At 33.5% G+C, this 61,799-nt stretch overlaps 3 protein-coding genes across 3 annotated transcripts; all 3 read left to right on the top strand.

Moving 5' to 3' along the window:
- Positions 1–4,320: 4,320 nt before the first annotated feature.
- Positions 4,321–10,572, top strand: LOC143245664 (adenosine deaminase-like). Its single transcript, XM_076492013.1, has 2 exons — positions 4,321–4,537; positions 10,454–10,572. Exons 1-2 carry the CDS (start codon positions 4,321–4,323, stop codon positions 10,570–10,572), a joined length of 336 nt encoding a protein of 111 aa, XP_076348128.1.
- Positions 10,573–10,698: 126 nt separating this feature from the next.
- LOC143245665 (adenosine deaminase-like) lies at positions 10,699–16,237 on the top strand. The gene is made up of 4 exons (XM_076492014.1): positions 10,699–10,710; positions 11,805–12,046; positions 12,630–12,756; positions 15,187–16,237. Exons 1-4 carry the CDS (start codon positions 10,699–10,701, stop codon positions 15,301–15,303), a joined length of 498 nt encoding a protein of 165 aa, XP_076348129.1. The 3' UTR covers positions 15,304–16,237.
- A 6,655-nt stretch (positions 16,238–22,892) lies between these two features.
- On the top strand, positions 22,893–42,393 carry LOC143245666 (adenosine deaminase-like). Its single transcript, XM_076492015.1, has 7 exons — positions 22,893–22,949; positions 27,556–27,678; positions 31,385–31,593; positions 37,543–37,688; positions 38,892–39,133; positions 39,718–39,845; positions 42,278–42,393. The coding sequence occupies exons 2-7, from the start codon at positions 27,653–27,655 to the stop codon at positions 42,391–42,393; spliced, it is 867 nt and encodes a 288-aa protein (XP_076348130.1). The 5' UTR covers positions 22,893–22,949; positions 27,556–27,652.
- The last annotated feature ends 19,406 nt before the right edge of the window (positions 42,394–61,799 follow it).

Raw genomic sequence — 61,799 nt, forward strand, 5'->3', positions numbered from 1 at the left:
TGAATATTATTTTAAAGAAACGTCATAAGCAGTGTGTCTAAATAAGGGTATGATGAATGTCATAAGCCACTAAATGAATATTATTTGAAACGTCAAAGCAGTGTATCCTAAATAAGGAGGATGAATCATTACTCTCACTGGAATATTAGCCTGTATTATCACTTACATCAATAAGCATTAAGTACTGGTTCCCAGAAAAATTCAATCTGTTGTGAAAATAAACGATAAGTATTTAAAAGAACTACCGGTATTCAAGCTGCGTGGAACCAAAGTACATAGATGAGAGGTGTCTTTATTATTTCTCTTATTGTTCTTGGATTTGATCATGTTGACAAATGGATCATACTCAATAACTAATTCATAATTTTGTAGAAATCAGAAAATAAAAAAACCACAGAAACTTATGTACCAGTAAATATTCGGAACAGTAGCCTTAAGCTAATTTAAATTTGGACAGATTCAGAAAATGGCAACAAGACAGAATTATCTTATTTTAACTGCTTAAAACCAATGGCCTGGTACTTTGCGCAATAATCAAGTGAGTAAATAGGTTTTCATCAATAGTTTATGTCACGTAAGGTAAAATAACTTACTGAAGAGCATTAGGGTGTGAAAATGAACGACCCAAGTGATTACACACAGCTCTTGTCTTGTCTTAAACGATTTATTTTAAATGCTTAAAGTTTAAAGTAATCATATTATTGCTAATCTAACCCACTCTCTATAACGATATATTATCCACATACATTACTAATAATACTCTAAAGAGATCAACTCACATTTAATGTATAACAATTCCAAAATTGATTAAACAGCGACTGTTAGATCTACTACTTACCTGGGCTAGCTCAAAACGGCTCGGACTATTGTTACAGATTTCTCCAGCGTAACACATTGACTGGTCTGCTAAGTATTCGCTTTTGATATTCCGATAAAAATACACACAAACACACATATGTAAATATATATATACGTACAGGTGTAATAGATTGCGCAAAATTCGAAAGCAAACAAACAAACTATTCTTTTACTGCTAAATTAGGGATAATTAGAGCAGATATCCCTCGTGTCACTTTTGTTACGAATTATATAAAAAAAAACCTCTTACATGTATCTCTCTCTTTCTCATTACATTTCAATCTGCAAATTGACATTATGATTTGATATTTTTTTATACTTTGTCTTATGATAACTTATCATGAAAGAAAACTATATTTACATATGCGTGTAATAATAATAATTTTTCTTCTTAAACTTCTAACGCCTTTCCAATCTACATATGCCCATCGATATGAACTACTGGTAAAATAAATCAGTTCAAAAGTAGTTTCGGCGAGCGCAGACAGTTCCCAAGTAGATTTGGACAGTTATTTGAACAAATTAACCAATTCTGTTTGATTCTATATTTGGAAAAGAAACGTGAAACATATCTTAATTCTACACTTTTATTTTGCTGCCAGTGAATTCATGGATATACAAAATGACAGAAAAGAACTTACTCATCTGGAGTGGATCAGAAATAATAGTGACTTATGCTATGTTTAGTGACCATTTCATTTATTGTCAATGTACCTTTTTGATCAGTTTTAATCCAGTTTTATTTAGCTATTACAATTTTTTTTTTGTAGAGGGTGAAGGAATTATTGTTAAAATAATATTAGGCGACATTCCTTTTGTTTTACTGGAAATATATTATTATTAAAGTAAGTTGTTTAACTAGTGAAAGTATTTCTGTTTTATTCTGGAGTCAGTGTCTTTGGTAATTTTATTATCAGTTGCGTAACCTTTGAAAACTTTATTTCCATAAGATTCATTTCGTTATTTTGATTAGATTTGATCGTATAGCTTATAATTAAAAGTAACTATTAATCCTCTGCATCAATCTATACAACAAGTTTTTACTTTTCACTTTAACTTTTTGTGTGCCATCATTTAATATCGTGAGCTTTCTACAGTGTTCTTCTCTATTGTCTCTGTCTTGATGGATGACATTTTATACTGGAAATACTCTAAAACATATCACAGATAACATTTTTTTCTTTTCTTGTTTTCATATTATTCTTCATTATTTTGTAAGTCTAAAAGACTTTGGGGTAATGTTGTTATCTGTGCAAATTTCAAAGATTCTAAGCCTATTGTCACATTCTTCTGAAGATTCGTAAAACTAAACGTGCTTTACACACCACTGAGGCCAGAGTACAGTTTTGACACTATGTTGACTAAAACCAGGTTCAAAAAAGTACCTAATTATGAGTAACACACTGATTCTTAGAGAGAATTATGAACAAATTTCCTAGTAATAAGGTTGAATGTCGGTGATTACATGATGAGAGAAGGTCGTGAACTTCATCAGTAAATATAAAGAATAGGACATGAAACACTGTGTGGTACTTGTTGTTGTTAAGTGCAGACCTACACGATGGGTTGTTTATAATGTGCCCACCACGAGTATCTAAACCCGGCTTTTAGCTTTATAATATTTTAGATTAGCCACTCAGTTACTGGGAGTCTGTCCGATAACAAGTTAATGAAAGAATATCTTTTGTTGTTAATATGACGTTTCTTTTGTGTATGTTAAATTCGATGACAGTTTCCGAAATTCTCTGCACCTCAACATAATATACACAAAAATTACATTAATTTTTTAATAGAAAACTAATTCAGTTTCGTTGATTATTCATTAAGTTTTACGACTATATAGTAAAACGAATTTACTGAAATGTTTACTTTCAATAGCGCTATGTAACAAAATTTTTACTTTTTTTGTGACCTGGGTGATGAAATTTACAAATTTACCCATTTTCCAGAACATTTCAGGTAGATTTAGTATTGACACCTCAATGATTTGATCAGAGATCTTGGTCTAACAAAGTCAGATGCCGAGCATTTGATTTGATATCTAAGCTCAAGGAGTGAGATTTGTTAGATAAAAGTGTGGAAGTCGCAAGTCAGAGGAAGCGTCACCGACATTTTTCAAGCTTCTTCACTCGTCAAGATGTGCTCGGCTTCTGCCACAATGTATCCAGTTTGTGCGAGGCAATTGGAATTGTATGTAACCCAAACGAGCTGTGCCTCTTCATTGATAGCTTATCCAGAAGCTGCAAAGCTGTGCTGCTCCATAATGGGAATAAGTATCCGTCTCTTCCCCTGGCTCATTCAGTTGCACCTCAAAGAGGAATGAAACAGCGCCAAAAATCTTGCTAGAAACCTTGACGTATGATGAGTATGGCTGGGAGGTTATCGGAGACTTCAAAATGGTAGCATTTCTGATGGGTTTCCAAGGAGGCTTACACCAAGTTTCCTTGTTATCTTTGCCTTTGGAACAGCAGGCACTGCGCAGCCACAGCACAACAAGAAGCACGGACCACAACGAACCGAGTTCTCTGGACAGGAGGCACAAGGTCAGAGTGTTGGTGGCCACTAGTGTACTTCCAGAAGATGTTGTCCCACAATTGCACATAAAATTGTGTCTTATGAAACAATTGGTCAGAGCCTTTGATAAGGAGTCTGCAACCTTCAAGTACTTCGAGATTCTGGAGTGCACAGAATTCCCCAAGAAGTTCAATAGGAAGGAAAAAGGCTTGCTTGGGCACTTTGTCGCAGTGGTTCGGGGCTTCTCGGGCAATCATAAGACCGAAAATTATGTGAAACTGGTTGAGGCTCTGGTGAAGATCAAGGGCAAAATGGGCTGCAGGATGACACTGAAACTTTATATCCTTAACACTCATCTTGATAAATTCAAGGAGAACATGAGAGCAAACTCAGAGGAGCTAGGCGAGCGCTTCCACCATGATATATACTGGTTCTTTGAACGCCGCTACCAAGGGGCGTATAACGAAAACATGATAGGAGACTATATTTGGGGACTGATACGTGAAAGTGATTTACATGACAGTCGCAAATCTCGAAAAACTACTCACTTCTAAACATTTTTGTATAACTTTAGTATAAATACATGTAAATCTTGATTCATATGTTGTTTTATTCAGACGTTATGTGAATGAAAATGTGCAAATTTGCCCGTTTTTACATAAAAAATAGGTTAATTTCTAAATTTCATTATCCAGGTCACAAAAGCAAAGCTTGAAGGGAATAATGGCCATTTCCTGTACTTTTACAACATAAGCAATTAAGATATAGCACATACTATCCAGGAACAAAATTTATATTACATAGAGTAGTCATAAAAAGGTGCTTCTTTTATGTATAGAATGTAATTATTTTTCAATATTATAATTTATGAAACATGGAACATAATAAAACAACTTTGTGTAATCCTTCAGAGGAAACTGCACAGCTATTGAACGTATAGCTTACAGGATGGCTGAACAACAGGCCAGCGAAGGCGTGGTATACAGTGAGGTCCATTATCGACCTGCAAACTTGGCCAACATGAATACCAGCGATGATCTCTTCGGTACTGAAAGAGTAACCTACAGAAAGGTTCTCGAACTAGTAACGAAAGGGTTTCAGCGAGCAGAAGAAGATTATGGCATAAAAACACGTTCTCTCCTTAACTGTGGTAGAGAAAATGCTGGTAATGAAAAATTGTTACTGTTTAATATACGTTAGGCTAAGCTTCTAGTAATAATAATATAGTTGTAGTTTCTGTTGAGGTGTTTAATTTTGAAATCTCTATTAAGCAGCTTTTCTTCTTTTTTGATGCATATAGAAGTGGTTGCATCAGAGACTACAGCCATTTATCGAAAGACCTAGTCGCTCCTCAAAATGTATTTGAGAAAGATGATTGTTATGTGATAACTTAAGTGTTTTTAAATGGTTACCGTGTTTGTTGTCTTGCTTGATCTGTATTTTACGAGTGAAAACCTAGGAAAATGAAGAGGGTGTTAAATGGACTTTGTTCAAGCTAGGTTAAGTAAATTATATACCTAAATTAACTTTGAAATAAAATGTGTGGCTTGAGTCGTGTTTCATGAGAGACTAGGTAAATACCTTAGTTTCAAACTCTGCATGTGATCTACAGATTACTGGTAAACTGTATTCTGTTTAATTTCACATGACTCCAAAGGTAAGGTTATTTCCATATAGCTATGATAGACTAGCAAAATAAAAGGGCCTACCGTCATCCCTTTTCTGGCTAAATAGAGATTTACTGATAGTAGTCACCATTCAAATAACATATTTTGTTTTAGGCATTTGTGATGTATTTACCACGAACATTTTATAATTTAATGACTACGACAAGGAGGTAAGGAAAAACCATGAATTTCAATTTAAAACTTCTTTAAAAAAGATAATTAATTAAGTAACCATAATATAATGAAACAAAATGCATATATGATAAATAAAATATTAATATAAACGATAATGACAAGTTAAAATATTTAAAATAAGTATAGACAAAATATTATCATAAATAAGGTAAAAATGTAAAAATATACAAAAATAAATAAACTTTAAACTCCTGAAATACTTACGATGAATCATTTCTAAAAATATAAAGCTTTCATACCTGTAATGCTTTAAATAATATTATCTAAATACAGTTACAAGGAGAAACATGATTTTTATATTTCTTTAATTTATTTTATTTAATTATTAGTAACTTTCAAATTCATATCTTTTATCATAATTACCGTTATGTTCATATTTACATGTCAACGTTTTTAACCTAACATTTAAATTTGGCATTAACACTGCTTTGTGTTTATATAGGGAATTTGGTATGAAACCTGATACATTTATTTTGTATTAATTATCTGAAGACTATATAAATTACTTACCTTTACATCTTCCTATCAAGAAGCACATTTCAATGGAAGTTTGTATGAACTCTATAAAATATTAATATATGTATATATATTGTAATAGAGGTGCTATTTTACTACTTTTCCCGGCATGGCCAGGTGGTTAGAACACTCGATTCGTAATCTAAGGGTCGCGAGTTCGAATGTTTATGCACCAAACATGCTCGTCCTTTCAGCCGTGGGGGCGTTATAATGTGACGATCAATCCAACTATTCGTTGGTAAAAAGAGTAGCCCAAGAATTGGCGGTGGGTGGTGATGACTAGCTGCCTTCCCTCTAGTCTTACACTGCAAAATTAGGAACGGCTAGCACAGATAGCCCTCGAGTAGCTTTGTTTGAAATTCAAAAAACAAACAAAGTACCTGAAAATTCTAGATTAAACATAAACTTGTGTTATTACATTTCTCTAGGGATACCTTTTCATATAGCAAACTGCTTATTCTTTGTTACAAAAATGGCTCAGAAACTAGTTTTTAAGTTTAAAGGAGTTGTTTCATTGTCTGCAGTTGCATTGTCACTTTCATAGCTGTCTTTATAACAGCTGTTTTTACTATTTCGAAACATAAAATGAATACGTGATACGTTACGTAAATCACGTACATCTTAAATATATATCTCAGTAGTAACATTTTTTCACTGAAATAAGATCAAATAGGATTCTAAATAGCCACGGCTGTAATTAGATTTCAAATATATCGAGAGATTAAGCTATTTAACTTGAAAAAATTGGCAGCCATTCTACAAATCACTATGTCGTTGCTAATAATCTTTTTCAGATTTTGTATTTTTATTTCTTGTAAACACCATTTAACACTCAGTTCTTGAGTAATAATAACTGTTTACGGATTTAGTGTAGTTTCAGATAAATATATTATATGAATTTATTGTTGTATAATAAGTCTGCAGATTCATCTATTTTATTCCTTAGATTCTCCCGATATTGTTAGTTCTCAAATATTAGATTACTGTTTGCTTAGAATTCTTTCAAATATATTAATGTCAAAACCTCCATTTTTTTTAATTCAATTTTACTATTCGATTTCTATCCCAACACCGCTTATCGCCATTACTTCTGATGAGTTATAATTTATGGTAAATGTACCTTTACTGTAATTTTATTAAACAAGATCTCAGGCCATGATTTTAATAATTTTGTATAGTCCATAGAATCTTTTTGGTTTGAGCAAGAACCACCAGTTAAATTTTTTTCACAAATACCGGATTTGCATCAAGTGTGTGTGTGTTTTTCTTATAGCAAAGCCACATCGGGCTATCTGCTGAACCCATCGTAGGGAATCGAACACCTGATTTTAGCGTTGTAAATCCGTAGACACACCGTATATAGTTCATAATATAAACTGCTCAAAATATTAATTGAACACGTACGTTTTATTATGTAATTTATCTCAGTGTTCCAAATGTGATAATAATTTTAATTTTTTTAGGTAATTTACTTCATTTCAGTTCCATCTGGGTCATTTTTTAATGCGTGATGAACGGTAAAATATGGAGAAATAATTTTTTTTAATGACCAATATTACCAAAACTGATATCTCATATAAAAATACTTTAAATAGTTTCCTTGCGTTTACTCAAGAAATGTTTTAAACATTCAATATCAAATGTGACCTCCACGGACTGTGACACACTTCTGACACCGATTTGGCACACTTTGAATCAGTCTATCAATGTTATCTTTTTGTATGGTAGCCCACTCGTCTACCAGGGTTTGTCGGAGTTCCTGTACATTCTGGGAGGGCGTTGGTGATCACTAACACGTCTCGACAACATATCACCAACAATGTTCAATTGGATTTAAATCTGGAGATTTGGCGGGCCACTCAAAAGTCTCTATACCTTCCTCGTCAAGGAAGTCCATACAGTCTGGCGACGTGGGCTCGCGCGTTAACCACCATAAGAATGAACCCGTCGCCGGCAGCACCAACAAAAAGTCTTACAATGGGTTCCAGAATTTCGTCTCTATACTGTCGTGCGTTAAGAGCATCCCCGTAGAGTATGAGTAATTTCGTGTGGCCACCCAAGCATACGCCTGCCTGGCTGCACGGGTCGCGCTGTCAGAATAACGCCTCTTGCAGGCCGTGTGACTCTAAGGCGCCCTTCGTGCAGACGATTGCGAACTGTTTGGGTCGACATACTGGTTCCAGTGGAAAGATGACGGTCATTTCATAGTGGTCGAGCCGTAGCTAACCTCACGGCCTTGACCTGGTCTCCTGCCATAAGAGTTCGTCTCCTGGTAGCATTGCCAAAGTCACTTGATGACGCTTGGTGATACACCGACGTGCTGTGCTACCCTCCTTTGGGTCTGGCCATCCTCCAGCATCTGGACCGCCCTCACCATCTCATTTTCTGTCAGATGGCGCCTGACTGCTTGGGTGCAGAAGACGAAGGTACACACTGACAAAACGAGCCGCGAAAGATTCATGTTGGTGTTTGTTTCGAAAATTAATGAAGAATGCATAGTTTCACGCAACAACCTTGTTTAGGGTACCTTGAGTAGTATTTTCCTTAAATGAGGTGAGTTTTGTTTGAGTTGTTTCAAACTTCACTCGCAAACTTTAATACACTTGAAGACGAATTGATATGTTTTCACGCATAAATTTAGTTATGACAAAATTATACTGAAATATGTATTTGTTTCCTTTAAATTTTTTTAGCAGTATGTATTGGAAATATCATTAACAATTATATTAGGTATTCTTTCACGCTGATTTTAAATAAACTCATTTTATTTCATTTTAATATATTTTATCTTTTTATTCTTTTAAATTTTGGGTCGTAATCCCACGTCTTTCCTCGCGCCAAACATCCCCGTGCCAAACATGCTAGCCCTTTCAGTCGTGGGGCGTTATAATGTAATGGTCAATCCCACTATTCGTTGGTAAAGAGTAGCCCAAGAGTTGGCAGTGGGTGGTGATGACTAGTTGACTTCCCTCTAGTCTTATACTACTAAATTAGGGACGGCTAGCACAGATAGCACATGTTTGCCGGGCTCTTCCTTGATTTGAGCTTTTTGTCTTCATTATGACATTTTTCTTTAGATTGACACTTATATTTTCACTACTTTCGTATCTATTTATCACTTCTTAATATTTAAATTCTTATTTTGATTTATCTTAAGTATAGGAAAGTGTAGCATAAAGACAAGATTCAGTACAAGTTCACAAAACCACCAAACCTAAAGTTATTTATGTCTGCTACATTGGACTATCTGCAACATCTATAACAGGGAGTTGAATTTGGACTTTAGAGTTGTAAGTCCTTAAAGTTACAGCTCTCCAACTGGGGGATTTATTTATATCAAACTACATGTTTAACCAAAATCACCGTTATAAATCTCTCTGAGGCATGACGTTGTTGTCGAAATCTCAGACTTTATCTGAATAATTGTATTTGATCTTGGCACTTATAATGCACTAATAATCCTGAATACAGAGCAGTTATTTATTTTGATTTTTGGCATCAGAACAAAAACCACGAGTCTACCGGATTAACAGTCCGAGTACATTAAACATTTGTACCAACACACTCTTGTTTGAGGCCCGGCATAGCCAAGCGCGTTAAGGCGTGCGACTCGTAATCTGAGGGTCGTGGGTTCGAATCTCCGTCACACCAAACATGCTCATCCTTTCAGACGTGGGGTGTTATATCGTTACAGTCAATCCCACTATTCGTTGGTAAAAAAGTAGCCCAAGAGTTGGTGGTGGGTGGTGATGACTAACTGCCTTCCCTCTAGTCTTACACTTCTAAATTATGGACGGCTAGCACAGATAGCCCTCGAGCAGCTTTGTGCGAATTTCAAAAACAAACACTCTTGTTTGTTTGTTGTTGTTCTGTAATTAAAAGCTTCACAGTAAGTTATTTAATGACCACGAAGCATCAAACCTATAAATGTAGCATTGTAAGTCCCTAAACCTACAGCTGACCCACTGGGAATCAGCTCGTTTATTATTAAAGTACGTTAGTTTAAAAACTATGAGCTACAGAGTTAATCATTAAGATATTAAGCAAATTATTTCTAAACATGTTAAATTCCACAGCGGCTCAGCAGTAGAACATGAGGTTTAAATCACTAAAAGCCAGGTTTTATTGCTTGTGGTGACGGCAGATCATATTTCTCTTTGAGTAAATTAACAATGAACAACAAAAAAAGAAAAAAAAATTATTAATAAGATAAAATATTTTTTATGGTATTCTAGACAGTTTAAGGAGTTCTTGCCCAGAGAGATTGATGTGAACGTTTATTGTATTAAGAAATGAACGGAGAATTAGACGGCGTAGAATGGTTATTTCATCCTTTTTTATCAAAATGAACTGAATAAAAATGTTGAGATTTTATCTTTTCTAGAAGTATGTATAGGACAACTTTACAAGAATATTATGTGTTTTAATTAGTTCAAATGTTAATTGATAACTGAAATTTAATATTAATACGTGATATCACGAAAAAAATATTGGGTGAGATTTGAATAATAGTAGATTTTCAGAAGTATTACGAATACCCAAATAAATCTGTTGCATCTCTATAGCTAAGAACGTCTACTTATCTCTTTCTTATTGTTGTTATGTTTAAGTTCTGTGGTCTTACTTAATGTACAAGAAAGTAATGGTTTTTATTTATACTATTTTTCTTGACAAACAACTTCCTTGACCCATTTTTTTTTCAGATGAAGCTCGCGAGGTTTTGTCACTGTGTGAAGAATTCAAAGACAAGTCCGTTGTTGGGATTGGCCTAAGTAAATCTTGGATTGGGCCAAATCCGATTTGGAAGGAGAAGAGGGATTGAAGAAGGAAGTGATAGAAGTATTTCAAGTACGTACCGTGACACTTGATAATACTGTTGTTACTGTAATATCTCCTTGTCAAAGAGAATCATTGAGTGAAAAGTTTGGTTAACTAAAACTTAATAAAGATGATAAGGGAGGTAAGTGTTTCTTTTCCAACCACGTTGAGGATAGTGCCTCGATAAAAGAAAGAAAACATATTATTAAATATTTATAGAAATATTATTAAGTGGGAAGTCTTTTACTTCCCTGGTTGTAAAGAGTGTTAAATTATTGGTTCTTTAATGAAATCTATCAGTACAAGTAAGTTCTAAAACACGTTGATAAAATTTTAGCAGCTACTTAAAAGTGAAACGTGATGATCATCTGAAGGACTTCTTTTTCCTTTGTTTTATAATACTATAAGATATTGCATGTAAATGTTCGTAATGTATTTATAAGTTTGTTATAATGATGAATAAAATATATTCCTAGTGCTGGAAAGGAATGAATTAGATTAAAACATCATTTTTACAAGATCCTATAAGGATGTTGTAATTAGAAATAATGAAGATAGTAATAAAATAAGACAATTCAACTAGACTCTACGATTAAAACGTATAAGGCGTTTGTTTTTTAATGTAATTTAGTTCATTTAACAGCGACCTGAGTGGATGGTTAGTCAATTAAATAAATAACTTTTCTATAACAAACAAAAACTGCTAACTCATAAATTTTAATAACAACGGTGTTGGATGCGACGCGATTTGTAACCAAGCTCTAAACATGATACTACTCTTGAAAGATCTGTCAAAAACAAAGTTTGAGAAAAAAATATTTAATTATTTACACTTGAAAAAACGCAGATGCAAAAAAAAATATTAGTACCATCCCAAAGTGAATATTTATTGTATCGTAAAATCTAATATTTTGTACACGGTTACACCATGTATCAATATATGTTAAAATAAACATATATGTTTTAATTCTTAGAATCATTTACCATGACCTAGAAAAATGAAACTGCTAAAAAGGGAAGAATTTCTCTGTAATGTTGAATCTCATAGCATTTTTTGTGTGTTTGTTTTTCATCTACATCTAAGGAATCCATCTAAAGTTCACCAATAGTTACAGCAGTCAATAACATAACTGTTAACATAACATATAAAGTTTAATTTCAAGGAATTGAAAGTAAAAGCTTTACATAAAACGATGGAATAAAATGTGCCCTTCTTTTATTACTATCATCCAACAGAGGGCAGCACAACTAGGAATCCACAGAACAGCACATACAGGAGAAGCTGGACCTCCAAGTAGTGTCGACAGACACGTGAAATTCCTTCAGATAGAAAGAATCGGTCATGGGTACAGGGCTTTAGGTGATAAAGCGCTCTATCAAGACTTACTGAAGAAGGGTATCCATTTTGAAACGTGCCCTCATAGTAGCTACCTTACTGGTGCTGTTCCTGCAAACTGTACTAAACATCCAATTGTCAAGTAAGGGGCATTTGTTTGCAATAACACTTCAGTTTCGTTATGTAGTATTTGGAGTACTGTTGTTTTTATTATCCAATTGACGATATTTCGTTGCTATAGTAAACACGTAAACAACTATCAAGCACAGGTCTACTGAAGTTTTTCACACTTTTAAACAGCTGAAAGTATGATGTGAATATAAATACTTTTATTCAAGTATCATACTTGAAGCGGAAAACTGGCGCTAACTATAACCGATCAATATTTTCTAATAGTCTTTTCTATTGCTCTAGGACTCAGCATGGTTTCGTTATTTGGATGCTCAATTCACAACGTGCGAGTCTTGAATGAAAGCCCAGCATCAAACATGCACGCTCATTTGACTACTGGGGCATTGTAATGTTACAATCAATCCCACATATCTTTTGTTTGTATTCCAAAAGTTAGAAATTGGTGGTGTTAATCGGTTGATTTTCCTCTGATCGGCTGCAACATATAATCTTAAGATATTAATATATTTGGCTGAGACAAATCAAATATGCATATTGTTTTGTCAAAACCTTTGAAAAGATTTACTTTTGATGAATTACATCAATCGTTACAGGCTTGCCGAAGACAACGCAAACTTCTCAGTTAACACAGACGATCCTTTACTGACTGGGACGACTCTAGATGATGAATATCGTTTGCTCCAACAAAAAGGACTGAAGGACTTCGATATTGTTCGAGCGGTAAGTAATACAGATGCATTACGAACAATTTAAAATGGTTAATTCATTACACTGCACAACAAAGTTTTTGCTTCTTGAACACTGTTGGGTGTTCCTTATAGATTTTTGGCTACTGATCACGAAAATCACATCCAAATTTGCCCATCACGTACCGTTTCATCGAAATCTTCAGTTTTGTCACGTTTTTCTTATATTTGTGTCCAAAATTTTCGTTTCTGTAAGAGACCTATGTACAATGTTTTGTGCAGTCTGAGCGTGAAACCAGCCCAGGTTGAAAGCTGTTCTGTGGTTGTCCGAGCATGCCTGAGCAAGCCAAAGCCAGCTTGACACTGTCTTAGCAGGCTATAAAAGTGACTTGCATATACAGATGCTGCTTATTGGATTAATATAGACCTTATAGTGTGTACGTATTGTTTTAGCATATAGCGTTGCCTCAGTAGCACTGTAACAAGTAAGTTAGATCTTATAGACGTTTTACAGGACAAAAACAAAAGCCGAGTTCGAGACTGCAGGAATGGTGTTTACTGTCACCAGGGACGAAAATTTCTGTTTTTCGAAGCTGCCAAGATGATACAACCAAATTCTTTGCACAAGTTGACAGTCTCTGTTTCTGTGTTGACATCGAAGGATTGTTCTTTGCTGTGGTTGTGACCATAACCCGCAAGAGTGGCGTCTCTTCATTGATTCATTAGTGTTAAGCCTCAAAGATGTTCTGTTAAACAATGACAACGTTCACCCTTCAATACATGTTGGCCATGCAGCACACATGAAAGTAACCTATGAGAACATGGAAATGTTGTTCAAGCACATCCAGTACAGCAAGTGCAACTGGAATATCTGTGGAGATCTGAAAGTCTTTGCTCTCTTACTGGGACTGCAGCTCGACTATACAAAGTACTGTTGTTTCATCTGTGAATGGGACAGTCGTGCCAAAGAGTCACATTATTTTAGACAGAACTGGCCACTCCGTAAAAAGTTAGTTCCAAGAGAGAAAAATTTGGCGCATGAACCGCTTGTCGACCCGGCAAAGAGTTTCTTGCCTCCTCTTCACATAAAATTGGGACTTATGAAGAATTTCGTGAAAGCATTGAACAAAGAAGGCGAAGGTTTTCGTTATTTAAAACAGATGATCCCAAGAATAACTGAGGCCAAGATCAAAGAGGGCATTTTTGTGGGCTCTCAGATCAGACATGTTATGAGTTAGAAGCGGTTCAAAGATCTGTTAGTTGGGCAGGACAAATTGCCTGGAAAGCCTTCAGAAACGTTGTTGACAATGTTTTTGGCAAATACAGACCCCCCACATTACATTCAGCTGATAGACAAACTTCTCAAAGCAAACAAAACAATGAAGAGCAACATGTCACTCAAGATTTATTTCCTCCACTCACACTTGGACTTCTTCCCGCAAATCTCAGTGCTGTCAGTGACAAACATGGTGAAAGGTTTTGTCAGAACATTGCTACAATAGAAAAAACGATATCAGGGCAACTGAAATACGTCAATGGTTGCTGACTACTGTTGGACACTGCAACGTGATGCACCGGACATTAAATACAAACGAAAATCAGGAGCAAAACACTTTTAATTATGTTGAATTTAATAGCATATTAGAAACATAAACGCAATTAAATACGTTATTGCCGGTAAACAGTTAACTGTCTATTTCTCAGAGTTCCTACGTGATGAAGCAAAACCAAAACTATATTTGTGCATACCCACCAGGTACCTGTCACAATCAGCAGAAACTTTTCAGGAAGCAAAACTTTTCAAAAAAATTGTTGTGCAGTATTATTATTGACATTCAAAACAAGCTATGAACTTTATAAATAAACACCTATTACAAACTTTTGCAGCATTATTATACATTTAAACAACTAATAATAAATAAATATACACCGAGTTTAAAATGAAGCAAAGAAAATAATAATTATGTTAATAGCTAATACTTTGTGTATGTGTAAAAAATGTAAAATATTTTTTTTTCGAAAGTGTGTGTGATTTTTTATAGCAAAGCTACAACGGGCTATTTGTTGAGTCCATCGAAGGGAATCGAACCCCTGATTTTAGCGTTGTATCTTTTGGAAGGAAATATCCTTGAAATTCATCAACAGAGACTTTTGAAACAATTTTATTTTGTATTCATAACACATAATTCACATAAACTATGCAACACTTACAAATATATTTTCGTCAATATGATTTAAGCAGAAATGCGGTAATTCTTTATTTGTTTTTTTATATTTTTAGGTCGTTGTTATTCAGCTATATTACATAAAGTTACTTTAACTTATCTATTCCGTTTTTCAACGTAGCGATAATAAATATGTTTGTCTAATCATAAATATTTAATTCTCAACAAACGTGCACGCACTAATATTGAAATTTTTACATTCTGGTTCAAGCAGTAACAAATTAAATTACTATTTTCAGAATTTCAATGCTGCTCGGTCTTGCTTTTTGCCACACCAAGAGAAGAAAGATCTTTTTGACCACCTGAAAAAAGTTTATGGTGTAACAGATGAATCAGTTTTGCAACAATCTGAATAAGAACTTATGTCAGAAAAACACAGCTGGCTACCTGTTGTGTCCACTGATGGGAATCAAACCGGTAATTTTATCGTTGTGAATCCGAAGACTTACCGCTGTTCCAGCAGGAAACTTTACATTGCGAGAATAATTCAAATAATATTTAATATATATATATATATATATATATTATTGTAATTCATTGGGTTAGGTTTGTGGTAAAGCTGTTATATTGTAATCGGATCCTTTTCTTTGAATAAAGTTTATTTTTTGAGTAGGTAAAGCATTGTTTTAAAATATTTGTAATAAAAATTACGTATTCTACAAATTTTATTTTGAACACGCCGTCGCTCAGTGTTAATGCTAGGCGTATGATGCTAAAAAATAGGGTTTCGACATTCTAGGTGAGTACAACAGTTAACCAATTGCAGTGAGTTGCGCTTCACAACAAACAAACAAATAACAATTTTCAAACAAAAATGACATTGTTTATTGCTCATATCTCAGAACGGCTGGTAGGGTTATTAACACTGTTATTGATAAGGAGAGAACAACGTTGTGACCTTCCTAGGTCATCTTCAGGTTTTTAACATGAAACATTGTTTGTGAGCTCTATTTAATAAGCATGTTACAAGATTTCTTTTCAGATGTGAGGAAGATAAGGCTGTCTAATTGTGTTAGGAGTCTCGTATTTTCTGTAGATCGATGTATGGAATCCATTATTGTTAAGATTAATGATGATGTCTTGTCTAAAAATGCAAATTGTTATTTTCTGTAGATTGATGTATGGAATTCATTTTTGTTAAGATTAATAATGATGTCTTGTCTAAAAATGCAAATTGTTATTTTCTGTAGATTCATGTATGAAATCCATTATTGTTAAGATTAATGATGATGTCGTGTCTGAAAATGCAAATTGTTATTTTCTGCAGATTGATGTGTGGAATCCATTATTGTTAAGATTAATGATGATGTCTTGTTTAAAATGCAAATTGTTATTTTCTGTAGATTGATGTATGGAATTCATTATTGTTAAGATTAATGATGATGTCTTGTTTAAAATGCAAATTGTTATTTTCTGTAGATTGATGTATGGAATTCATTATTGTTAAGATTAATGATGATGTCTTGTCTAAAAATGCAAATTGTTATTTTCTGTAGATTGATGTGTGGAATCCATTATTGTTAAGATTAATGATGATGTCTTGTCTAAAAATGCAAATTGTTATTTTCTGTAGATTGATGTGTGGAATCCATTATTGTTAAGATTAATGATGATGTCTTGTGTAAAAATGCAAATTATTATTTTCTGTAGATTGATGTACGGAATCCATTATTGTTAAGATTAATGATGATGTCTAAAAATGCAAATTGTTATTACTTTCAACGCCGCATATAATTTAATGGCAAGATATTGTTAGTACATTTATTCTAAGACTTTTCAGCTGTGATTATGATTATGAAAAAATAAAAGTGTTGTCCACATACCTTCTGTAAAGGATAGGTATGAAGTCAACTTGGCATGGGTTGAGCCATTTCTCTTCATGATAAGAGAAATACATTAGCTAACGTTGGACCAAATGCGTAGACTAGATAAAGAATATAGTGCTTAAAGAATATATGTCCTAATGTTAATATATAATGACAAATATAATTATTTGACTGATTTAATATGCAAGTTAGGAAAGAGTAAATGAGTATACTAATTGTAGTGAGGAAACCATTTAATTAGTTCAACTCTGTGTGTTAGGATTTCTTTCTTTTAAAATAAATCATAGAGCTTCGAGAAACACACAAATATTAAACAAAATTAACAGTTAATCGGAATTTTGTTGATGAAGTAAGTGTTAAGTTATACGTTTTGTTAGTTTAGTAAGTGTAGAACTGGTAGGAAAAAAATAAAATGTAGTTGTTATAATTATGTGGACTGGACTGCATTACTCTCTTTTATCAAATAATCCAAAATAGCTCTTTCAATAACAGACACTGTTACAACATTGTGATTTTGTAATCAAAAGATCGTAACTAGAACTGTAAGTAAACAGTAAAGCTCACAGAACACTTGAGTTGCATGATATCGGTGTTTACCTTTATCATTATCAAAACAGTTTCAATATATTCAACATATTATTTATTACAGGATACATTCTTAAAACCAATGATTGAACACGTGGAAAATAAAATTAATATTTAATGTAACAAAACTGAGACTGGTTGGCATGAATTTAAGAGTGTATGTCTGATTGTTTGTTGAATTTCTCAAATAGCTTCTTAAGTGCATCAACCGCCTCTAATACATAGACCTTATCTCTCAACACCTATTTCAGAAAAAGTTTGTTTATATCTGTTCTGATACGTTTAGTAGAAACCATTCATCATTATACCTAATTATTAAGAAACAAGATTTGCTAAATATTTTCAACAGAAATATAATATTGTAATTTTCTAGTAATGGTTAAACATAGTTATTTACATAGATTTTTTTAAGCTTTAGTAGCTCAAATAAACTTATAAAACATATGAAACTAAGTGTCTTTTTCAAGATGGATAGATGTTATATATTAGTCACAGAACAAGTGAATAACCTTTATCCATCCTGAAAAGGACACTTATTTTGATATCATAATTAACGATAAGTGGTTTACATATAAAATATTGGAAATGTAAAAAAATATGTCATACTGGTTAAATATAGAAGCAAAAATTAATCATTACGCTAAATGTGTACAAAACCATTAGACACATAATCGATTGGCTCGTTTAATATTTATAAAAAGGAAATATTAGAAGTAATGGAAAACTTTTCAGCTGAAATGTGGTAGTTCTGCTTTTCACCTGTGGAAACACATGTAATACAGATAAATATATATAGAAACACAGTAATATAGATAAATATATATTGCAGACTTCAGTCATAAATTGAAATAAGTTCAATTTATTATGCACTTCTAGAGATGTAAAGTATCACCATCAGCATTTATGATACAAATAAATTTATAATAGCAAACTACAATAAAATAAAATATTTTGTCAAGAACACTTGTATTGCTATACTAAACCAATACAAAAATATGAGTAATAGATTCACGTCTTTACAATATGTAATTGAATTTAAATATCGATGACATAATCACAAGTCGAGCCACAGTGCAGTAAGCTCATTATTCCATTAGTAATACTGTCCACCTATGGCGACATATGTAATGCAACCTCGAAAATTATAAACGTAAATCGAGAGAAGTTGAAATCTTTATGCAATCCTACTGAACACATCCATCCTAGCAACACGTTCCAGTAACGCATCCAATCTAGCAACACTATCCTTCGTAAGACCATCCGCGTATAGAACCTTAGTAACACAATTCGCCTAGTAACACCAGCTGTCCTTGCAAAATACATCTAATAGAAAATATTTATAAATGAAAATAATGTGCATAAGGAACATAATAATTATAGTATTATTCACCTATTGAAACACCGTTTGCCTTTATTTGTTTAGAACTAATGTTACACAATGGGCTATTTTTCCTTTGCCCACCACGGGTATCGAACCCCAATTTTTAGAACTATGAGTCCGCAGACATAACGCTGTGAGATTGGGGGGAGGCTTCTTCTTTTGTAAATAGTATTTGACGTCTAACTTATAAAGTAACATTGAAAACACAATATTATGAAAATTAGATAAAATTATAAATTTTAAGACTGATTTTACTATATATTTCAAAATATGATCCCATGGTGTTTCGTATAAACAATATCCTTATCAGCCGTGAGTTCAATGGCGTTAATAGTGGACAAGAATATAAGGACTTTGTAATAAAATAACAATCGTAATTTAAATTCATGTATTTTTGAAGCAGTTCACTTAGAAATAACGAATTTGTTATGAAAACTAAATAGAAACAATTCAATTAACAACTTATTATGCCCTTAAACCTAACAAAGTGTTTTGATTTTACTGCTTGGTATGTTGGCAGTTTTTGAAGAAAACAAGGGCACCATTTGTCTATATATGAGCTACTTTCGTTTGTTTCGATATTCTGCAAAGCTACACAAGCGGTATTTGCAATATTCGGCCTGATTTGGAACTTATAGATTATAGGGAAGGTAACTATTCAACATAATTCTTGTCATTCTTGAGCTACTTTAACATAATAGTGGGAATGGGCTCTTATTCTTATAATGCACCAACAGCCACAAAATGTTGAGTGCGACATTGCTAAACAGGGACACAAGCGAATTACTCTTTGATTCACAGAGCGACACGCTAATCACTGGGTCACCTGTGATCCATCTGTACTACGTAAAATAATTAAAGAATAAATTCAATTGAAGTATCATAGCTAAAACAAGAATCGATTAATATTCAACCAATGTTACACATACACTATCTTGATGCTTCCAAACATTTGTGCTTAACTTCAAACAAACAATCGTTAAATGTTTTTGATCAAATCCTTTTCCTAGGCATGTTGAATTACGACGTAAATAAAATTCTTTAAAATATTAAATTCATATATATTTCTCTATTTTCTCTTTGAGCATACTTTTGTTTCAACAGTGAGGATACTGTAATACGCTGTATGGAAAACGTACATCTATTTAGCATAATTTTTGTTTCAGGTTTTTAACATCAGCTTCACCAGCTGAGGCAACGCCAAACAGTTATTTTGTGTTGAAAACTAATACCATGCAAGCGAACACCTGTTTTTCAGTCACAAATGTTACACCGCTACACGTAATATTGCGATATTTAAATACTGCCGACATGTCTTCATTATGCCTAGCCAGAATACTTCAAGTACAAAGTCCATTCCTCCTACCCACAAAGCCGTGAACTAGGATTGTATTATTATGTATTCCTCAAATGGCTCTGTGATAAGTGTGGCGAAATATTTTGTGTGATATATCTTTAATTTCAAGTGTTGGCTATTCTCTTCAATATACTTGCACAGTAAGCAATCTGTGCTCGTTTTTATTTCGACTATTCGTGTATAAATTGCATGATATATGATATTTTCGCAGGGGGTAATGTTCTGGTAATATTCTCCGGTATATTTACAGAAAAATCCATTGTTAGATCTGCTCTAAAACAATGACAAAATTCGTTTACAGCGAGATAAGTATCTGAGGAAAACTGAAGAAGGATCTTATTGGCGAAAGTTCCTCGTTTAAATCACGTGACTTATATATAAATAGTATACGCACATAAATATATATATAAGGGGTTTGCTGAGAATATTTACCCTATTCTTCATTTGAGTGATGAACTTAATTGAAGCCGAGACAAACAGCCTTTCCGATATGTGTTCAACCGAAATTTAGACAAAGTTTTCCAATTCACGGGAAAGTTTCATGGCTTGTTTTTGGTTGTTTTTTTTTTAATTTCGCGCAAAGCTACACAAGGGCTACTTTTGCTAGCTGTCCCTAATTTAGCAGTGTAAGACTAGAGGGTTTGGTTTGTTTTGTTTTGAATTTCAAGAGAAACTACACGAGGGCTATCTGCAGTATCTGTCTCTAATTAAGCAGTGTAAGACTAGAGGAAAGGCAGTTAGTCATCACCACCCACCGACAACTCTTTTGTCAACGAATAGAGGGATAGAAAATCACATTATAACGCCCCTATGGCAAGCATGTTTGGTGTGATGGGGATTCGAACCCGTGACCCTCGGATTACGAGTTCAGTGAAGTCTCATGGTTTATAAGTTCTTATCCATTTTGTTTGCTTCCTTTAAAGTTGAATGAAGTATTAATGTTTATATTATTTGTAAACTGATAAACAACTATTTACGTTTAAGTTTATAATTTTTAACAAATGTTTCTTCTTACAAGACAGAATATTACAAAGATTAAAACAACATAGTAATAACTTTGTATTTTCTGTTTGTTTCTTTATTTACTTTTTGTATCCATTAAAAATAGCGTAAGTATAATTCATTGATTCGGGCATCAACAATATAAAAATCATAACAAGTGGGGATCTGGCCTGGCAAGGTGGTCAGAAAGCTCGATCGTAATCTGAGTGTTTCTCGAGGGTTCGAATCCCTGTCACACCAAAATATGCTTGCCCCTTAAGCTGTGGGCGCGTTATAATGTAACTTTCAATCTCACAATTTTATAGAATCTTTGGAGTTGGAAGCCCATTATTAATTTGCCTTTTCTCTATCAATATGTGTGAGTGTTTTCTTATAGCAAAGCCACATCGGGCTATTTGTTAAGTCTAGTAAAGGGAATCGAACCCCTTATTTTAGCATTGTCAATTCAAAGACTTGCCACTGTCCTGGCAGAGACTTTTTCTTTTCGCAAATCACGGAAACTTCAATCTAAAACCGTAAAGAATAAATTGCATTAAAATTAAATCACAGAACAATAAATCTGTTGAAAGATTCTAATCGAGAAATACACACTAGTAAGAATATTTTTCCTGTTTTTTTTTTATGCATGAATAATTTCACCTTTTCAGTAGTTTAAGATTAGGGTTAAGAAAAAAAGATTAAGAAAGTGAATATTGATGACAATAAATCTCAACGTGAAATTATATTAAACTTACATTACTGATCACTGAATTTTTTTAAAATAAGGAGTTACGATAAAAATGATCCAATTTAAGATTGCAACCGATGAGAATGATAATACATGTTATTCTGAAACGTTAGTTTTTGCACAAAATTTTCACCCCTGTATCTCAGCAGTAAGCTTTAAACTTCAGGATTTATCCCCCATAACAGCACATTGTGTAACTTAGTTTTAAATAAACAAATAGTTTATAATTATGAGTGACTTTCAGCAGTTATTTCTTGCTTTTTCTATTAAATTGATAAATGCATTATATAATAATATAAATACAGTATGTTTTACCTGAAGGTATTGCAGGTGGGTGTGCAAGTTCTACACATATCGTAAACGAGTGCATTAAGTGGAAAGTAATTTGTCATGGCATTATTGCTCAATTAAATCAAGGGTAAAAATCATATCAATATTTTTTTTATGGCAAAGTCAGTATGATGTGTTGTTTTGGCGTACATGTTGTCTTAAGTATGTGTGTGTATGTTTATATTTAGCAAAGCCACCTCAGGCTATCTGCTGAGTCCACCGAGAGGAATCGAACCCCCCCTGATTTTAGCGTTGTAAATCCGTAGACTTACCGTTGTACTAGCGGGAAACTGTCTTAAGTATATAACACTTCTATTTCATGTGCATATAATCTTCAATATATGTCCGTGTCTGTATCTTCCAAACGATATTTCAACAATGGCATTTGTATTATATTGCTTAGCAGTAAAATTATGACCTAATATTGTTATGGGTTTGTTAGTCTATTTACCCAAATGTTAAATGAAAGATCTAGAAAGCAAGACTCAAGAAAAAGAAAGTTTGTTGATTTCTTAATTTAATGTCAAAGCCGATTAAACGTGTTTTTAGTAAGTATTTCTTTTTAAAGTTAAATTCAGAAATCATTTAGGTTTAAAACTAAAATTGTTATTTTTTTCTTTCATTAGATTCACATACATATATATATATATATGTTTGGTGTATATACAATAGCAAACATACAGCTATATATATATATATAAACATACAAACATGTTTTTGTTTTTTTTTTAGGTTCAACTTCATATACATTTAGAATGCTCATCACATGCGCTGACAATATGGGAGATAGCTGAGTGAGTACAGATTTTATACAATTAATTACCAACTCATTACTATGTTTCTAATTCTGTATTTTTAAATTTAAAGTAGACTGATAGTTGTTACAGTTACGACAGAAAGTGTTCGTACCCCTGCGTCCCGAGTATATTATAATATATGATATATTATAAATATTATACTAACACACATTTACATAAATTTTTATTTAATTAAACGGCAAATAAACTGTTTATAAACAAAGAACCAAAAATAGGAGGAGCAGAAAGTGTTCGTACGGCTCAGAACGTGTGAAAAAAACTGATATTCCCGTAAACATTTTGTTTAGTTTGGCGAATAAACTACATTATACCATTCCAGAACTAGACACTGGGTTAATCATTATTGGAATTTAGCAGCAAAAATTGTACTTCCGGCAATTTAGCGTCGTCTCCGTCATTATTTATTCGGTCATCATAGCGAACAGGAAACAACTGTCCAGTGATTTAAAAAACTGAATTATTGTAAAATACAAGTCTCGTATGTCTCTTTCCGGTATTGCTACATAACTTAATGTGCCTAAATCTACTATTCAAAGCATAATTGCCAAGTTCAACCTTACAGGATTAATTGCTAACCTCCCTCGTTCCGGACGCCCCACCAAAATTTCTGAGATAACCAAGAGGAACGTTCTCAGAGAAGTTAGTAGGAACCGTCGTTTAACACGAAAAGACATACAGAAACTGGTAAGGAAAACTGGGGTTAATGTAAGCATCTCTACAGTTACGAACATGTTACGCTCTTCTAGGTTCAAAGCTTGTCGTTTTCGTAGAACTCCATTTTAAAAGCCTGTTCAATTAGAAGCACGATTGAGGTATGCAAGAAAGCATGTAGTTAAACCCTTTACCTATAGGAAGAGTATTTTTTGGTCGAGACTAAAATCGAACTTTTCGTCCATGATGATGTTCGCTATATTTTCTGTAAGAAGAGGGAACGAAAATTTCCAAAGAACACTGTCTCTACAGTTAAACACGGATATGTCTTGATCATGCTATGGGGCTCCTTCAGCTCTTCTGGTGTTGGCAGCCTTCACCGCGTCATGAAAAAAGAAGAGTACGTTGATATATTAGGCATTTATATCAAAAATGATACTCGGAACTTGCGGCTTAGGTGTGGTTGAATCTTCTGGCACGACAACGACCCTAAGCGCACATCGAAATATGTGCTATCCTGGTTACAGAAAAACCATATAAGCGTTCTGGAGTGGACATCGCAGTCACCCGATCTCAACCCAATTGAAAACGTTTGGTATGAGTTGAAGACCAGGGTTCATCAGCGTCATCCGAAAAACTTGCAAGAGTTGGGGGCCTTTTGTAAAGAGGAATGGAAGAAAATACCATTCGATTACTGTCAAACAACCATGTAGGGCTATGAAGAGAGATTGCGCCAAGTAATTTACCTGAAAGACTACACAACTGACCATTAAAGTAGAAGAACGAACACTTTCTGCCTTTCCTATGTTTGGTTATTTGTTTCTAAACAGTTTATTTGTCGTTCAATTTACATAAAATTTTATGTAGTTGTGTGTTAGTAAAATATTTATAATATACTCTACTTTAATTTATAAACGCATGATGCTTTTTAAGTTATAAGGAAAAAAGTACTCACGACGCAGGTGTACGAACACTTTCTGTCGTAACTGTGTTTACACCATGTGTGTATGGGAAGGGATTCCTCCGAGGATATTTTACTGACGAATAGCTGGTTAATACGTTATGTGAGAAATACAGTTGCAGTATAGATGCAATGGCAGGGAATCATGTTATCGAAATTTCACTCTGGAAAACTACAAGTATTTCCAGTGACCTAGCGGCGCACAGATTACCGTAAGAATTTGCCTTCCTTCTCTTAAGTGAAATCTTGAATATCTCTCGAGCCAACCAACTATCATTGTCATATATAATAAACGTTATACAGTGTAAATACATGTAGTGGACAGAAAATGGAAACACCTGAGTAAATAAGGGGCAACAAGTATATGCAAGCAGCGACTACCACATAGGTGTGGCTAGTCTTTTAATTAATTAAGCAAATAACATCTTAATATGCAGAGGGTCATATATAAAAACGCTGGAGAGGCCTGGTTGCCTATAATCATAATGATTCTGAAAGAGGGCCGATTGTTGGAGAATGTTTGGAGAGAGCTCTAGTGACCAAGATAACTCAACTTGCTGATCTTTCACAAACAACGGTGTTTAAGGTAATGACACTATGGAACTGTGACAATAAAAAACATATTCAGCAAAATACAACAGGAGGTGAACGCACATACTCCAGGATCATGATATCCATGTATTAAATTGAACTGCAAGTTCATACAAGCGATGAACCGCAGACCAATTAACCACAATTTCAACCTGAGGTAAAAGCAGCCAGTTTCACTAAAAACAGTCAGTCAAGAACTCCACAAAATGGGATATCGTATTCAGGTTACAATGCACCAACCACTCATTACACTTGAAAATTCATGGTTGAGCATTTAGTGGTACAGAGAGCACATGCTACAGACTACCAGGCAGTGGATAAGTGTGATATTGTCAGATGGATCGTTTCTCACCATGTTCTTAATAAGTGAATGAGTACAGGTATGACGCCAACCTGAAGAACTTTATAGTCTTGAATGCTTGGTTCCAACAGTGAAGTGTTTTGTCGATTCAGTAATGGTGTAGGGCGCACTTTCCTGTTATGATTTGGGTGCAATCATGCCATTAGAAGGTAAAGTCGATGCCAGTCGTTACTTAATAGTACTGAGTTATAATCATCACCCAATTTTACATTATTTCTGTCCTGCAGAGAGAGATGTCTATCAAAATGACACTGTCTTCTTCCATATAGCACGAATAGTCCCCCAATGTTTTGAGAGCATGACGTTGACTTTATTCATATACCATGACAACCTGAATCCAATCAAATATGTATGGTATATTGTGGAACAACACCTGAAACATCTTTTTCCACTTCCTTGAGTTAGAAGCGAGTTGAATGACTTTCTCGTGGACGAGTGTGTGTTTTCCTATAGCGAAGCAACATCGGGCTATCAGCTGAGTCCAACGAGGAGAATCGAACCCTGATTTTAGCATTGTGAATCCGAAAACTTACCGCTGTCCCAGTGGAAAACGTTTCGTGGAGGAATGTGACACCAATCGTCACAATCAATACATATCTTATCAACACAAGTAAAACAAAGAGTTTTCTTTATCTTATAATATAATCTGATACACTTTCATATGCTTTCGGACTTACAGCGCTAGAAACCTGGTTTTGATACCCATTGGAGTCATAACATAGATAGCTTTGTGCTTAACTAGAAAACAAATAAACTGTTATAACTATTATTAATATTCACGGGAAATCTGATTTTTCAGCAATGAAGGAACAAAGTTTAAGAAAATTTAGAAATATATTTTCCCACAAATGTTGAATTCCTAAAGCTCAGACAAGAAAACATAGGGTTTTAATTATAATAATATTAATCGGGTGCGTGTGTTTTCTTATGGTAAAGACACTTCGGGTTATCTGCTGTATCCCCAGAGGGGATTCGAACCTCTAATTTTTTAGCCTTGTAAATCCTTAGTTTATCCTTATTCCAGTGGAGGACAATATTATTTTGATTAAAGCCTATAACAGTTTAAATTATATAAAATTACATAAAAGGGAAAGTTTTTATTTTATTTTATTTTAAAGAAACGTCATAAGCAGTGTGTCTAAATAAGGGATGAATATTATTTAAAAAAAAACGTAATAAGCAGTGTATCTAAATAAGGGATGAATATTATTTTAAAGAAACGTCATAAGCAGTGTGTCTAAATAAGGGATGAATATTATTTAAAAAAAAAAAACGTCATAAGCAGTGTGTCTAAATAAAGGATGAATATTATTTAAAAAAAAAAAACGTCATAAGCAGTGTATCTAAATAAGGGATGAATATTATTTTCTAAATAAGGGATGAATATTAAAAAAAAACGTCATAAGCAGTGTATCTAAATAAGGGATGAATGTTATTTAAAAAAAAAACGTCATAAGCAGTGTATCTAAATAAGGGATGAATATTATTTAAAAAAAAACGTCATAAGCAGTGTATCTAAATAAGGGATGAATATTATTTAAAAAAAAAAAACGTCATAAGCAGTGTATCTAAATAAGGGATGAATATTATTTTAAAGAAACGTCATAAGCAGTGTATCTAAATAAGGGATGAATATTATTTTTAAAAAAAACGTCATAAGCAGTGTGTCTAAATAAGGGATGAATATTATTTTAAAGAAACGTCATAAGCAGTGTATCTAAATAAGGGATGAATATTACTCTGGAATTTTTATATGTCCCTTTCGCCTACATGTCGCATTAAGTACTTTTCAGTTTGAAAAATTCAATACATGTTGTGAAAGATAAACGATAGAATATTTATGAAACTACCGGTATTCAAGCTTTGCGTGAACAAAAGTACATAGATGAGAATTTTATTATTTCTCTTATTGTTGTGAGACGTTGTTGACAAATGAATCATACTAACTAATTCATAATTTTGTAGTAAAAATATAAAACCTTTCCACAGAAACTTATTTATACCAGTAAATATTCCAGGAACAGTAGCCGTAAGCTGCCTTTCAAAACGCTGGACGAATTCAAGGAAAAATGTGTAACAAAGGAACCAAGTACTCTGGCTAACTACTTAAAACCAATGGCCTGGTACTTGCCAATAATCAAGTGAGTAAATAGGTTTTCATCAATAGTTTATCACGTAAGGTAAAATAACTTACTGAAGAGCATTAGGGGTGTGAAAATGAACGACCCAAGTGATACACACAGCTCTTGTCTTGTCTTAAACGATTTATTTTAAATGCTTAAAGTTTAGTAATCATGTGTAGTAACCTCTATAACGATATATTATGCACATACATACTAATAATACTCTAAAGAGATCGCTCACATTTAATGTATAACAATTCCAAAATTGATTAAACAGCGACTGTTAGATCTACTACTTACCTGGGCTAGCTCAAAACGGCTCGGACTATTGTTACAAGATTTCTCCAGCGTACTTGACTGGTCTGTAAGTATTCGCTTTTGATATTCCGATAAAAATACACACAAACACACATATGTAAATATATATATACGTACAGGTGTAATAGACATTGCGCAAAATTCAAAAGCAAACAAACAAACTATTCTTTTACTGCTAAATTAGGGATAATTAGAGCAGATATCCCTCGTGTCACTTTGTACGAATTATAAAAAAAAAACCTCTTACATGTATCTCTCTTTCTCATTACATTTCAATCTGCAAATTGACATTATGATTGATATTTTATACTTTGTCTTATGATAACTTATCATGAAAGAAAACTATATTTACATATGCGTGTAATAATATAATTTTTCTTCTTAAACTTCTAACGCCTTTCCAATCTACATATTGCCCCATCGATATGAACTACTGGTAAAATAAATCAGTTCAAAAGTAGTTTCGGCGAGCGCAGACAGTTCCCGAGTAGATTTGGACAGTTATTTGAACAAATTAACCAATTCTGTTTGATTCTATATTTGGAAAAGAAACGTGAAACATATCTTAATTCTACACTTTTATTTTGCTGCCAGTGAATTCATGGATATACAAAATGACAGAAAAGAAATGACTTATCTGGAGTGGATCAGAAATAATAGTGACTTATGCTATGTTTAGTGACCATTTCGTTTATTGTCAATTTCACTTTTGGATCAGTTTTAATCCAGTTTTTATTTAGCTATTACAATTTTTTGTAGAGGGGTGAAGGAATTATTGTTAAAATAATATTAGGCGACATTCCTTTTGTTTTACTGGAAATATATTATTATTAAAGTAAGTTGTTTAACTAGTGAAAGTATTTCTGTTTTATTCTGGAGTCAGTGTCTTTGGTAATTTTATTATCAGTTGCGTAACCTTTTGAAAACTTTATTTCCATAAGATTCATTTCGTTATTTTGATTAGATTTGATCGTATAGCTTATAATTAAAGTAACTATTAATCCTCTGCATCAATCTATACAACAAGTTTTTACTTTTCACTTTAACTTTTTTGTGTGGCTTCATTTAATATCGTGAGCTTTCTACAGTGTTCTTCTCTATTGTCTCTGTCTTGATGGATGACATTTTATACTGGAAATACTCTAAAACATATCACAGATAACATTTTTTTTCTTTTCTTGTTTTCATATTATTCTTCATATTTTGTAAGTCTAAAAGACTTTGGGGTAATGTTGTTATCTGTGCAAATTTCAAAGATTGTAAGCCTATTGTCACATTCTTCTGAAGATTCGTAAAACTAAACGTGCTTACGCACCACTGAGGCCAGAGTACAGTTTTTGACACTATGTTGACTAAAACCAGGTTCAAAAAAGTACCTAATTATGAGTAACACACTGATTCTTAGAAAGAATTATGAACAAATTTCCTAGTAATAAGGTTGAATGTCGGTGATTACATGATATGAGAAGGTCGTGAACTTCATCAGTAAATATAAAGAATAGGACATGAAACACTGTGTGGTACTTGTTGTTGTTAAGTGCAGACCTACACGATGGGTTGTTTATAATGTGCCCACCACGAGTATCTAAACCCGGCTTTTAGCTTTATAATATTTTAGATTAGCCACTCAGTTACTGGGAGTCTGTCCGATAACAAGTTAATGAAAGAATATCTTTTGTTGTTAATATGACGTTTCTTTTGTGTATGTTAAATTCGATGACAGTTTTCGAAATTCTCTGCACCTCAACATAATATACACAAAAAATTACATTAAATTTTTAATAGAAAACTAATTCAGTTTCGTTGATTATTCATTAAGTTTTACGACTATATTATAAAAACGAATTTACTGAAATGATTTCTCAATAACGCTATGTGACAAAATTTTTACTTTTTTTTGTGACCTGGGTGATGAAATTTACAAATTTACCCATTTTCCAGAACATTCCAGATAGATTTAGTATTGAGACCTCAATGATTTGATCAGAGATCTTGGTCTAACAAAGTCGAATGCCGAGCATTTGATTTGACATCTAAGCTCAAGGAGTGAGATTTGTTAGATAAAAGTGTGGAAGTCGCAAGTCAGAGGAAGCGTCACCGACATTTTTCAAGCTTCTTCACTCGTCAAGATGTGCTCTGCTTCTGCCACAATGTATCCAGTTTGTGCGAGGCAATTGGAATTGTATGTAACCCAAACGAGCTGTGCCTCTTCATTGATAGCTTATCCAGAAGCTGCAAAGCTGTGCTGCTCCATAATGGGAATAAGTATCCGTCTCTTCCCCTGGCTCATTCGGTGCACCTCAAAGAGGAATGAAACAGCGCCAAAATCTTGCTAGAAACCTTGACGTATGATGAGTATGGCTGGGAGGTTATCGGAGACTTCAAAATGGTAGCATTTCTGATGGGTTTCCAAGGAGGCTTTACCAAGTTTCCTTGTTATCTTTGCCTTTGGGACAGCAGGGACACCGCAGCGCACTACAACAAGAAGCACGGACCACAACGAACCGAGTTCTCTGTAGGGAGGCACAATGTCAAGTGTGAGCCACTGGTGGACTTCCAGAAGATGTTGTTCCCACAATTGCACATAAAATTGTGTCTTATGAAACAATTTGTCACAGCTTTTGATAAGGAGTCTGCAACCTTCAAGTACCTTCGAGATTCTGGAGTGCACAGAATTCCCCAAGAAGTTCAATAGGAAGGAAAAAAGGCTTGGGGCACTTTGTCGCAGTGGTTCGGGGCTTCTCGGGCAATCATAAGACCGAAAATTATGTGAAACTGGTTGAGGCTCTGGTGAAGATCAAGGGCAAAATGGGCTGCAGGATGACACTGAAACTTTATATCCTTGACACTCATCTTGATAAATTCATGGAGAACATGAGAGCAAACTCAGAGGAGCTAAGCGAGCGCTTCCACCATGATATACTGGTCTTTGAACGCCGCTACCAAGGGGCGTATAACGAAAACATGATGGGAGACTATATTTGGGGACTGATACGTGAAAGTGATTTACATGACAGTCGCAAATCTCGAAAAACTACTCACTTCTAAACATTTTTGTATAACTTTAGTATAAATACATGTAAATCTTGATTCATATGTTGTTTTATTCAGACGTTATGTGAATGAAAATGTGCAAATTTGCCCGTTTTTTACATAAAAAATAGGTTAATTTCTAAATTTCATTATCCAGGTCACAAAAGCAAAGCTTGAAGGGAATAATGGCCATTTCCTGTACTTTTACAACATAAGCAATTAAGAAATAGCACATACTATCCAGGAACAAAATTTATATTACATAGAGTAGTCATAAAAAGGTGCTTCTTTTATGTATAGAATGTAATTATTTTTCAATATTATAATTTATGAAACATGGAACATAATAAAACAACTTTGTGTAATCCTTCAGAGGAAACTGCACAGCTATTGAACGTATAGCTTACGAGATGGCTGAACAACAGGCCAGCGAAGGCGTGGTATACAGTGAGGTCCATTATCGACCTGCAAACTTGGCCAACATGAATACCAGCGATGATCTCTTCGGTACTGAAAGAGTAACCTACAGAAAGGTTCTCGAACTAGTAACGAAAGGGTTTCAGCGAGCAGAAGAAGATTATGGCATAAAACACGTTCTCTCCTTAACTGTGGTAGAGAAAATGCTGGTAATGAAAAATTGTTACTGTTTAATATACGTTAGGCTAAGCTTCTAGTAATAATATAGTTGTAGTTACTGTTGAGGTGTTTAATTTTGAAATCTCTATTAAGCAGCTTTTCTTCTTTTTTGATGCATATAGAAGTGGTTGCATCAGAGACTACAGCCATTTATCGAAAGACCTAGTCGCTCCTCAAAATGTATTTGAGAAAGATGATTGTTATGTGATAACTTAAGTGTTTTTAAATGGTTACCGTGTTTGTTGTCTTGCTTGATCTGTATTTTACGAGTGAAAACCTAGGAAAATGAAGAGGGTGTTAAATGGACTTTGTTCAAGCTAGGTTAAGTAAATTATATACCTAAATTAACTTTGAAATAAAAATGTGTGGCTTGAGTCGTGTTTCATGAGAGACTAGGTAAATACCTTAGTTTCCAAACTCTGCATGTGATCTACAGATTACTGGTAAACTGTATTCTGTTTAATTTCACATGACTCCAAAGGTAAGGTTATTTCCATATAGCTATGATAGACTAGCAAAATAAAAGGGCCTACCGTCATCCCTTTTCTGGCTAAATAGAGATTTACTGATAGTAGTCACCATTCAAATAACATATTTTGTTTTAGGCATTTGTGATGTATTTACCACGAACAATTTATAATTTAATGACTACGACAAGGAGGGAAGGAAAAGCCATGAATTTCAATTTAAAACTTCTTTAAAAAGATAATTAATTAAGTAACCATAATATAATGAAACAAAATGCATATATGATAAATAAAATATTAATATAAACGATAATGACAAGTTAAAATATTTAAAATAAGTATAGACAAAATATTATCATAAATAAGGTAAAAATGTAAAAATATACAAAAATAAATAAACTTTAAACTCCTGAAATACTTACGATGAATCATTTCTAAAAATATAAAGCTTTCATACCTGTAATGCTTTAAATAATATTATCTAAATACAGTTACAAGGAGAAACATGATTTTTATATTTCTTTAATTTATTTTATTTAATTATTAGTAACTTTCAAATTCATATCTTTTATCATAATTACCGTTATGTTCATATTTACATGTCAACGTTTTTAACCTAACATTTAAATTTGGCATTAACACTGCTTTGTGTTTATATAGGGAATTTGGTATGAAACCTGATACATTTATTTTGTATTAATTATCTGAAGACTATATAAATTACTTACCTTTACATCTTCCTATCAAGAAGCACATTTCAATGGAAGTTTGTATGAACTCTCTATAAAATATTAATATATGTATTTATATTATAATAGAGGTGCTATTTTACTACTTTTCCCGGCATGGCCAGGTGGTTAGAACACTCGATTCGTAATCTAAGGGTCGCGAGTTCGAATGTTTTCACACCAAACATGCTCGTCCTTTCAGCCGTGGGGGCGTTATAATGTGACGATCAATCCAACTATTCGTTGGTAAAAGAGTAGCCCAAGAATTGGCGGTGGGTGGTGATGACTAGCTGCCTTCCCTCTAGTCTTACACTGCAAAATTAGGAACGGCTAGCACAGATAGCCCTCGAGTAGCTTTGTTTGAAATTCAAAAAACAAACAAAGTACCTGAAAATTCTAGATTAAACATAAACTTGTGTTATTACATTTCTCTAGGGATACCTTTTCATATAGCAAACTGCTTATTCTTTGTTACAAAAATGGCTCAGAAACTAGTTTTTAAGTTTAAAGGAGTTGTTTCATTGTCTGCAGTTGCATTGTCACTTTCATAGCTGTCTTTTATAACAGCTGTTTTTTACTATTTCGAAACATAAAATGAATACGTGATACGTTACGTAAATCACGTACATCTTAAATATATCTCAGTAGTAACATTTTTCACTGAAATAAGATCAAATAGGATTCTAAATAGCCACGGCTGTAATTAGATTTCAAATATATCGAGAGATTAAGCTATTTAACTTGAAAAAAATTGGCAGCCATTCTACAAATCACTATGTCGTTGCTAATAATCTTTTTCAGATTTTGTATTTTTATTTCTTGTAAACACCATTTAACACTCAGTTCTTGAGTAATAATAACTGTTTACGGATTTAGTGTAGTTTCAGATAAATATATTATATGAATTTATTGTTGTATAATAAGTCTGCAGATTCATCTATTTTATTCCTTAGATTCTCCCGATATTGTTAGTTCTCAAATATTAGATTACTGTTTGCTTAGAATTCTTTCAAATATATTAATGTCAAAACCTCCATTTTTTTATTCAATTTTTACTATTCGGATTTCTATCCCAACACCGCTTATCGCCATTACTTCTGATGAGTTATAATTTATGGTAAATGTACCTTTACTGTAATTTTATTAAACAAGATCTCAGGCCATGATTTTAATAATTTTGTATAGTCCAGAGAATCTTTTTGGTTTGAGCAAGAACCACCAGTTAAATTTTTTTTCCCAAATACCGGATTTGCATCAAGTGTGTGTGTGTATTTCTTATAGCAAAGCCACATCGGGCTATCTGCTGAACCCATCGTAGAGAATCGAACACCTGATTTTAGCGTTGTAAATCCGTAGACACACCGTATATAGTTCATAATATAAACTGCTCAAAATATTAATTGAACAAGTACGTTTTATTATGTAATTTATCTCAGTGTTCCAAATGTGATAATAATTTTAATTTTTTTAGGTAATTTACTTCATTTCAGTTCCATCTGGGTCATTTTTTAATGTGTGATCAACGGTTAAATATAGAGAAATAATTTTTTTTTAATGACCAATATCACCAAAACTGATATCTCATATAAAAAATACTTTAAATAGTTTGTATGCGTTTACTCAAGAAATGTTTTAAACATTCAATATCTAATGTGACCTCCACGGACTGTGACACACTTCTGACACCGATTTGGCACACTTTGAATCAGTCTATCAATGTTATCTTTTGGTATGGTAGCCCACTCGTCTACCAGGGTTTGTCGGAGTTCCTGTACATTCTGAGGAGGGCGTTGGTGATCACTAACACGTCTCGACAACATATCCCAACAATGTTCAATCGGATTTAAATCTGGAGATTTGGCGGGCCACTCAAAAGTCTCTATACCTTCCTCGTCAAGGAAGTCCATACAGTCTGGCGACGTGGGCTCGCGCGCTAACCACCATGAGAATGAACCCGTCGCCGGCAGCACCAACAAAAAGTCTTACAATGGGTTCCAGAATTTCGTCTCTATACTGTTGTGCGTTAAGAGCATCCCCGTAGAGTATGAGTAATTTCGTGTGGCCACCCAAGCATACGTCTGCCTGGCTGCACGGGTCGCGCTGTCAGAATAACGCCTCTTGCAGGCCGTGTGACTCTAAGGCGCCCTTCGTGCAGACGATTGCGAACTGTTTGGGTCGACATACGGGTTCCAGTGGAAAGATGACGGTCATTTCATAGTAGTCGAGCCGTAGCTAACCTGACGGCCTTGACCTGGTCTCCTGCCATAAGAGTTCGTCTCCTGGTAGCATTGCCAAAGTCACTTGATGACGCTTAGTGATGCACCGACGTGCTGTGCCACCCTCCTTTGGGTCTGGCCATCCTCCAGCATCTGGACCGCCCTCACCATCTCATTTTCTGTCAGATGGCGCCTGACTGCTTGGGTGCAGAAGACGAAGGTACACACTAACAAAACGAGCCGCGAAAGATCCATGTTGGTGTTTGTTTCGAAAATTAATGAAGAATGCATAGTTTCACGCAACAACCTTGTTTAGGGTACCTTGAATAGTATTTTCCTTGAGTGAGGTGGGTTTTGTTTGAGTTGCTTCAAACTTCACTCGCAAACTTAAATAATACACTTGAAGACGAATTGATATGTTTTTCACGCATAAATTTAGTTATGACAAAAATATACTGAAATATGTATTTGTTTCTTTAAATTTTTTTTAGCAGTATGTATTGAAAATATCATTAACAATTATATTAGGTATTCTTTCACGCTGATTTTAAATAAACTCATTTTTATTTCATTTTAATATATTTTTATCTTTTTTATTCTTTTAAATTTTGGGTCGTAATCCCCGTCGCGCCAAACATGCTCGCCCTTTCAGTCGTGGGGGCGTTATAATGTAACGGTCAATCCCACTATTCGTTGGTAAAAGAGTAGCACAAGAGTTGGCAGTGGGTGGTGATGACTAGTTGACTTCCCTCTAGTCTTACACTGCTAAATTAGGGACGGCTAGCACAGATAGCTCATGTTTGCCGGGCTCTTCCTCGATTTGAGCTTTTTTGTCTTCATTATGACATTTTTCTTTAGATTGACACTTATATTTTCACTACTTTCGTATCTATTTATCACTTCTTAATATTTAAATTCTTATTTTGATTTATCTTAAGTATAGGAAAGTGTAGCATAAAGACAAGATTCAGTACAAGTTCACAAAACCACCAAACCTAAAGTTATTTATGTCTGCTACATTGGACTATCTGCAACATCTATAACAGGGAGTTGAATTTGGACTTTAGAGTTGTAAGTCCTTAAAGTTACAGCTCTCCAACTGGGGGATTTATTTATATCAAACTACATGTTTAACCAAAATCACCGTTATAAATCTCTCTGAGGCATGACGTTATTGTCGAAATCTCAGACTTTATCTGAATAATTGTATTTGATCTTGGCACTTATAATGCACTAATAATCCTGAATACAGAGCAGTTATTTATTTTGATTTTTGGCATCAGAACAAAAACCACGAGTCTACCGGATTAACAGTCCGAGTACATTAAACATTTGTACCAACACACTCTTGTTTGAGGCCCGGCATAGCCAAGCGCGTTAAGGCGTGCGACTCGTAATCTGAGGGTCGTGGGTTCGAATCTCCGTCACACCAAACATGCTCATCCTTTCAGACGTGGGGTGTTATATCGTTACAGTCAATCCCACTATTCGTTGGTAAAAAAGTAGCCCAAGAGTTGGTGGTGGGTGGTGATGACTAACTGCCTTCCCTCTAGTCTTACACTTCTAAATTATGGACGGCTAGCACAGATAGCCCTCGAGTAGCTTTGTGCGAATTTCAAAAACAAACACTCTTGTTTGTTTGTTGTTGTTCTGTAATTAAAAGCTTCACAGTAAGTTATTTAATGACCACGAAGCATCAAACCTATAAATGTAGCATTGTAAGTCCCTAAACCGACAGCTGACCCACTGGGAATCAGCTCGTTTATTATTAAAGTACGTTAGTTTAAAAACTATGAGCTACAAAGTTAATCATTAAGAGATTAAGCAAATTATTTCTAAACATGTTTAATTCCACAGCGGCTCAGCAGTAGAACATGAGGTTTAAATCACTAAAAGCCAGGTTTTATTGCTTGTGGTGACGGCAGATCATATTTCTCTTTGAGTAAATTAACAATGAACAACAAAAAAAAAAAAAAAATTATTTAAGATAAAATATTTTTTTATGGTATTCTAGACAGTTTAAGGAGTTCTTGCCCAGAGAGATTGATGTGAACGTTTATTGTATTAAGAAATGAACGGAGAATTAGACGGCGTAGAATGGTTATTTCATCCTTTTTTATCAAAATGAACTGAATAAAAATGTTGAGATTTTATCTTTTCTAGAAGTATGTATAGGACAACTTTACAAGAATATTATGTGTTTTAATTAGTTCAAATGTTAATTGATAACTGAAATTTAATATTAATACGTGATATCACGAAAAAAATATTGGGTGAGATTTGAATAATAGTAGATTTTCAGAAGTATTACGAATACCCAAATAAATCTGTTGCATCTCTATAGCTAAGAACGTCTACTTATCTCTTTCTTATTGTTGTTATGTTTAAGTTCTGTGGTCTTACTTAATGTACAAGAAAGTAATGTTTTTTACTTATACTATTTTTCTTGACAAACAACTTCCTTGACCCATTTTTTTTTTTAAGATGAAGCTCGCGAGGTTTTGTCACTGTGTGAAGAATTCAAAGACAAGTCCGTTGTTGGGATTGGCCTAAGTAAATCTTGGATTGGGCCAAATCCGGATTTGGAAGGAGAAGAGGGATTGAAGAAGGAAGTGATAGAAGTATTTCAAGTACGTACCGTGACACTTGATAATACTGTTGTTACTGTAATATCTCCTTGTCAAAGAGAATCATTGAGTGAAAAGTTTGGTTAACTAAAACTTAATAAAGATGATAAGGGAGGTAAGTGTTTCTTTTCCAACCTCGTTGAGGATAGTGCCTCGATAAAAGAAAGAGAACATATTATTAAATATTTATAGAAATATTATTAAGTGGGAAGTCTTTTACTTCCCTGGTTGTAAGAGTGTTAAATTATTGGTTCTTTAATGAAATCTATCAGTACAAGTAAGTTCTAAAACACGTTGATAAAATTTTAGCAGCTACTTAAAAGTGAAACGTGATGATCATCTGAAGGACTTCTTTTCCTTTGTTTTATAATACTATAAGATATTGCATGTAAATGTTCGTAATGTATTTATAAGTTTGTTATAATGATGAATAAAATATATTCCTAGTGCTGGAAAGGAATGAATTAGATTAAAACATCATTTTTACAAGATCCTATAAGGATGTTGTAATTAGAAATAATGAAGATAGTAATAAAATAAAACAATTCAACTAGACTCTACGATTAAAAACGTATAAGGCGTTTGTTTTTTAATGTAATTTAGTTCATTTAACAGCGACCTGAGTGGATGGTTAGTCAATTAAATAAATAACTTTTCTATAACAAACAAAACTGCTAACTCATAAATTTTAATAACAACGGTGTTGGATGCGACGCGATTTGTAACCAAGCTCTAAACATGATACTACTCTTGAAAGATCTGTCAAAAACAAAGTTTGAGAAAAAAATATTTAATTATTTACACTTGAAAAACGCAGATGCAAAAAAAAATATTAGTACCATCCCAAAGTGAATATTTATTGTATCGTAAAATCTAATATTTTGTACACGGTTACACCATGTATCAATATATGTTAAAATAAACATATATGTTTTAATTCTTAGAATCATTTACCATGACCTAGAAAAATGAAACTGCTAAAAAGGGAAGAATTTCTCTGTAATGTTGAATCTCATAGCATTTTTTGTGTGTTTGTTTTTCATCTACATCTAAGGAATCCATCTAAAGTTCACCAATAGTTACAGCAGTCAATAACATAACTGTTAACATAACATATAAAGTTTAATTTCAAGGAATTGAAAGTAAAAGCTTTACATAAAACGATGGAATAAAATGTGCCCTTCTTTTATTACTATCATCCAACAGAGGGCAGCACAACTAGGAATACACAGAACAGCACATACAGGAGAAGCTGGACCTCCAAGTAGTGTCGACAGACACGTGAAATTCCTTCAGATAGAAAGAATCGGTCATGGGTACAGGGCTTTAGGTGATAAAGCGCTCTATCAAGACTTACTGAAGAAGGGTATCCATTTTGAAACGTGCCCTCATAGTAGCTACCTTACTGGTGCTGTTCCTGCAAACTGTACTAAACATCCAATTGTCAAGTAAGGGGCATTTCTTTGCAATAACACTTCAGTTTCGTTATGTAGTATTTGGAGTACTGTTGTTTCTTATTATCCAATTGACGATATTTCGTTGCTATAGTAAACACGTAAACAACTATCAAGCACAGGTCTACTGAAGTTTTTCACACTTTTAAACAGCTGAAAGTATGATGTGAATATAAATACTTTTATTCAAGTATCATACTTGAAGCGGAAAACTGGCGCTAACTATAACCGATCAATATTTTCTAATAGTCTTTTCTATTGCTCTAGGACTCAGCATGGTTTCGTTATTTGGATGCTCAATTCACAACGTGCGAGTCTTGAATGAAAGCCCAGCATCAAACATGCACGCTCATTTGACTACTGGGGCATTGTAATGTTACAATCAATCCCACATATCTTTTGTTTGTATTCCAAAAGTTAGAAATTGGTGGTGTTAATCGGTTGATTTTCCTCTGATCGGCTGCAACATATAATCTTAAGATATTAATATATTTGGCTGAGACAAATCAAATATGCATATTGTTTTGTCAAAACCTTTGAAAAGATTTACTTTTGATGAATTACATCAATCGTTACAGGCTTGCCGAAGACAACGCAAACTTCTCAGTTAACACAGACGATCCTTTACTGACTGGGACGACTCTAGATGATGAATATCGTTTGCTCCAACAAAAAAGGACTGAAGGACTTCGATATTGTTCGAGCGGTAAGTAATACAGATGCATTACGAACAATTTAAAATGGTTAATTCATTACACTGCACAACAAAGTTTTTGCTTCTTGAACACTGTTGGGTGTTCCTTATAGATTTTTGGCTACTGATCACGAAAATCACATCCAAATTTGCCCATCACGTACCGTTTCATCGAAATCTTCAGTTTTGTCACGTTTTTCTTATATTTGTGTCCAAAAATTTTCGTTTCTGTAAGAGACCTATGAACAATGTTTTGTGCAGTCTGAGCGTGAAACCAGCCCAGGTTGAAAGCTGTTCTGTGGTTGTCCGAGCATGCCTGAGCAAGACAAAGCCAGCTTGACACTGTCTTAGCAGGCTATAAAAGTGACTTGCATATAAGGTTGCTGCTTATTGGATTAATATAGACCTTATAGTGTGTACGTATTGTTTTAGCATATAGCGTTGCCTCAGTAGCACTGTAACAAGTAAGTTAGATCTTATAGACGTTTTACAGGACAAAAACAAAAGCCGAGTTCGAGACTGCAGGAATGGTGTTTACTGTCACCAGGGACGAAAATTTCTGTTTTTTCGAAGCTGCCAAGATGATACAACCAAATTCTTTGCACAAGTTGACAGTCTCTGTTTCTGTGTTGACATCGAAGGATTGTTCTTTTCTTTGGGTTGTGACCATGACCCGCAAGAGTGGCGTCTCTTCATTGATTCATTAGTGTTAAGCCTCAAAGATGTTCTGTTAAACAATGACAACGTTCACCCTTCAATACATGTTGGCCATGCAGCACACATGAAAGTAACCTATGAGAACATGGAAATGTTGTTCAAGCACATCCAGTACAGCAAGTGCAACTGGAATATCTGTGGAGATCTGAAAGTCTTTGCTCTGTTACTGGGACTGCAGCTCGACTATACAAAGTACTGTTGTTTCATCTGTGAATGGGACAGTCGTGCCAAAGAGTCACATTATTTTAGACAGAACTGGCCACTCCGTAAAAAGTTAGTTCCAAGAGAGAAAAATTTGGCGCATGAACCGCTTGTCGACCCGGCAAAGAGTTTCTTGCCTCCTCTTCACATAAAATTGGGACTTATGAAGAATTTCGTGAAAGCATTGAACAAAGAAGGCGAAGGTTTTCGTTATTTAAAACAGATGATCCCAAGAATAACTGAGGCCAAGATCAAAGAGGGCATTTTTGTGGGCTCTCAGATCAGACATGTTATGAGTTAGAAGCGGTTCAAAGATCTGTTAGTTGGGCAGGACAAATTGCCTGGAAAGCCTTCAGAAACGTTGTTGACAATGTTTTTGGCAAATACAGACCCCCACATTACATTCAGCTGATAGACAAACTTCTCAAAGCAAACAAAACAATGAAGAGCAACATGTCACTCAAGATTTATTTCCTCCACTCACACTTGGACTTCTTTCCCGCAAATCTCAGTGCTGTCAGTGACAAACACGGTGAAAGGTTTTGTCAGAACATTGCTACAATAGAAAAACGATATCAGGGCAACTGAAATACGTCAATGGTTGCTGACTACTGTTGGACACTGCAACGTGATGCACCGGACATTAAATACAAACGAAAATCAGGAGCAAAACACTTTTAATTATGTTGAATTTAATAGCATATTAGAAACATAAACGCAATTAAATACGTTATTGCCGGTAAACAGTTAACTGTCTATTTCTCAGAGTTCCTACGTGATGAAGCAAAACCAAAACTATATTTGTGCATACCCACCAGGTACCTGTCACAATCAGCAGAAACTTTTCAGGAAGCAAAACTTTTCAAAAAAATTGTTGTGCAGTATTATTATTGACATTCAAAACAAGCTATGAACTTTATAAATAAACACCAATTACAAACTTTTGCAGCATTATTATACATTTAAACAACTATTAATAAATAAATATACACCGAGTTTAAAATGAAGCAAAGAAAATAATAATTATGTTAATAGCTAATACTTTGTGTATGTGTAAAAAATGTAAAATATTTTTTTTTCGAAAGTGTGTGTGATTTTTTATAGCAAAGCTACAACGGGCTATTTGTTGAGTCCATCGAAGGGAATCGAACCCCTGATTTTAGCGTTGTATCTTTTGGAAGGAAATATCCTTGAAATTCATCAACAGAGACTTTTGAAACAATTTTATTTTGTATTCATAACACATAATTCACATAAACTATGCAACACTTACAAATATATTTTCGTCAATATGATTTAAGCAGAAATGCGGTAATTCTTTATTTGTTTTTTTATATTTTTAGGTCGTTGTTATTCAGCTATATTACATAAAGTTACTTTAACTTATCTATTCCGTTTTTCAACGTAGCGATAATAAATATGTTTGTCTAATCATAAATATTTAATTCTCAACAAACGTGCACGCACTAATATTGAAATTTTTACATTCTGGTTCAAGCAGTAACAAATTAAATTACTATTTTCAGAATTTCAATGCTGCTCGGTCTTGCTTTTTGCCACACCAAGAGAAGAAAGATCTTTTGACCACCTGAAAAAAGTTTATGGTGTAACAGATGAATCAGTTTTGCAACAATCTGAATAAGAACTTATGTCAGAAAAACACAGCTGGCTACCTGTTGTGTCCACTGATGGGAATCAAACCGGTAATTTTATCGTTGTGAATCCGAAGACTTACCGCTGTTCCAGCAGGAAACTTTACATTGCGAGAATAATTCAAATAATATTTAATATATATATATATATATATATTATTGTAATTCATTGGGTTAGGTTTGTGGTAAAGCTGTTATATTGTAATCGGATCCTTTTCTTTGAATAAAGTTTATTTTTTGAGTAGGTAAAGCATTGTTTTAAAATATTTGTAATAAAAATTACGTATTCTACAAATTTTATTTTGAACACGCCGTCGCTCAGTGTTAATGCTAGGCGCATGATGCTAAAAATAGGGTTTCGACATTCTAGGTGAGTACAACAGTTAACCAATTGCAGTGAGTTGCGCTTCACAACAAACAAACAAATAACATTTTCAAACAAAAATGACATTGTTTATTGCTCATATCTCAGAACGGCTGGTAGGGTTATTAACACTGTTATTGATAAGGAGAGAACAACGTTGTGACCTTCCTAGGTCATCTTCAGGTTTTTAACATGAAACATTGTTTGTGAGCTCTATTTAATAAGCATGTTACAAGATTTCTTTTCAGATGTGAGGAAGATAAGGCTGTCTAATTGTGTTAGGAGTCTCGTATTTTCTGTAGATCGATGTATGGAATCCATTATTGTTAAGATTAATGATGATGTCTTGTCTAAAAATGCAAATTGTTATTTTCTGTAGATTGATGTATGGAATTCATTTTTGTTAAGATTAATAATGATGTCTTGTCTAAAAATGCAAATTGTTATTTTCTGTAGATTCATGTATGAAATCCATTATTGTTAAGATTAATGATGATGTCGTGTCTGAAAATGCAAATTGTTATTTTCTGCAGATTGATGTGTGGAATCCATTATTGTTAAGATTAATGATGATGTCTTGTTTAAAATGCAAATTGTTATTTTCTGTAGATTGATGTATGGAATTCATTATTGTTAAGATTAATGATGATGTCTTGTTTAAAATGCAAATTGTTATTTTCTGTAGATTGATGTATGGAATCCATTATTGTTAAGATTAATGATGATGTCTTGTCTAAAAATGCAAATTGTTATTTTCTGTAGATTGATGTGTGGAATCCATTATTGTTAAGATTAATGATGATGTCTTGTCTAAAAATGCAAATTGTTATTTTCTGTAGATTGATGTGTGGAATCCATTATTGTTAAGATTAATGATGATGTCTTGTGTAAAAATGCAAATTATTATTTTCTGTAGATTGATGTACGGAATCCATTATTGTTAAGATTAATGATGATGTCTAAAAATGCAAATTGTTATTACTTTCAACGCCGCATATAATTTAATGGCAAGATATTGTTAGTACATTTATTCTAAGACTTTTCAGCTGTGATTATGATTATGAAAAAATAAAAGTGTTGTCCACATACCTTCTGTAAAGGATAGGTATGAAGTCAACTTGGCATGGGTTGAGCCATTTCTGTTCATGATAAGAGAGAAATACATTAGCTAACGTTGGACCAAATGCGTAGACTAGATAAAGAATATAGTGCTTAAAGAATATATGTCCTAATGTTAATATATAATGACAAATATAATTATTTGACTGATTTAATATGCAAGTTAGGAAAGAGTAAATGAGTATACTAATTGTAGTGAGGAAACCATTTAATTAGTTCAACTCTGTGTGTTAGGATTTCTTTCTTTTAAAATAAATCATAGAGCTTCGAGAAACACACAAATATTAAACAAAATTAACAGTTAATCGGAATTTTGTTGATGAAGTAAGTGTTAAGTTATACGTTTTGTTAGTTTAGTAAGTGTAGAACTGGTAGGAAAAAAATAAAATGTAGTTGTTATAATTATGTGGACTGGACTGCATTACTCTCTTTTATCAAATAATCCAAAATAGCTCTTTCAATAACAGACACTGTTACAACATTGTGATTTTGTAATCAAAAGATCGTAACTAGAACTGTAAGTAAACAGTAAAGCTCACAGAACACTTGAGTTGCATGATATCGGTGTTTACCTTTATCATTATCAAAACAGTTTCAATATATTCAACATATTATTTATTACAGGATACATTCTTAAAACCAATGATTGAACACGTGGAAAATAAAATAAATATTTAATGTAACAAAACTGAGACTGGTTGGCATGAATTTAAGAGTGTATGTCTGATTGTTTGTTGAATTTCTCAAATAGCTTCTTAAGTGCATCAACCGCCTCTAATACATAGACCTTATCTCTCAACACCTATTGCAGAAAAAGTTTGTTTATATCTGTTCTGATACGTTTAGTAGAAACCATTCATCATTATACCTAATTATTAAGAAACAAGATTTGCTAAATATTTTCAACAGAAATATAATATTGTAATTTTCTAGTAATGGTTAAACATAGTTATTTACATAGATTTTTTTAAGCTTTAGTAGCTCAAATAAACTTATAAAACATATGAAACTAAGTGTCTTTTTCAAGATGGATAGATGTTATATATTAGTCACAGAACAAGTGAATAACCTTTATCCATCCTGAAAAGGACACTTATTTTGATATCATAATTAACGATAAGTGGTTTACATATAAAATATTGGAAATGTAAAAAAATATGTCATACTGGTTAAATATAGAAGCAAAAATTAATCATTACGCTAAATGTGTACAAAACCATTAGACACATAATCGATTGGCTCGTTTAATATTTATAAAAAGGAAATATTAGGAGTAATGGAAAACTTTTCAGCTGAAATGTGGTAGTTCTGCTTTTCACCTGTGGAAACACATGTAATACAGATAAATATATATAGAAACACATGTAATATAGATAAATATATATTGCAGACTTCAGTCATAAATTGAAATAAGTTCAATTTATTATGCACTTCTAGAGATGTAAAGTATCACCATCAGCATTTATGATACAAATAAATTTATAATAGCAAACTACAATAAAATAAAATATTTTGTCAAGAACACTTGTATTGCTATACTAAACCAATACAAAAATATGAGTAATAGATTCACGTCTTTACAATATGTAATTGAATTTAAATATCGATGACATAATCACAAGTCGAGCCACAGTACAGTAAGCTCATTATTCCATTAGTAATACTGTCCACCTATGGCGACATATGTAATGCAACCTCGAAAATTATAAACGTAAATCGAGAGAAGTTGAAATCTTTATGCAATCCTACTGAACACATCCATCCTAGCAACACGTTCCAGTAACGCATCCAATCTAGCAACACTATCCTTCGTAAGACCATCCGCGTATAGAACCTTAGTAACACAATTCGCCTAGTAACACCAGCTGTCCTTGCAAAATACATCTAATAGAAAATATTTATAAATGAAAATAATGTGCATAAGTAACATAATAATTATAGTATTATTCACCTATTGAAACACCGTTTGCCTTTATTTGTTTGGAACTAATGTTACACAATGGGCTATTTTTCCTTTGCCCACCACGGGTATCGAACCCCAATTTTAGAACTATGAGTCCGCAGACATAACGCTGTGAGATTGGGGAGGCTTCTGCTTTTTTTGTAAATAGTATTTGACGTCTAACTTATAAAGTAACATTGAAAACACAATATTATGAAAATTAGATAAAATTATAAATTTTAAGACTTTGATTTTACTATATATTTCAAAATATGATCCCATGGTGTTTCGTATAAACAATATCCTTATCAGCCGTGAGTTCAATGGCGTTAATAGTGGACAAGAATATAAGGACTTTGTAATAAAAATAACAATCGTAATTTAAATTCATGTATTTTTGAAGCAGTTCACTTAGAAATAACGAATTTGTTATGAAAACTAAATAGAAACAATTTAATTAACAACTTATTATGCCCTTAAACCTAACAAAGTGTTTTGATTTTACTGCTTGGTATGTTGGCAGTTTTTGAAGAAAACAAGGGCACCATTTGTCTATATATGAGCTACTTTCGTTTGTTTCGATATTCTGCAAAGCTACACAAGCGGTATTTGCAATATTCGGCCTGATTTGGAACTTATAGATTATAGGGAAGGTAACTATTCAACATAATTCTTGTCATTCTTGAGCTACTTTAACATAATAGTGGGAATGGGCTCTTATTCTTATAATGCACCAACAGCCACAAAATGTTGAGTGCGACATTGCTAAACAGGGACACAAGCGAATTACTCTTTGATTCACAGAGCGACACGCTAATCACTGGGTCACCTGTGATCCATCTGTACTACGTAAAATAATTAAAGAATAAATTCAATTGAAGTATCATAGCTAAAACAAGAATCGATTAATATTCAACCAATGTTACACATACACTATCTTGATGCTTCCAAACATTTGTGCTTAACTTCAAACAAACAATCGTTAAATGTTTTTGATCAAATCCTTTTCCTAGGCATGTTGAATTACGACGTAAATAAAATTCTTTAAAATATTAAATTCATATATATTTCTCTATTTTCTCTTTGAGCATACTTTTGTTTCAACAGTGAGGATACTGTAATACGCTGTATGGAAAACGTACATCTATTTAGCATAATTTTTGTTTCAGGTTTTTAACATCAGCTTCACCAGCTGAGGCAACGCCAAACAGTTATTTTGTGTTGAAAACTAATACCATGCAAGCGAACACCTGTTTTTCAGTCACAAATGTTACACCGCTACACGTAATATTGCGATATTTAAATACTGCCGACATGTCTTCATTATGCCTAGCCAGAATACTTCAAGTACAAAGTCCATTCCTTCTACCCACAAAGCCGTGAACTAGGATTGTATTATTATGTATTCCTCAAATGGCTCTGTGATAAGTGTGGCGAAATATTTTGTGTGATATATCTTTAATTTCAAGTGTTGGCTATTCTCTTCAATATACTTGCACAGTAAGCAAGGTGTGCTCGTTTTTATTTCGACTATTCGTGTATAAATTGCATGATATATGATATTTTCGCAGGGGGTAATGTTCTGGTAATATTCTCCGGTATATTTACAGAAAAATCCATTGTTAGATCTGCTCTAAAACAATGACAAAATTCGTTTACAGCGAGATAAGTATCTGAGGAAAACTGAAGAAGGATCTTATTGGCGAAAGTTCCTCGTTTAAATCACGTGACTTATATATAAATAGTATACGCACATAAATATATATATAAGGGGTTTGCTGAGAATATTTACCCTATTCTTCATTTGAGTGATGAACTTAATTGAAGCCGAGACAAACAGCCTTTCCGATATGTGTTCAACCGAAATTTAGACAAAGTTTTCCAATTCACGGGAAAGTTTCATGGCTTGTTTTGGTTGTTTTTTTTTTAATTTCGCGCAAAGCTACACAAGGGCTACTTTTGCTAGCTGTCCCTAATTTAGCAGTGTAAGACTAGAGGGTTTGGTTTGTTTTGTTTTGAATTTCAAGAGAAACTACACGAGGGCTATCTGCAGTATCTGTCTCTAATTAAGCAGTGTAAGACTAGAGGAAAGGCAGTTAGTCATCACCACCCACCGACAACTCTTTTGTCAACGAATAGAGGGATAGAAAATCACATTATAACGCCCCTATGGCAAGCATGTTTGGTGTGATGGGGATTCGAACCCGTGACCCTCGGATTACGAGTTCAGTGAAGTCTCATGGTTTATAAGTTCTTATCCATTTTGTTTGCTTCCTTTAAAGTTGAATGAAGTATTAATGTTTATATTATTTGTAAACTGATAAACAACTATTTACGTTTAAGTTTATAATTTTTAACAAATGTTTCTTCTTACAAGACAGAATATTACAAAGATTAAAACAACATAGTAATAACTTTGTATTTTCTGTTTGTTTCTTTATTTACTTTTTGTATCCATTAAAAATAGCGTAAGTATAATTCATTGATTCGGGCATCAACAATATAAAAATCATAACAAGTGGGGATCTGGCCTGGCAAGGTGGTCAGAAAGCTCGATCGTAATCTGAGTGTTTCTCGAGGGTTCGAATCCCTGTCACACCAAAATATGCTTGCCCCTTAAGCTGTGGGCGCGTTATAATGTAACTTTCAATCTCACAATTTTATAGAATCTTTGGAGTTGGAAGCCCATTATTAATTTGCCTTTTCTCTATCAATATGTGTGAGTGTTTTCTTATAGCAAAGCCACATCGGGCTATTTGTTAAGTCTAGTAAAGGGAATCGAACCCCTTATTTTAGCATTGTCAATTCAAAGACTTGCCACTGTCCTAGCAGAGACTTTTTCTTTTCGCAAATCACGGAAACTTCAATCTAAAAACCGTAAAGAATAAATTGCATTAAAAATTAAATCACAGAACAATAAATCTGTTGAAAGATTCAAATCGAGAAATACACACTAGTAAGAATATTTTTCCTGTTTTTTTTTATGCCTGAATAATTTCACCTTTTCAGTAGTTTAAGATTAGGGTTAAGAAAAAAAGATTAAGAAAGTGAATATTGATGACAATAAATCTCAACGTGAAATTATATTAAACTTACATTACTGATCACTGAATTTTTTTAAAATAAGGAGTTACGATAAAAATGATCCAATTTAAGATTGCAACCGATGAGAATGATAATACATGTTATTCTGAAACGTTAGTTTTTGCACAAAATTTTCACCCCTGTATCTCAGCAGTAAGCTTTAAACTTCAGGATTTATCCCCCATAACAGCACATTGTGTAACTTAGTTTTAAATAAACAAATAGTTTATAATTATGAGTGACTTTCAGCAGTTATTTCTTGCTTTTTCTATTAAATTGATAAATGCATTATATAATAATATAAATACAGTATGTTTTACCTGAAGGTATTGCAGGTGGGTGTGCAAGTTCTACACATATCGTAAACGAGTGCATTAAGTGGAAAGTAATTTGTCATGGCATTATTGCTCAATTAAATCAAGGGTAAAAATCATATCAATATTTTTTTATGGCAAAGTCAGTATGATGTGTTGTTTTTGGCGTACATGTTGTCTTAAGTATGTGTGTGTATGTTTATATTTAGCAAAGCCACCTCAGGCTATCTGCTGAGTCCACCGAGAGGAATCGAACCCCCCCTGATTTTAGCGTTGTAAATCCGTAGACTTACCGTTGTACTAGCGGGAAACTGTCTTAAGTATATAACACTTCTATTTCATGTGCATATAATCTTCAATATATGTCCGTGTCTGTATCTTCCAAACGATATTTCAACAATGGCATTTGTATTATATTGCTTAGCAGTAAAATTATGACCTAATATTGTTATGGGTTTGTTAGTCTATTTACCCAAATGTTAAATGAAAGATCTAGAAAGCAAGACTCAAAAAAAAGAAAGTTTGTTGATTTCTTAATTTAATGTCAAAGCCGATTAAACGTGTTTTTAGTAAGTATTTCTTTTTAAAGTTAAATTCAGAAATCATTTAGGTTTAAAACTAAAATTGTTATTTTTTTCTTTCATTAGATTCACATACATATATATATATATGTTTGGTGTATATACAATAGCAAACATACAGCTATATATATATATATAAACATACAAACATGTTTTTGTTTTTTTTAGGTTCAACTTCATATACATTTAGAATGCTCATCACATGCGCTGACAATATGGGAGATAGCTGAGTGAGTACAGATTTTATACAATTAATTACCAACTCATTACTATGTTTCTAATTCTGTATTTTTAAATTTAAAGTAGACTGATAGTTGTTACAGTTACGACAGAAAGTGTTCGTACCCCTGCGTCCCGAGTATATTATAATATATGATATATTATAAATATTATACTAACACACATTTACATAAATTTTTATTTAATTAAACGGCAAATAAACTGTTTATAAACAAAGAACCAAAGAATAGGAGGAGCAGAAAGTGTTCGTACGGCTCAGAACGTGTGAAAAAACTGATATTCCCGTAAACATTTTGTTTAGTTTGGCGAATAAACTATATTATACCATTCCAGAACTAGACACTGGGTTAATAATTATTGGAATTTAGCAGCAAAATTGTACTTCCGGCAATTTAGCGTCGTCTCCGTCATTATTTATTCGGTCATCATAGCGAACAGGAAACAACTGTCCAGTGATTTAAAAAACTGAATTATTGTAAAATACAAGTCTCGTATGTCTCTTTCCGGTATTGCTACATAACTTAATGTGCCTAAATCTACTATTCAAAGCATAATTGCCAAGTTCAACCTTACAGGATTAATTGCTAACCTCCCTCGTTCCGGACGCCCCACCAAAATTTCTGAGATAACCAAGAGGAACGTTCTCAGAGAAGTTAGTAGGAACCCTCGTTTAACACGAAAAGACATACAGAAACTGGTAAGGAAAACTGGGGTTAATGTAAGCATCTCTACAGTTACGAACATGTTACGCTCTTCTAGGTTCAAAGCTTGTCGTCCTCGTAGAACTCCATTTTAAAAGCCTGTTCAATTAGAAGCACGATTGAGGTATGCAAGAAAGCATGTAGTTAAACCCTTTACCTATAGGAAGAGTATTTTTTGGTCGAGACTAAAATCGAGCTTTTCGTCCATGATGATGTTCGCTATATTTTCTGTAAGAAGAGGGAACGAAAATTTCCAAAGAACACTGTCTCTACAGTTAAACACGGATATGTCTTGATCATGCTATGGGGCTCCTTCAGCTCTTCTGGTGTAGGCAGCCTTCACCGCGTCATGAAAAAAGAAGAGTACGTTGATATATTAGGCATTTATATCAAAAATGATACTCGGAACTTGCGGCTTAGGTGTGGTTGAATCTTCTGGCACGACAACGACCCTAAGCGCACATCGAAATATGTGCTATCCTGGTTACGGAAAAACCATATAAGCGTTCTGGAGTGGACATCGCAGTCACCCGATCTCAACCCAATTGAAAACGTTTGGCATGAGTTGAAGACCAGGGTTCATCAGCGTCATCCGAAAAACTTGCAAGAGTTGGGGGCCTTTTGTAAAGAGGAATGGAAGAAAATACCATTCGATTACTGTCAAACAACCATGGAGGGCTATGAAGAGAGATTGCGCCAAGTAATTTACCTGAAAGACTACACAACTGACCATTAAAGTAGAAGAACGAACACTTTCTGCCTTTCCTATGTTTGGTTATTTGTTTATAAACAGTTGATTTGTCGTTCAATTTACATAAAATTTTATGTAGTTGTGTGTTAGTAAAATATTTATAATATACTCTACTTTCATTTATCAACGCATGATACTTTTAAGTTATAAGGAAAAAAGTACTCACGACGCAGGTGTACGAACACTTTCTGTCGTAACTGTGTATACACCATGTGTGTATGGGAAGGGATTCCTCCGAGGATATTTTACTGACGAATAGCTGGTTAATACGTTATGTGAGAAATACAGTTGCAGTATAGATGCAATGGCAGGGAATCATGTTATCGAAATTTCACTCTGAAAAACTACAAGTACTTCCAGTGACCTAGCGGCGCACAGATTACCGTAAGAATTTGCCTTCCTTCTCTTAAGTAAAATCTTGAATATCTCTCGAGCCAACCAACTATCATTGTCATATATAATAAACGTTATACAGTGTAAATACATGTAGTGGACAGAAAATGGAAACACCTGAGTAAATAAGGGGCAACAAGTATATGCAAGCAGCGACTACCACATAGGTGTGGCTAGTCTTTTAATTAATTAAGCAAATAACATCTTAATATGCAGAGGGTCATATATAAAAACGCTGGAGAGGCCTGGTTGCCTATAATCATAATGATTCTGAAAGAGGGCCGATTGTTGGAGAATGTTTGGAGAGAGCTCTAGTGACCAAGATAACTCAACTTCCTGATCTTTCACAAACAACGGTGTTTAAGGTAATGACACTATGGAACTGTGACAATAAAAAACATATTCAGTAAAATACAACAGGAGGTGAACGCACATACCCAGGATCATGATATCCATGTATTAAATTGAACTGCAAGTTCATACAAGCGATGGACCGCAGACCAATTAACCACAATTTCAACCTGAGGTGAAAGCAGCCAGTTTCACTAAAAACAGTCAGTCAAGAACTCCACAAAATGGGATATCGTATTCAGGTTACAATGCACCAACCACTAATTACACTTGAAAATTCATGGTTGAGCATTTAGTGGTACAGAGAGCATATGCGACAGACTACCAGGCAGTGGATAAGTGTGATATTGTCAGATAAATCGTTTCTCACCATGTTCTTAATAAGTGAATGAGTACAGGTATGACGCCAACCTGAAGAACTTTATAGTCTTGAATGCTTGGTTCCAACAGTGAAGTGTTTTGTCGATTCAGTAATGGTGTAGGGCGCACTTTCCTGTTATGATTTGGGTGCAATCATGCCATTAGAAGGTAAAGTCGATGCCAGTCGTTACTTAATAGTACTGAGTTATAATCATCACCCAATTTTACATTATTTCTGTCCTGCAGAGAGAGATGTCTATCAAAATGACACTATCTTCTTCCATATAGCACGAATAGTCCCCCAATGTTTTGAGAGCATGACGTTGACTTTATTCATATACCATGACAACCTGAATCCAATCAAATATGTATGGTATATTGTGGAACAACACCTGAAACATCTTTTTCCACTTCCTTGAGTTAGAAGCGAGTTGAATGACTTTCTCGTGGACGAGTGTGTGTTTTCCTATAGCGAAGCAACATCGGGCTATCAGCTGAGTCCAACGAGGAGAATCGAACCCCTGATTTTAGCATTGTGAATCCGAAAACTTACCGCTGTCCCAGTGGAAAACGTTTCGTGGAGGAATGTGACACCAATCGTCACAATCAATACATATCTTATCAACACAAGTAAAACAAAGAGTTTTCTTTATCTTATAATATAATCTGATACACTTTCATATGCTTTCGGACTTACAGCGCTAGAAACCTGGTTTTGATACCCATTGGAGTCATAACATAGATAGCTTTGTGCTTAACTAGAAAACAAATAAACTGTTATAACTATTATTAATATTCACGGGAAATCTGATTTTTCAGCAATGAAGGAACAAAGTTTAAGAAAATTTAGAAATATATTTTCCCACAAATGTTGAATTCCTAAAGCTCAGACAAGAAAACATAGGGTTTTAATTATAATAATATTAATCGGGTGCGTGTGTTTTCTTATGGTAAAGACACTTCGGGTTATCTGCTGTATCCCCAGAGGGGAATCGAACCTCTAATTTTTTAGCCTTGTAAATCCTTAGTTTATCCTTATTCCAGTGGAGGACAATATTATTTTGATTAAAGCCTATAACAGTTTAAATTATATAAAATTACATAAAGAAAAAAGGGAAAGTTTTATTTTATTTTATTTTAAAGAAACGTCATAAGCAGTGTGTCTAAATAAGGGATGAATATTATTTAAAAAAAAAACGTAATAAGCAGTGTATCTAAATAAGGGATGAATATTATTTTAAATTAAGCAGTGTGTCTAAATAAGGGAAATTATTATTTTAAAAAAAACGTCATAAGCAGTGTGTCTAAATAAGGGATGAATATTATTTTAAAAAAAACGTCATAAGCAGTGTGTCTAAATAAGGGATGAATATTATTTAAAAAAAAACGTCATAAGCAGTGTGTCTAAATAAGGGATGAATATTATTTGAAAAAAAAAAAACGTCATCTAAAAGCATGTGTATCTAAATAAGGGATGAATGAATATTATTATTTAAAAAAAAACGTCATAAGCAGTGTATCTAAATAAGGGATGAATATTATTTAAAAAAAAACGTCATAAGCAGTGTATCTAAATAAGGGATGAATATTATTTAAAAAAAAAAAACGTCATAAGCAGTGTATCTAAATAAGGGATGAATATTATTTTAATGAAACGTCATAAGCAGTGTATCTAAATAAGGGATGAATATTATTTTTTAAAAAAAACGTCATAAGCAGTGTGTCTAAATAAGGGATGAATATTATTTTAAAGAAACGTCATAAGCAGTGTATCTAAATAAGGGATGAATATTACTCTGAATTTTTATATGTCCCTTTCGCCTACATGTCGCATTTTGGTACTTTTCAGTTTGAAAAATTCAATACATGTTGTGAAAGATAAACGATAGAATATTTATGAAACTACCGGTATTCAAGCTTTGCGTGAACAAAAGTACATAGATGAGAATTTTATTATTTCTCTTATTGTTGTGAGACGTTGTTGACAAATGAATCATACTAACTAATTCATAATTTTGTAGTAAAAATATAAAACCTTTCCACAGAAACTTATTTGTACCAGTAAATATTCCAGGAACAGTAGCCATAAGCTGCCTTTCAAAACGCTGGACGAATTCAAGGAAAATGTGTAACAAAGGAACCAAGTACTCTGGCTAACTACTTAAAACCAATGGCCTGGTACTTGCCAATAATCAAGTGAGTAAATAGGTTTTCATCAATAGTTTATCACGTAAGGTAAAATAACTTACTGAAGAGCATTAGGGGTGTGAAAATGAACGACCCAAGTGATACACACAGCTCTTGTCTTGTCTTAAACGATTTATTTTAAATGCTTAAAGTTTAGTAATCATGTGTAGTAACCTCTATAACGATATATTATGCACATACATACTAATAATACTCTAAAGAGATCGCTCACATTTAATGTATAACAATTCCAAAATTGATTAAACAGCGACTGTTAGATCTACTACTTACCTGGGCTAGCTCAAAACGGCTCGGACTATTGTTACAAGATTTCTCCAGCGTACTTGACTGGTCTGTAAGTATTCGCTTTTGATATTCCGATAAAAATACACACAAACACACATATGTAAATATATATATACGTACAGGTGTAATAGACATTGCGCAAAATTCGAAAGCAAACAAACAAACTATTCTTTTACTGCTAAATTAGGGATAATTAGAGCAGATATCCCTCGTGTCACTTTGTACGAATTATAAAAAAAAAACCTCTTACATGTATCTCTCTTTCTCATTACATTTCAATCTGCAAATTGACATTATGATTGATATTTTATACTTTGTCTTATGATAACTTATCATGAAAGAAAACTATATTTACATATGCGTGTAATAATATAATTTTTCTTCTTAAACTTCTAACGCCTTTCCAATCTACATATTGCCCCATCGATATGAACTACTGGTAAAATAAATCAGTTCAAAAGTAGTTTCGGCGAGCGCAGACAGTTCCCAGTAGATTTGGACAGTTATTTGAACAAATTAACCAATTCTGTTTGATTCTATATTTGGAAAAGAAACGTGAAACATATCTTAATTCTACACTTTTATTTTGCTGCCAGTGAATTCATGGATATACAAAATGACAGAAAAGAAATGACTTATCTGGAGTGGATCAGAAATAATAGTGACTTATGCTATGTTTAGTGACCATTTCGTTTATTGTCAATTTCACTTTTGGATCAGTTTTAATCCAGTTTTATTTAGCTATTACAATTTTTTTTTTGTAGAGGGGTGAAGGAATTATTGTTAAAATAATATTAGGCGACATTCCTTTTGTTTTACTGGAAATATATTATTATTAAAGTAAGTTGTTTAACTAGTGAAAGTATTTCTGTTTTATTCTGGAGTCAGTGTCTTTGGTAGTTTTATTATCAGTTGCGTAACCTTTTGAAAACTTTATTTCCATAAGATTCATTTCGTTATTTTGATTAGATTTGATCGTATAGCTTATAATTAAAATAACTATTAATCCTCTGCATCAATCTATACAACAAGTTTTTACTTTTCACTTTAACTTTTTGTGTGGCTTCATTTAATATCGTGAGCTTTCTACAGTGTTCTTCTCTATTGTCTCTGTCTTGATGGATGACATTTTATACTGGAAATACTCTAAAACATATCACAGATAACATTTTTTTTCTTTTCTTGTTTTCATATTATTCTTCATATTTTGTAAGTCTAAAAGACTTTGGGGTAATGTTGTTATCTGTGCAAATTTCAAAGATTGTAAGCCTATTGTCACATTCTTCTGAAGATTCGTAAAACTAAACGTGCTTACGCACCACTGAGGCCAGAGTACAGTTTTGACACTATGTTGACTAAAACCAGGTTCAAAAAGTACCTAATTATGAGTAACACACTGATTCTTAGAAAGAATTATGAACAAATTTCCTAGTAATAAGGTTGAATGTCGGTGATTACATGATATGAGAAGGTCGTGAACTTCATCAGTAAATATAAAGAATAGGACATGAAACACTGTGTGGTACTTGTTGTTGTTAAGTGCAGACCTACACGATGGGTTGTTTATAATGTGCCCACCACAAGTATCTAAACCCGGCTTTTAGCTTTATAATATTTTAGATTAGCCACTCAGTTACTGGGAGTCTGTCCGATAACAAGTTAATGAAAGAATATCTTTTGTTGTTAATATGACGTTTCTTTTGTGTATGTTAAATTCGATGACAGTTTCCGAAATTCTCTGCACCTCAACATAATATACACAAAAAATTACATTAAATTTTTAATAGAAAACTAATTCAGTTTCGTTGATTATTCATTAAGTTTTACGACTATATTATAAAAACGAATTTACTGAAATTATTTCTCAATAACGCTATGTAACAAAATTTTTACTTTTTTTTGTGACCTGGGTGATGAAATTTACAAATTTACCCATTTTCCAGAACATTCCAGATAGATTTAGTATTGACACCTCAATGATGTGATCAGAGATCTTGGTCTAACAAAGTCGAAGGCCGAGCATTTGATTTGATATCTAAGCTCAAGGAGTGAGATTTGTTAGATAAAAGTGTGGAAGTCGCAAGTCAGAGGAAGCGTCACCGACATTTTTCAAGCTTCTTCACTCGTCAAGATGTGCTCGGCTTCTGCCACAATGTATCCAGTTTGTGCGAGGCAATTGGAATTGTATGTAACCCAAACGAGCTGTGCCTCTTCATTGATAGCTTATCCAGAAGCTGCAAAGCTGTGCTGCTCCATAATGGGAATAAGTATCCGTCTCTTCCCCTGGCTCATTCGGTGCACCTCAAAGAGGAATGAAACAGCGCCAAAATCTTGCTAGAAACCTTGACGTATGATGAGTATAGCTGGGAGGTTATCGGAGACTTCAAAATGGTAGCATTTCTGATGGGTTTCCAAGGAGGCTTTACCAAGTTTCCTTGTTATCTTTGCCTTTGGGACAGCAGGGACACCGCAGCGCACTACAACAAGAAGCACGGACCACAACGAACCGAGTTCTCTGTAGGGAGGCACAATGTCAAGTGTGAGCCACTGGTGGACTCCAGAAGATGTTGTTCCCACAATTGCACATAAAATTGTGTCTTATGAAACAATTTGTCACAGCTTTTGATAAGGAGTCTGCAACCTTCAAGTACCTTCGAGATTCTGGAGTGCACAGAATTCCCAAGAAGTTCAATAGGAAAAAAAAGGCTTGGGGCACTTTGTCGCAGTGGTTCGGGGCTTCTCGGGCAATCATAAGACCGAAAATTATGTGAAACTGGTTGAGGCTCTGGTGAAGATCAAGGGCAAAATGGGCTGCAGGATGACACTGAAACTTTATATCCTTGACACTCATCTTGATAAATTCATGGAGAACATGAGAGCAAACTCAGAGGAGCTAGGCGAGCGCTTCCACCATGATATACTGGTCTTTGAACGCCGCTACCAAGGGGGCGTATAACGAAAACATGATGGGAGACTATATTTGGGGACTGATACGTGAAAGTGATTTACATGACAGTCGCAAATCTCGAAAACTACTCACTTCTAAACATTTTTGTATAACTTTAGTATAAATACATGTAAATCTTGATTCATATGTTGTTTTATTCAGACGTTATGTGAATGAAAATGTGCAAATTTGCCTGTTTTACATAAAAAAATAGGTTAATTTCTAAATTTCATTATCCAGGTCACAAAAGCAAAGCTTGAAGGGAATAATGGCCATTTCCTGTACTTTTACAACATAAGCAATTAAGAAATAGCACATACTATCCAGGAACAAAATTTATATTACATAGAGTAGTCATAAAAAGGTGCTTCTTTTATGTATAGAATGTAATTATTTTTCAATATTATAATTTATGAAACATGGAACATAATAAAACAACTTTGTGTAATCCTTCAGAGGAAACTGCACAGCTATTGAACGTATAGCTTACGAGATGGCTGAACAACAGGCCAGCGAAGGCGTGGTATACAGTGAGGTCCATTATCGACCTGCAAACTTGGCCAACATGAATACCAGCGATGATCTCTCGGTACTGAAAGGTAACCTACAGAAAGGTTCTCGAACTAGTAACGAAAGGGTTTCAGCGAGCAGAAGAAGATTATGGCATAAAAACACGTTCTCTCCTTAACTGTGGTAGAGAAAATGCTGGTAATGAAAAATTGTTACTGTTTAATATACGTTAGGCTAAGCTTCTAGTAATAATATAGTTGTAGTTTCTGTTGAGGTGTTTAATTTTGAAATCTCTATTAAGCAGCTTTTCTTCTTTTTTTGATGCATATAGAAGTGGTTGCATCAGAGACTACAGCCATTTATCGAAAGACCTAGTCGCTCCTCAAAATGTATTTGAGAAAGATGATTGTTATGTGATAACTTAAGTGTTTTAAATGGTTACCGTGTTTGTTGTCTTGCTTGATCTGTATTTTACGAGTGAAAACCTAGGAAAATGAAGAGGGTGTTAAATGGACTTTGTTCAAGCTAGGTTAAGTAAATTATATACCTAAATTAACTTTGAAATAAAAATGTGTGGCTTGAGTCGTGTTTCATGAGAGACTAGGTAAATACCTTAGTTTCAAACTCTGCATGTGATCTACAGATTACTGGTAAACTGTATTCTGTTTAATTTCACATGACTCAAAGGTAAGGTTATTTCCATATAGCTATGATAGACTAGCAAAATAAAAGGGCCTACCGTCATCCCTTTTCTTTCTAAATAGAGATTTACTGATAGTAGTCACCATTCAAATAACATATTTTGTTTTAGGCATTTGTGATGTATTTACCACGAACAATTTATAATTTAATGACTACGACAAGGAGGGAAGGAAAAGCCATGAATTTCAATTTAAAACTTCTTTAAAAAGATAATTAATTAAGTAACCATAATATAATGAAACAAAATGCATATATGATAAATAAAATATTAATATAAACGATAATGACAAGTTAAAATATTTAAAATAAGTATAGACAAAATATTATCATAAATAAGGTAAAAATGTATAAATATACAAAAATAAATATACTTTAAACCCTTGAAATACTTACGATGAATCATTTCTAAAAATATAAAGCTTTCATACCTGTAATGCTTTAAATAATATTATCTAAATACAGTTACAAGGAGAAACATGATTTTTATATTTCTTTAATTTATTTTATTTAATTATTAGTAACTTTCAAATTCATATCTTTTATCATAATTACCGTTATGTTCATATTTACATGTCAACGTTTTTAACCTAACATTTAAATTTGGCATTAAAACTGCTTTGTGTTTATATAGGGAATTTGGTATGAAACCTGATACGTTTATTTTGTATTAATTATCTGAAGACTATATAAATTACTTACCTTTACATCTTCCTATCAAGAAGCACATTTCAATGGAAGTTTGTATGAACTGTCTATAAAATATTAATATATGTATATATATTGTAATAGAGGTGCTATTTTACTACTTTTCCCGGCATGGCCAGGTGGTTAGAACACTCGATTCGTAATCTAGGGTCGCGAGTTCGAATGTTTACACCAAACATGCTCGTCCTTTCAGCCGTGGGGCGTTATAATGTGACGATCAATCCAACTATTCGTTGGTAAAGAGTAGCCAAAATTGGCGGTGGGTGGTGATGACTAGCTGCCTTCCCTCTAGTCTTACACTGCAAAATTAGAACGGCTAGCACAGATAGCCCTCAGTAGCTTTGTTTGAAATTCAAAAAACAAACAAAGTACCTGAAAATTCTAGATTAAACATAAACTTGTGTTATTACATTTCTCTAGGGATACCTTTTCATATAGCAAACTGCTTATTCTTTGTTACAAAAATGGCTCAGAAACTAGTTTTTAAGTTTAAAGGAGTTGTTTCATTGTCTGCAGTTGCATTGTCACTTTCATAGCTGTCTTTATATAGCAGCTGTTTTACTATTTCGAAACATAAAATGAATATGTGATACGTTACGTAAATCACGTACATCTTAAATATATCTCAGTAGTAACATTTTTCACTGAAATAAGATCAAATAGGATTCTAAATAGCCACGGCTGTAATTAGATTTCAAATATATCGAGAGATTAAGCTATTTAACTTGAAAAAAATTGGCAGCCATTCTACAAATCACTATGTCGTTGCTAATAATCTTTTTCAGATTTTGTATTTTATTTCTTGTAAAACACCATTTAACACTCAGTTCTTGAGTAATAATAACTGTTTTACAGTTTGATTTAGTGTAGTTTCAGATAAATATATTATATGAATTTATTGTTGTATAATAAGTCTGCAGATTCATCTATTTTATTCCTTAGATTCTCCCGATATTGTTAGTTCTCAAATATTAGATTACTGTTTGCTTAGAATTCTTTCAAATATATTAATGTCAAAAACTCATTTTTTTTTTTATTCAATTTTTTACTATTCAGTTCTATCCCAACACCGCTTATCGCCATTACTTGATGAGTTATAATTTATGGTAAATGTACCTTTACTGTATTTTATTAAACAAGATCTCAGGCCATGATTTTAATAATTTTGTATAGTCCAGAGAATCTTTTTTGGTTTGAGCAAGAACCACCAGTTAAATTTTTTTCCCAAATGGACGGATTTGCATCAAGTGTGTGTGTGTATTTCTTATAGCAAAGCCACATCGGGCTATCCTGCTGAACCCATCGTAGAGAATCGAACACCTGATTTTAGCGTTGTAAATCCGTAGACACACCGTATATAGTTCATAATATAAACTGCTCAAAATATTAATTGAACAAGTACGTTTTGTATATAATTTATCTCAGTGTTCCAAATGTGATAATAATTTTAATTTTTTTAGGTAATTTACTTCATTTCAGTTCCATCTGGGTCATTTTTTAATGTAGTGATCCAACGGTTAAATATGGAGAAATAATTTTTTTAATGACCAATATCACCAAAACTGATATCTCATATAAAAATACTTTAAATAGTTTGTATGCGTTTACTCAAGAAATGTTTTAAACATTCAATATCAAATGTGACCTCCACGGACTGTGACACACTTCTGACACCGATTTGGCACACTTTGAATCAGTCTATCAATGTTATCTTTTGGTATGGTAGCCCACTCGTCACCAGGGTTTGTCGGAGTTCCTGTACATTTCTAGGGAGGGCGTTGGTGATCACTAACACGTCTCGACAACATATCCCAACCAACATGTTCAATCAGTTTGTCT

Source organism: Tachypleus tridentatus, chromosome 2 (genome assembly GCF_004210375.1).
Source record: "Tachypleus tridentatus isolate NWPU-2018 chromosome 2, ASM421037v1, whole genome shotgun sequence".
In the NCBI taxonomy this organism is placed as follows: domain Eukaryota; kingdom Metazoa; phylum Arthropoda; class Merostomata; order Xiphosura; family Limulidae; genus Tachypleus; species Tachypleus tridentatus.

Bases quoted from the DNA above. Each gene is read 5' to 3' on its own strand.
- LOC143245666 (XM_076492015.1), top strand. From the start codon at position 27,653: ATGGCCTGGTACTTGCCAATAATCAA. The intron at 31,594-37,542 runs GCATAAAACACG...TTTTTTTTTAAG, and splicing joins GCGAGCAGAAGAAGATTATG to ATGAAGCTCGCGAGGTTTTG. The intron at 39,134-39,717 runs GTAAGGGGCATT...CAATCGTTACAG, and splicing joins ACTAAACATCCAATTGTCAA to GCTTGCCGAAGACAACGCAA.
- LOC143245665 (XM_076492014.1), top strand. The intron at 12,047-12,629 runs GTAAGGGGCATT...CAATCGTTACAG, and splicing joins ACTAAACATCCAATTGTCAA to GCTTGCCGAAGACAACGCAA. The intron at 12,757-15,186 runs GTAAGTAATACA...TACTATTTTCAG, and splicing joins ACTTCGATATTGTTCGAGCG to AATTTCAATGCTGCTCGGTC.
- LOC143245664 (XM_076492013.1), top strand. From the start codon at position 4,321: ATGGCTGAACAACAGGCCAGCGAAGGCGTGGTATACAGTGAGGTCCAT. The intron at 4,538-10,453 runs GTAATGAAAAAT...TTTTTTTTTCAG, and splicing joins CTGTGGTAGAGAAAATGCTG to ATGAAGCTCGCGAGGTTTTG.